At 47.7% G+C, this 72089-nt stretch overlaps 1 protein-coding gene and 1 pseudogene across 1 annotated transcript; one reads left to right on the top strand and one right to left on the bottom strand.

Moving 5' to 3' along the window:
* Positions 1-15239: 15239 nt before the first annotated feature.
* Positions 15240-16497, bottom strand: LOC126546901 (zinc finger MYM-type protein 1-like; annotated as a pseudogene).
* A 23979-nt stretch (positions 16498-40476) lies between these two features.
* Positions 40477-50184, top strand: LOC126547328 (cytochrome P450 4V2-like). The gene is made up of 8 exons (XM_050195293.3): positions 40477-41170; positions 41552-41621; positions 41735-41861; positions 42577-42729; positions 44438-44611; positions 45737-45803; positions 47918-48091; positions 49878-50184. The coding sequence occupies exons 1-8, from the start codon at positions 40870-40872 to the stop codon at positions 50051-50053; spliced, it is 1242 nt and encodes a 413-aa protein (XP_050051250.2). The 5' UTR covers positions 40477-40869; the 3' UTR covers positions 50054-50184.
* Positions 50185-72089: the final 21905 nt, after the last annotated feature.

Genomic DNA, 72089 nt, shown 5'->3' with positions numbered 1-72089 from the left:
AAAAATAGTGACGTAAAACTATGCTGCGTCGTCTGCTCGCGCATACGCGTGCTCTGCCAGCAGAGGTAAACAACTGGCGATTCGAAGTGCATGCGCGATTATTATAATTATTGCGAAGAGCGACAACAACGGTAAGAAAATATTGCGGCTTGTGAGAGTTGGTGATTCATTCCGAAGCGCAGTAAACTTTAGCTTTGAAGTGAACCGGAAAAGGCCTAGCGACGATATCGGCGGCACCGAACGATCAGAGGCGGTTAGGCTGCCGTCGGTGCCAGAGTGACCACTCCTCGGTCGCTGATTGGCCGCTTCGCCGTACGGCTGCCGCCCAAATGGATCCCGGGCTCGTCTTCTCTACGGCAAGGAAATCTCTCTGTTCACGAGCAAAACCGCCGTCGTACGGGGGCCCGCGAACGGCAAACGGCGTGCGGCGAGTTTCCGTGCCGGTAACGTGGACGGGCCTTCACATTGAGAAAGGCCAAGCGAACGAGGGACCACCCCGAGCTGCCGAACTATGCGACTGGCAGATGCTACGTCAACTGCTCTCCGCGACAGCGCTGTGCATGTCTCGGTTAACCAGGGGCCAGGGTTAGCTCGGCTACAGTGCTCTAGAAGCCTGTAGCATCGAGAAAGGATTATTAGAATGACAGGAAGGTGAGCTAGTTGCTTAGGATTCATAATGCAAATTAAGGGGCAATTGCGTTCAGACACGGACACAAGAGGAGAGAAGCGGACAACACGAACGCCGCATATCCTGGTTCGGCACATTTTAATGTGCAATAAACGTGGTTTCATTCATTTATTCGGAGTCGGCCGGCTAGTGTTACGCTCAACGTGTAAAGGCCCGTCCACATTACCAGCACGGCAACTCGCCGCACGTAGTTTGCCGTTCGCGGGCCGCCGTGCGGCGTTCGTGTTGTCCTCCTCTCTCCTCCTGTGTCCGTGTCTGCACGCCTTACCCCTTCTTTGCATTAAGAAAGGATTTCTATATGCCTATAGCTCGGTCATAGTGGAAGCTATGCTCCGTCGCTCGGCTCAGCAGGCTCCGTAATCGGCATTTCATCGCTGCTCATCATACGCCACGTTTTTGTGCTAGTGTGCTATGACGTCAATATTTTCGTTCCCCCACTGTGACGTCATAACTGCCGTGCTAGCGATAGGTCTCGACCACGAGAAGGAGCTTTTAATGACTTAATGGAGATGAATTAAAATTATTTTGAAATGTTTGCAGCGTCCAATACCTCATTGTGGGTGTCCTTGCATACGAAAGCAGCCTACAACATACCTTTTATGGCCTCAAAATTTGGTGTCCCAACCCCTTTAAAAAGGTTGATTAATTAAACATAACTAATCTGTTAACGGGCAAATATAGCCGGAGTAACTCTAGGCCAGTGCCAACATTATGCATTCGGTTCAACTCGCGTCCGGAGTGCCGTTCATTTTTAAAACTTTGGCTCTAGTTATGTGGGACAACCTGTATACATCCCACATCCCACTATTAAATTATTTTTGTCTAAAGAAACAAATTTATTCCTGAAGCTCGATCCGGACTGATTCTCATTTGGGTGGTTGAGTTAAGCTTTAAATCGGAACGTAAGCGTAAGCTGAAACTGGAAGAAACAAATATGGCAGAGCCACCGTGATTACTGTTATTGCGATTACAGTATACTGGATAACTTAGAAAATTGAACAAATGTCTATCATCGCTTAGCCATGATTCACTAAGGCACATAATCGAGAATAGGTGTCCTCCAACGTAAAGCTATGCCAATCTCTTTTTATTCCAGTCTCCTGACGTTATATTTACGTAACGACTGACGCAAACAATAGTCGGTAACCCCCAGCGTTGTTTGAAGAGCCCAGGGGCCGTATTCTGTAGGGGTTCGCTTTAAAACCGGTTCGGTCTGGCTGTTGCCATTGGTCGGCGCTTCGTTGTCGTCATCCCTGTTGGGCGGGACGACAAATTTTGTTGACGTCACACGGGTTGTCAATCATCTGGAAAGGAACCGGTTTCCTGCTACGAGAGGGACCGCGGAGAAGTGGTTCGCTCGAGGGTCGCACGCGGTGGCGAGCATGATGTCAAGGGTTGCCAGGGCAACCGTGGCTGCCGGGTAGTCTCGTGCCAGCTGACGAGCCGGCACCTAGACGAGACGAGACAGAGACGGCAATGGCGGCTCCTTTGGTTGTGCTGCTGGCGAGCGCCGAAAGACAACGACGCGACACGTTCGGCATGGCCGAAGAAGAGTTTCGAAGGCATTTTAGGCTCTTCAAAGACATAGTGCGACGTCATTGCGATGAGCTGGAAGAACATCTCGGACCTCAAAGATTTCGTTATGTCGACACTACGATGAAAGAGCTGTGCGCGCTGCGGTTTTTTGCCACCGGGTGCTTTCAACAGTGCGTCGGGAATGAAGAAGCGATTGCACTGTCGCAGCCTTCGGTCAGCCGGATCATTACAGCCGTCGCCAAGGCCATTGCGCTTGTGGGCAAAGAAAAAGGATGGGTTAGATTCCCATCCACGGAGCAACAGAAAGCCGCCGTCAGCTGCTGGCCCAACACACACGACGCCTTTGCTAGGTAGGGGTACTCCTCGACAAATGAAACGAGTATTTCGCGCTGCCTCGCTGAAACATGAGGACCCAGCCGCCTGTCCTTGTGCGACGACATCGTTTCGCTTTCGGCGCGCGAACAAGTCCAAAACGTAAACAAAGCGAGGCAAGTTGTTTGCATAACGTATGGGACACCACCTAGCAACTAAATAAGAAAACAACACAAATAGTATTACAACTCCCAGTAGCCGTCTGCACCGCAAGCTCACATTTATTACTGAAAATTATATTTGCAAGTGTTCTATACAAACCAATGTTTTTTTTTATCAAACCAGCAACATCCTTCAATTGCTATACCGTCCCCCAAATACAAACAAAAATGATGACGTGATCTTCCGGCAGACCGCCGCTCGTTGATTGGTTCCCCTCACGCCGCCCCGTTCCACTCTTTCTCCGAGTGACGTAATCCAGACGTAACAGCCAGACCGAATCGGTGCCAAAGCGAACCGCTACAGAATACGGCCCCAGTAAAACACACTCTACATTTATAGGAGATCACTTTTTTTACCTTTTAAAACTGTCTACACCAAGCGGGGTTTTTTTTTTCCTTTTAACTGCCTGATATGAGGCGAAGAGCACGCTGATGTGGAGAGAGTTTTGGTAGGGCCGAGCTAGTGCAGTGAAATTAGGTAACCGGATGAGGAGGGTGGTGCCGGCGTCTGCGATTGTTCCACTTTCCCTTGCTTAGTTTGCGGTGGCTGGTCGAAAACTGCGGCGGCATGAAACGGAAAGATAAAAATTCCGCTAGAACCGATCCTCAGTGAACAAAAGTTGGCAGAGCGATGTCGTATACATGCCAAAAGGGCTCGGTAACGTTACACTGCCACACAAAAGTTTTTATTATGAGCAAATAAATACATACAAAGACTTCAAAAATTATAGACCGATCAGCTTACTGTCCGTTGCCTACAAAGTATTTACTAAGGTAATCGCAAATAGAATCGGGAACACCTTAGACTTCTGTCAACCAAAGGACCAGGCAGGTTTCCGTAAAGGCTACTCAACAATAGACCATGTTCACACTATCAACCAAGTGATAGAGAAATGTGCGGAATATAACCAACCCTTATATATAGCTTTCATTGATTACGAGAAAGCGTTTGATTCAGTCGAAACCTCGGCAGTCATGCAGGCATTACGGAATCAGGGTGTAAGCGAGCCGTATGTAAAAATACTGAAAGATGTCTATAGCGGCTCCACAGCCACCGTAGTCCTTCATAAAGAAAGCAATAAAATCCCAATAAAGAAGGGCGTCACGCAGTGAGATACGATCTCTCCAATGCTATTCACAGCATGTTTACAGAAGGTATTCAGAGACCTGGAGTGGGAAGAATTGGGGATAAAAGTTGATGGAGAATACCTTAGTAACTTGCGATTCGCTGATGATATTGCCTTGCTTAGTAACTCAGGGGACCAATTGCAATGCATGCTCACTGACCTGGAGAGGCAAAGCAGACGGGTGGGTCTAAAAATTAATCTGCAGAAAACTAAAGTAATGTGTAAAAGTCTCGGAAGAGAACAGCAGCTTACGATAGGTAGCGAAGCACTGAAAGTGGTAAGGGAATACGCCTACTTAGGGCAGGCAGTGACCGCGGATCCGGATCATGAGACTGAAATAATGAGAAGAAAAAGAATGGGCTGGGGTGCGTTTGGCAGGCATTCTCAGATCATGAACAGTAGGTTGTCATTATCCCTCAAGAGAAAAGTGTACAACAGCTGTCTCTTACCAGTACTCACGTACGGGGCAGAAACCTGAAGGCTTACGAAAAGGGTTCTACTTAGATTGAGGACGACACAACGAGCTATGGAAAGAATAATGATGGGTGTAACGTTAAGGGATAAGAAAAGAGCAGATTGGGTGAGGGAACAAACTCGAGTTAATGACATCTTAGTTGAAATCAAGAAAAAGAAATGGGCATGGGCCGGACATGTAATGAGGAGGGAAGATAACCGATGGTCATTAAGGGTTACGGACTGGATTCCAAGGGAAGGGAAGCGTAGTAGGGGGCGGCAGAAAGTTAGGTGGGCGGATGAGATTAAGAAGTTTGCAGGGACAACAGGGCCACAATTAGTACATGACCGGTGTAGTTGGAGAAGTATGGGAGAGGCCTTTGCCCTGCAGTGGGTGTAACCAGGCTGATGATGATGAAATACATGCTCCCCGGCAGCTTCGAGTAGCCAGTGCCAGAACGATCGGCAGGCAGCCATCTTCTATTCCTTTCGGAACGGGGCGTCTCCGGCTTTTCGCCAAAAATTCAGTTTTGTTCGGCATATTAATGCATCTTTATGCTTGCACGTCACTTTGACATGCGAAGTGGGCGCAGCCAGAAAACCTTTGACCAGTGACAAAGGGCTAATGGCGAAAAAGGCATAGAATGAGGAATAATTATTTTTCATTTGTTTGGCATAATCGCGCGTTATCAGTGTGTACACGTAATATCAGATGGGGAGTTTTCGCGGTTTTCGTGACGTTGCGTGGCAGACAGGCGAAGTGGGTGGTAGCCCGAAAATTTTTTGACCAATCGCGGAGGGCTGATTGCATAACTGGAATAGAAATAGTTTAGAATAGCTTTACGTTATAGCGCCCTTGGTGTTGAATCAACAAGAGATAAGATATATCGTCAGCATGTTTACGCAAACTGCGTGCATTGGAATGAATTATGGATCTATTTTGAGAAGAAATGTTGGTCGTAAGTTCTTATGGCAGAAAATACGACGCCAGCTCGTGAGGTTGAAAAGCTGACAATGAATGAAAGCTGATGACGCAATGAGTTGTGCCTTCATCTTCTTTTTGTCATCTCTTCTTCAAGTGGGTGGACATGGTGTCGATTTCAAGATACGCGGATATTCCAAATACCTAGCCACTGACAACACCGGCCACGTCCGTCATCTTGATTACGGCGCAGCTGTGAGGCTGGCTGTAAGTCGTGAGGCTCGGCCACCGTCACCGTACGGCTATTCGGGAGTGTAAAATGCAAAAATCGCTGTCATCGTGCAGCGATTAATCCAATGTCCAACAGCAAACTTAACTGTGCTGCTACGAATCAACGCCGTTAAGTCAGCGAGTATTTTTACCACAGGATACCCTTTCGAATGGCATTCACAAGAGACGTATTGCTTTGAAAACAGAACCTACGCTGAGCCTGTTTTCGCGGCGATGTGCGCTTCGAACCTGAGCTAAGTGCGCTGAAAAATTGCTCGCTCCCTCTGGAATTTTCGCGTCCAGTCATTAAAATGACCTTATATAGCAATGCAATGCCCCAGATTCCAATGTTTCGTCGGCAAGAAAAGGTGTTGCTTGTTAAAAAAATCGAAGCTGCTGTACTGTAGCGATGTTCATCAAAAGCGAATTAATTGATTAATTAATTAATTAATTAACGCACCAAAACGACAATTTGATTATAAGGGGCGTCGTAGTGGGGGACTCCGGATTAATTTTGACCACTAGGGGATCTTTAACTTGCCCCCAATGCGCAATGCAAAAAAGAGTATGAAAGAGAACCAGATAAAAAAGGAGCTGGTGCTGACATATTTCAGCCGGGAGAAAGCCGAAAAGAAAATTCCTAAGCGCACGGCCACAGGGCAAGACGAGGTTCCCGTTAGGCTGACTAATGAACTAGGACAAAAAAGTAAGGAAGCTCTGATGAAAGCAGTGGGGAAAACTTAAAGATAGACGAATACCAGACAGTTGGCGACAAAGTAGATTGAACTTAATTTATAAAGGTAAGGGGGCGAAATATAGAATTCACTCGTATAGACCGTTGAACATTACATCGATAATATACAGGCTAGCAATGCAGGCGATCAAATTAAAGCTGCAAGCATGGGCAGAGAATAATGCCATTTTGGGACAACTTCAGGATGGCTTCAGCATAGGTAGGTGTATGGATGATAACTTATTTGTTCTTACTCAGTGTATTGAAATATTAAGATTAGAAAGCAGTCCATCAGGCACGTACCCAGGATTTTTTTTCGGGGGGGGGGGCCCACCACCTCCATCATCATCATCATCATCCTGTTTTATGTCCACTGCAGGACGAAGGCCTCATCCTGCGATCTCCAATTACCCCTGTCCTGCCCCAACCGATTCCAACTAGCACCAGCGAATTTCCTAATTTCATCGCTCCACCTAGTGTTTTGTCGTCCTCTACTGCGCTTCCCTTCTCTTGGTACCCATTCTGTTACCCTAATGGTCCAACGGTCATCTATCCGGCGCATTACATGACCGGCCCAGACACATTCTTTCCTCTTGATGTCAATTAGAATATCGTCTATACCCGTTTGCTCTCTGATCCAAACCGCTCTCTTTCTCTCTCTTAACGTTATGCCTAGCAATCTTCGTTCGATCGCTCTTTGCGCTGTCCTCAACTTGCTCTCAAATCTCTGCCCCATATGTCAGCACTGGCAAATTGCACTGATTCCACACCTTACTTTTCAATAATATTGGTAAGCTTCCAGTCAGGAGCTGGCAATGTCTGCCGTATGCGATCCAACCTATTTTTATTCTTCTGTGAATTTCCTTCTCATGATCAGGGTTCCATGTGATTAATTGACCTAGGTAAACGTACTCCTTCACGGTCTCTATTCATTGTTGTTGAATAGAACAATGTCGTCGGCAAACCGAAGGTTGCTGAGATATTTGCCGTCGATCTTTACTCCTAAGCCTTCCAAGTTTAATAGCTTGAATTCTTCTAAGCACGCAGTGAATAGCTTTGGAGAAATTGTGTCTCCCTGTCTGACCCCTTTCTCTATAGGTATCTCCCTGCTTTTCTTGTGTAGAATTAAGGTAGCTGTAGAACCTCTGGAGATATTCTTACGCGAAGGACGAGTCAGTAAGACGACAAACTATTTACAGATTATAATTAAAACAACGGTTGCAGCGCTGACCGGTCAGATTCACAGCGCGAGCCCAGTTCATTCTTCCTCCTCTTTTCTGGAGTGATGGCGCCCACGCGCCTCGTTCAAACAAACAAATACCACACGCATGTAGCAATATTTTCCAAGCTTTTTACGTAAGCGTTCTGTACTCCTTGATTACGTTGTGCCTCTGTGACTGCTGGTATCTCTACTGAATCAAATGCATTTTCGTAATCTATATAAGCCATATAGTGAGGCTGATTGTACTCTGCAGATTTCGTGATAACCTGGATGTGATCCATTGGATGTGATCCATTGGATGTGATCCATGGATGTGATCCATTGTAATGTATCTCTTCCTGAAGCCAGCCCGTTCCCTTGGTTGACAAAATCGAGTGTTGCCCTTATTCTATTGGAGATTATTTTGGTAACTATTTTATATAATACTGGGAGCACGCTAATGGTCCTATAATTTTTCAATTCTTTAACGTCTCCTTTTTTGTGGATTAGTATAATGTTTGCATTCTTACAGTTTTCTGGGACCCTTGCAGTCTATAGACACTTTGTATAAAGAGCCGCCAGTTTTCCAAGTATTGTGTCGCCTCCATCTTTGATTAAATCGACTGTTATTCCACCTTCTCCTCCCGCTCTTCATCGTTTCATGTCTTGCAGGGCCCTTCTAGCCTCATCGCTAGTTATAGGAGAGTTTCTGTATCCTTTTCATTACTGTTTCTAAGTGAGGTATCGTGACTCCTCTGGGTACTGTATACAGGTCAGCTTAGAATTTTTCCGCTACTTTTACTACATCTTCGAGATTGCTGATGATATTATCCTTCTTATCTTTTAGTGCATACATCATGGTTTGTCCTATGCCAGGTTTCTTTTTTACTGATTTCAGGCTGCGTTTATTTTTACGGCTTCTTTAGTCTTTCTCATGTTATAGTTTCGAATATCAGTTATTTTCGCCTTGTTGATCAGTTTTGACAGTTCCGCGAATTGCGTAACGCTGTGCGGCCGCCAGTCCCATACAACCGCGTAGAGCGCAGGACTCTGCGATTCTAGACGTACTGCGCTCACCGCGAAAGGTTAGAAAAACACCCACATAAGCACAGCAGAGAAGTGGCTACGTGAGGCGGTTCGACCGATAACTGTAGAAGCGTCATTCAAAACAAGTAATTGTTCTCCTCTTCCGGCGGCGTTTTCTCTACTTCCTTTTTAAATAAAAATATGTTGATCCATAAATATTCTCATAAACAACGGTTAACTTTTTTATTATTCGCTTTTGCTTGCAGTTTGGTTGTTTCCTTGGCTCTCTCCTTTAGTAGATCGCTTAATTTCTGAACTCCTTGCGATTTTTGTTTCCAGTTGCCAATTTTGCACGAGAAGTGCTATACAATTAGGGAAAAACAGACGAGGTAACGGGCGACAGTCATCTTGCTTATGGGTTTAAGGGTTATTGCAGGGTTTCTTGATGGACGCTCTTTCACATTATTTTATTTCCCACCTTATCTAACCCATATCACGTGTATATGGTTCCGGGCAACTGCCAGCGTCGCGGTGAGCCGTAACTCAAGGAAATAATGAAGCAAAGGGAAAAGTTAAACGCAATTGGCGTTTTCTCCGGCCGCAACTCGTTCCACGAGAGTACAGACCAGCTGAGTAACAGCCGCACTCCTCTCCTGGTCCCAGGATCAGCCTAAACAAAGAAGGTTGAACTAACAAAAGCAACAGCTATGCGCGTGACGGTTGAATAGATGGTGACAACTGAACGCATCTCGAGGTAATCGCGCGGGTGCGGAATTTATGAGAAAACTGTCCTTTACATTACAAGAGATGCCGCTAACTACCGCCATCTAAAAGGAGTGAAAAAGGCAGCATAATGCTGACCGATGAACAGCTGCCAAGCCTCAACATTGATCTGGCGGCGCTTTAGGAATGTGTGAGGAGTGGTGGCGTGGGTGGGGAGGGGGGGGGGGTATGCCACTTGATTTCGGCGGGGGCCCGGGCCCCCCCGGGCCCCCCCCTGGGTACGTGCCTGCAGTCGATTATATGTGGCCTTTTTAGGCATTACAGGAGCGTATGACAACGTATACCACAACATTTTGTGGGATATTCTGTAAGGGGAAGGCTTAGGTGATGATTTTCTACAGCTTTTGAGAGATATTTACCTAGAAAATACCGTTTGCGTTTAATGGGAAGGGATGAGGAGCGAGGAGAAAGTTGATATCAACAAGGGACTGAGGCAGGGGGGCTCTTTATCCCTACTGCTGTTTATTATGTACACGGTGAGGATGGAGAAGGCGCTGGAAGGAAGTAATATCGGGCTTAATCTCTCATAGAAACAGTCGGGTACAGTAGTAGAGCAGCAGCTTCCAGGTTTATTTTATGCTGACGACATCGTGTTGCTAGCTAACAAGCAAAGTGATTTGCAACGTCTGGCTAATATCTGTGGACAGACAGGCGAGAATTTCGGTTTGAAATTTAGTGTTAGAAAATCAGCTGTTATGGTATTCAAAGAAAAGAGTCTGCAGACAGTGGCAATACAGGGCCAGGAAATACCTCCGGTAAAACAATATAAATACCTTGGTATATGGATAAACGAAGGCAATAGATATATGGAAACACAGGAAAAAACAATAACAGTAAAGGGGAAGAGAAATGCAGCCATAATGAAGCACAGAGCGCTATGGGGATACAATAGGTACGAGGTGCTCCGGGGTAAATGGAAAGGTGTAATGGTTCCAGGACTTACTTTTGGAAATGCGGTTGTTTGCTTGATATCAGGGGTACAAGCAGGACTCAATGGGAACCAAAGGTCAGTGGGTCTCCTCGCACTGGGCGCTCACGGGAAGACTACGAATGAAGCTGTGCAGGGTGATACGGGCTGGACTAGTTTTGAAGTGAGGGAGGCTCGCAGTAAAATTGATTATGAAGAACGACTGAGGAATATGGAAGAAAGTAAATGGGCTGGGACAGTGTTGAGGTATCTGTACAGGAAAAACATCGGAGGATTCACAGTGGAGGAAAAGAACTAGGAAGCTTACCAGCAAGTATGGGGCCTGTAGGGTGAGCAACACAGCAACAAATAACGTCAAGCGGAAAGTCAGAGAGGCTGAAATACTCTCATGGGTGGCGCTAATAGAAAAGAAACATGCCACGAGTAACTACTTAAGCGGAAAAAACAAAATCAGGAAAGAAACAATTTATGATAATTTAAAGGGAAGCTGATTACTTTTCGAAGCAATATCAGGATGCCTTAGAACACGCACCTATAAAGCGAAATATTAGAAGGAAGAAGAAGCATATGCTTGCTGCGATAAAACTAGGGAAACGATGGAGCATGTTTTATGAGAATGTGAAGACATCTGCCCAGCGGTCGATTTAGGCACCACTGGCCTCCTTGAAGCCCTTGGGTTCAGCGAAAGCAGGGGAAAAGTAAACATGTCCGCAATAGAGTATAGTAAGAGTCGATTGGAAGATTGGTGGAAGAAAAGTAGGGAAACGACAAAAAACGGAGACACGTAAAATAGCAAAGTTCCCAATAGGGGGTCAGGAAATTGGTTTGTGAGAGTTCATCGTGTTTTTTTTTTTTTTTTCCTTTTTTTTAACCTAGGCAGGACATTAGGCAGTTTAATAGCAAGAGCTGGGTGGCACAACCCACCGCCCCGTTCCAAAGGGGACGCTCATAACATCCATCCATCCATTCATGCACGGGACACGGGCGTTTTTGCATTTAGCCCCCATTGAATGCGGCCGCCGTGGCCGATATTTGATCCCGCGACCTCGTGCTAAGCAACACAGCAACATAGTCGCAAAGAAACCGCAGCGGGTGTTCGTCGAAGGTTGTAATGAAGCTCCATGCACGCAACTAATGATAACTGTGGTTGATCAGTTCGCGTTGGATTCTCGCTTTGAGTGTTCCAACAGAAGTTGTGCTAGTCATGTCGGCACATGCATGTCACGTGAAAACGGAGGGCAAAGGTGGTCTACAAATAGAATGTTAATAACTATGTTCTGTGGGCAGCATGTGCCAGGTTTTCACGCAATAGGGCGTTGCGCGTGTTTTCTCTCGCTCGCGTTCTGTTCGCTGCTTAATTCTCGCCCTGTTCTTTATGTGCGTAATATGAGGATTTCATTGCTCACAGACGATTCGGCTGTAAGCACAGCGCATTAACATGAGCGACCCTGCATGCAAACGCACGGCTAGGCTAAATAGCGCAGCATGTCAATATCAAAGCCAAAAACGAAGAAACCCAAGGTGATTAAATCACCTCAGGTTTTTTATTCTAAACTCAGCACGTCGAAATAAGAAAGCTAGTTCAGCATGCATGGGGCTGCCCGGGAGATGTTAGAAGACGTCAACCACTGACGTTTCTTGCACGCGTGGTTTCCTGCGCTCCTCAAGCGATCGGTTTCCAAGCGAAAAAGTGGGCAACTTTCTTGGCGTGCAAAGCCTAGGATTCTTGCGTGAGTTGGACACTGATATCAGATCACCTCGTCAGTATAGCTACAAACTTTTACAGTGTCAGTAGCCGCGTAACTGCTCTAATTAGTAAGATTATGAAATGTATTTACCTAATCAGAAAAAAAAAGAATAATTAACCTGTTTCCTTGTCCGTCCTTTCCGATAATCCTGTTTCTAAAAAAATCGCGGGTTCATCTTGAATACTCTATGTTGAGGAATGTCCGGCAGACTTCGCAAAAACAACTCGTATGTATGTATGTATGTATGTATGTATGTATGTATGTATGTATGTATGTATGTATGTATGTATGTATGTATGTATGTATGTATGTATGTATGTATGTATGTATGTATGTATGTATGTATGTATGTATGTACCGGTAAGTGCAACACACGAACGTATTATTCATTGCAACATTACAGCCAAGGTTGTCAAACCTTGGCTGTAATGTTGAAAAACCCACGAAAAACATGAATCTTTGATATGCCTCTGCACAGAGAGTCATGCACGTAGCACCTCATTGGACAGCTGGTTCAATATACAGAGCTCGGAACTCCGAAAAAAACGAACGACAAAATTCTCTAGCAGTCGACACTTGCACCCTACGATTGAAAGCTGCAGTCTCTACTGTTGTCCCCACGTTAAACTTCTCACGTCCAGACGACAAGGATAGGTCACGACGAAATTACTTATTTTTTCCGCGAATCACATGGCCTTAATGTTCTACCTGCACGACACACGTGGATTATAATCCTTCGTCCTGTGCGCGTAAGTAGTTCCTTCTGCAGGTTGGGAAATGCAAACCACGCCGTTTGCTTCAGCGTCAAGTCCGAAGAGGAAATAAAACGGACAATTTTTACACAGCAGGAAACATGGCTGACGTCGTTAAATACATCTGACAAACAGCATGCTGCAGATAGAAGGCAGACGCCCTTGGGGAACATCTCGTGTACATGACGAGCACTTCAAGAAAAATACCGTCATTCGCATCAACTTGAGTGTTCTTTTTTGCTATTACAGTTCAACACTATTGGGCCGCCACAAGAATTAGAAACAACTTTCTTGCAAATTTCTTCAACAGGTAATTGAAACAAATGCATTGCTAAGAAAAGGCTGAACCTGCTATCTTCATAGGTTTTCCATCCTGTGAACCGCATGCGCAGAATAAGGAGACGTTTGCAGCGTAGGCGACCGGCCAATGGTAAACAGCTATAATGAACGAAAATTATTTGGAGTTCGACCCTAGTCCATCTTCAAAAAATTATGCAGATCCCACGCACTGCGGAAATCGATGTAAGCGAAGCTTTCCGTGTTGGATGCTTTGATTGACGATAATTAGCGGTGATGTTGACGGCTAAAGCTTAATTTCTTCAACGTTTAGTCTAACACGAGAGTGGTGAGTTCATGTTAAACGTTACCTTGCGTGCACCACTGCTGTTTGTCTACGTGGTACAAAGAACACACAGGGAGAGGTATTGGCTTGAGGCATTGTTGTGCGCCATATTTTATAACCCCTGAGCGGCTTGAGCGTTGACATTGCCTCACATGGCACATCGCATTGTGGCAGAAGTATTAAACTTGAATTGTATTGTGGGGCTGCACGTGCCAAAACCACACTCTGATTGTGAGGCCAGCCGTAGTGGCGGACTCCAGGTTAATTTTGATACCGTGATGTTCTTTAACGTGTCCCAAATCTAAGTGCGTGTGCGTTTTCTATTTCGCCCCCGTCGAAATGCGACTACCGCGATTGGGCTCAAATCCACGACCTCTAGTAATGCCATAGCCGCAAACCTAACGCGGTGGGCACAGAAGTGTTGATTTGACGGTCGACCACTTACGTAGTGTCTCCCGGACCCTGCGGTGTGCTTTAATTGATGCGGCCGTGCTCCTGCGCGCCCTGCGTAAGTTGCCTGCTTGACATATTTGCATGACGTTTATTTTTCAGAAACAGCAGCAAGGTACTGTACCGTACCTTAAGCTTATCCTGCTTCCCCGCAAGTGGTGTCGTAAAGTTGTGGGGTTTCCTTGCCTTCTCACGTCAGCTTCCAACCCTCTCTTGTGTGGGAACTGCCTCTTCTCCTCCCTCTCCTTCTCCTCTTCTTCTCTTCTCTACAGTTCTATCTGCGTCCCCTCTGGCCTCGCACGTTAGTAGACAGGGAAGCGCTGCAGTTTCTGCAATGCTTCTGAGCGGAGTCACGGATAATTACAGCTCTCAAGCGGCTAATGTGGCGATGGCCAGGGAGCTCCGGAGGGTATGGTGCACATTCGACGTGGTGGGCTGAAAACGAGTTTCTCCTGTGGCCTTTCCTTTCTGACTCGCGCCTGTCATCTGTATACACGCTCTGAACCACCCCACGACGCGGTTTGCGCGACAGTAGCAGCCACGGCAGCCCACAGCAGCCCATAGCAGCAGCAGCAGCAGCAGCAGTGGGAAAGTCGAAGGCAGAGGCAAAGAAAGCTTCGCTTTAAAAGCTTTTATTATACAGAATTGTACTCTGTAGAATTGTATAGAAGTTCCCTTCCCCTGATCCAGGACCCGTGTGACTGCTTGGCTTAGGTTAGCGCACACCTTTGGTGCTTCAGAAGTATGGTTGCTAAGAAAATGAAGATTTATATAACGCATGCATGAAGCACATACATAAAAAACAGTATTAAATGAAGAAAGAAACAGGCACACAGCAGCAACAAAATAACATCAGTTAACTAGATCGCAATATAGCTTCAAAAGAGTATATTTCACAACAGGAGAGAGAACTAACACCTGTAAGCAAAGTGCATATCAATTCCAACTTTGGTAAATACGCGCTAGATTAGAAAAAAGAAGATTAATACACTCGTGTGGCGCCTACTCGTGATTCTAAACGCTGGAAATGGGAAAAAGAATAACAAAAATGTATATGGGAAAAGAATAACAAAAGCAAATAGAAGAGAGGAGAGAACTGCAAAAATAGAGCACGCATTAGGCATTTCAGTCAAGTCACATTTGGTCATACAGTACAGCAGGTTTCACAAGCGCAACTAACAGCTCTCAGACTATAGAATGTTCACTACACAAGCTAGGCCACCAACGTGGCCTCGGACAGCACCCTATATTCTCTTTCAAAGCAATGAAAGGGACAGAGGAAGGTTGCATCCCAACCACATATGCCAATGCCTGCGCTATGACACTACAAGACGAAACAGCCGGAATTTATTTGATGGTGAAGCGGATGTTCCGATACCGGTATAGGTAGTGGTCCTACGCCCATGCCGCACAATTTTCCCGCTGGAGCACCGCAGAGATACGATGGGGTATCATTATACCGGCATACTAGTGCAGACGTATACGCCGATTACTGTGCGCAGCACCAAACATGTCAACAACACGCAGAAGATATATCTTATTGGCAAGAGATCGCTTCACCGCAAGCACAGCTAGGTCTCTCAGACGGTTATTCGTCATCTTGCTGCGAAGATAAGTCTTCGATCTTCGAAGGCACGAAAGCGTGCTCTCTTGAGATGATGACGATGCCGGTATCGTCACAGCGATAACACCCAGCTTGCGCAGTTCGTGGAAGGCTAGTTTATATTCTCCCAAGACAGTCACCAATTGCAGCAGTGTCTCTATCTTGCACTTCCTTTTAGCTTCGATGCGCTGAAGAAGTTTCGTTTTTATCAGCTTGCACTCAACTTCAACATTTTCAATGTCGCATGCATAGTGCTCGGTGAAAGGCTTGATTAAGGAGATGTCCACGAAATTCTCCCTTCGTGGGTGGAGGGCGCTAACTCCGCAGATTACATCATTACTCTCCGTGAACCGCCTAGTTAGATCCGCAATCAGGTCACCCAAAATGGGCAGAAAAACTTTGACTCTGAATGTTTCTTTTGAATTTGGACACGCTTCAACGGGCCGTCCTTCGCTCAATACATACTGTTCTAAATGCAGCGGAACGCGCGTAATTCTCTGCTTTTCTCTTTGGGATACCCCGTTCTCTTCAGAAACACAGCAGGTTTACGCCCAGACAGTGTCAAGTGTGTTCTGCGAATTTCTCATTTTGGAGAACTCGTCAATGACTGTGCGTGCCATGAGGCATGCCTGACTAATATTGCAGTCTTTACTTTGCAATAGGTCCAAAAGGACCTTAAGACGGCTGAGTACCTTGGTAAATAGGCTTAAATGGAAGACAAACCAGAAGTTCATTTTGCTCAAGCAGACCCCTAGCTTTCGTTTCCCACCTGCTGTTTGTAGCGATGACCTCGGCGAGACATACAAGGATAGCAGGAAAGCTTTTCATTGCCGCTGTGGAAACCGCTATCTGGCAGGCCCATCGTGTATCGCTGAGAGGCTGCAGCTCTATCACTGGCAAAGACAACCTTTTCTGCACATCTACGTAGAGAGAGTGAATTGCAGATCCACTCAGGAAAACATAGAGGCATTCTAAAAGAGAGAAAAAATCCCTCGCCGGTTGAATCACATTGCAGACATCCACGATGACTAGACTGAGGTGGTGGTTCATGCAGTGGACGTACACTGCCTGCGGCACTTCCTGCCTCAACAGCGCTTGGACGCCCCTTGAGGTACCGCTCATGACACTCGCACCATCATATGTTTGAGCAATGTACGGCTGAGTATCTATGCCGCAGCGATTCAACGTTTCCCTTACGTAGCCCAGGAGCGACCTTGCATTCAAGTGCTCAGTGTTGCGGAATCCGAGAAACCCCTCAAAGACAACTCCACTTCCATAGTATCTTACTACAACTGACAATTGTTCCGTCTTGCTTAGGTCCTTGGTTTCATCGACAATAAGTGCAAAGTACTTTGAGCTTTTCATCTCTTCCTTTATACTTGTTAATGCGATGTGGCTGAGAATTTCGAGGATCTGGTCTTGTATCGAAAGATGAACGTACTTCGCGTTCCCTGCTCCACCATTCAGTTTCTTTCTGACAATATCGCCACATTTGCGAAACAAGTTCAAGAGCTCGACGAAGTTTCCCTTGTTTTCACTTGTGGCCCTTTCATCGTGGCCCCTCTGAGCGATTCCCTGAACGGCATTGAAGCGCAAAATATCTGCGACTCTTGCTATATAGAGGCGATTTTCCTCCACCTTCTTGGAGATCTCGCGTTGCTGAGATGTGTTGTAACCGACTTGATCTGTCCTCCTGACTCCATCTGCATGTAGGAAACCCACGATGTCTGGCAACACTTATGCGCGAGTGAGTTTTCGTGCTTTCTTAAACCAGCATCTTCTTCTAGGGCTTTTTTTCCAGTTACTGTATCCACCGTTGACGAATGCAGATTTCTCATTGGCACCGGTAGAAAACATTCTGCAAGAGTAACAGAGAGAGAGAGAGAGCAAATGATAAATGAAAGGTAGGGAGGTTAACCAGGACTGAGCCCGGTTGGCTACCCTACACTGGGGAAAGGGAAACGGGGACGGAAAGATTAAAGAAAGAAGAGAAAGTCCACCGGGGATATCGTTCAGTCACTCAGTCCGGATCACAGACGCTGACTCAACCCTGTATCTTTCAAATATCGCAGCAGCGCTTTTGTGGCCTTTTGTAGCTGCGATATGCGAGGCCATGGTCCCAAGATCTTGTTCAAGGTGAACGGTTTTCTATCTAACTGGTTGAGAGCTGTGCAGAGTTCTTGTCTTTCATTTTCAAATGATGGGCAGTAGCACAGTAGATGGTCTATAGTTTCTTCGACACCGCAGGCATTGCACTCGGCGCTATCAGCCATTCCAATTAAAAACGTATATGCATTCGTAAATGCGACGCCCAAGCGTAAGCGGCACAGCATTGTTTCCTCATTACGCGGAAGCCCTGGTAACAGCCGCAGTTGCATAGATGGATCGAGGGAATGCAATCGATGTTGAGTGAAATCAGGTGTGTGCCACTTCTCCAATGTCATACGGTGCGCTAGCTTGCCTAAGTGTTGGGCTGCGTCAGTCCGCGATAAAGGTATAGAAACAAGGGTTGCTCCTTCATGTGCTTTCTTAGCAGCTTCGTCAGCGACGTCGTTGCCGGAGATACCGCAATGGCCAGGCAGCCACTGAAACACGACGTCGTGTCCTTTCGCTATGATACCATGGTGCATTTCTCGTATCTCCGACACTAGTTGTTCACAGGACCCGCGACGAAGAGATGACAGAAGACATTGTAAGGCCGCCTTTGAATCACAGAATATTGCCCACCGATTAGCCGGTTGGTTGTTAATATAATCTACGGCACCTCGGAGGGCAACAAGCTCCGAACCGGTCGATGTTGTCAAGTGAGAAATCTTGTATCGGATGCTTAGTGATCGTGATGGTATAACCACTGCCCCGGTGGAGCTGGTCTGGGTGGAAGAGCCATCCGTATATATGTGGACGCGGTCAAAGTAGAAAGTGTGCAAACAATCCAGAGCTGCTTGCTTCAAGGCCAAGTTAGGCAGGCTGCGCCAGCCTGCGCGCTGTACTCCAACCAAGGAAATAGGCAGTATCAGTCCGAGTGGAAGTTTCTGCTCAATTTGCCATTCTTCTTAGATAGAAATGGGTTCAGTATTGGCTGTGTGGGTGAGTCTGTCTTAAATATTCAAATATTCAACTGGTCTGCACGGTCGACATCCACATCCGAGGCAGTCAATTCGGTCGCGGAATCAGGTTCATCCCTGGCTGCACACGATGCGGAAAGCTCGTCGCGCTCACTGTCCATCTGCACCGATGAGGACCGACAAACGTTGTCAGAAGTGAGGCTGTTCACAGTCTCCTCAAGCGGAATCAAAGCGGAGCACTGAGGATTTTCTTGTTCATGGAGCATCTCCGAATCTCCCATTGTTGAAGCGGAAAGCTTGGTGTGGACGCATTGTTGCTTGACCCGCTTACTTGCATTTAAAAAAAGGTCGGCGATGGTCCTTTTCTTCGACATCCTAAGGCAACCCAAAGGTCCTGTGGCGTCGACCACACGTTGGGGCCTCTTCCGGCGGCGAGATGGGCTGGCGTTTCCTCCCGCGACACGAGCACTGCTTGCGAGCGAGCAAACGAACTGGCTGAAGTGGTTGGTACCACTGCTGCAGTGAAGTAGAAGAATAGAAGGGGTCATTGCAATGAGCGGAACGGCTGCGCCGCAGCGCGAATGGTGCGCCCAGGGGCGATCGGAGCTGCGGCGCTGTCATCGCTCCCTGCTGAAGCTCCTGTTACATCTCAATACGAAGAAGAGCATTTCTTAGACGTTTACCAGAGGCAACCCACCTCATTCATCACCGGCCTACCCCGAAGTCAACGTAGCTTTGACGCCGACCGTTGACGGGTCAGGAAAAGATCCTCTACCTGAAAATGACAAGCTAAACTAACAGATGAAAGAGGCCCTAGCCGACGGCTACCGAAGAACAGCGCCCACCTTGGATTTCCAGGTTGCTATACGGTCACATATTTCATACCATCGGAGGCGGAATAAAAGGAGGAAGAAGAAAAAAAAAGAGGAAAATTACCGAGTAACGCGATGCTACGCGCTACAACATTCAAAGGCGGTCGCACAATTCACAGGTCCTTGAAAACTTCAGCAGAGCCATTAAGGCCTTGAGGGCCGAAACCTGTCTAGACCAGTGTCCTAGAACTTTTTCTTCTGTGAAGGGGCGATTGTCCAGTTTCTCGAGCGCGGTCACGGGCACTTTTCTTGACACATTATAACGGGGACAGTCACAGAGGAGGTGCTCTATCGTCTCCTCGCAGCCGCAGGTGTCGCAAGTAGGGCTGTCGGCCATTCCAATGCGGAGTTCATGAATGTAATGCCGAGCCAGAGGCGGCACAAAAGTGTTGCTTCCGCTCGTGGTAACCCTGGTGGAATACGGAGTTGCAGACGTGGACCCAATCTGTGGAGACGTGCGTTCGTGAATTCACTGGTGTTACACAGAGTCTGCGTATTGGTACAGCGGTATTGGTACAATATTGGCACCATCGTGGGCCGATCAGGCAGCGTTATACGTACTGTGATTTCCCGAAATTCCGCAGTGACCCGGTATCCACTGGTAGATGATGATGTGCCACTTGTCGATTGCGTGATGGTGGAGTATACTCGGATGTCTGCGACTTATTGGACATTAGGTCCGTGGTTGAAAGGTACAGCAGATACTGGAGAGCTGTCTTCGAGTCACAAAAGATGGACCATGAATGTGATTATTTGTGACCAATAAACTCCAGAGCAGCACGGATAGCTGCGAGTTCTGCAGCCGTGGATAATGTAAAGTGAGACGTCTTGAATTTGATAGTGACAGATTTTGCGGGAATTACCACTGCTTCAGCTGAACCTTTAGACGTAGCCAGCCGGTACTTACACTGGCTAACCTCCATGTCTTTCCTCCCCTTTTCTCTCTCTCTCTCTCTCTCTCTGTCTATCGGTGGCGGAGTTCGGCGGATCGGCATGAAATTCAGAGCGCGCGTATACATGACAGTAGCATGGCAGAGAAGGCGACGCGAGAAACTTGCTTGGACTTTGCACCGCGTAGAATGTGCACATGCCCTCTGGAGCTCCCTGGGCGTCGCTACATTAGCCTCTTGACAGCTGTAATTATCCGTGACCCGCCGCAAAAGCATTGCAGAAACTGCAGCGCTTACCTTTCTACTAACGTGCAAATTCAGACGCTAGATAAATAGAATTGTAGAGAGGAGGGGGGAGAGGAAGCAGAGATAGGGTAGAACACACGCAGTCGCTAAACGAGGGAATAATAGCCTTGCCACTCTTCGCTCGTAGTTCCCATTAATTGGAAAGGGAGGGGGGGGGATAGAGAAAAGATGACATGAGAAGACAACGAAACGTTACGACTATAGACACGACAGCGGTTGCGGGGAAACAGGTTAAATTTAAGTTCAAGGTACGGTAAGACACGTCCCTGCTATTTCTGACAGCTAAACACCATGCAAATATGTCAAGCGGACAACTTACGCAGGGCGTGCAGAAAAAGAGCCGCATTAATTAAAGCACACCGCAGGGTCTAGGCGATACCACGGAAGCGTCGGCACGTCAAATTAACACTTCAGTGCCCGCCGCGGTAGCACCGAAATAACACAATTATTCACTAACTAAACTAATAACCTATGTAACTACAATAACTAAGCAAGTATAAGTAACTTCCTAACTAAACTAATTAATCAACTAATAACTAACCAACTTACTGAACTAGACAACGAACTTTAACTAACTTATACGAAGTGCAAATAGAGACAGCCGACCGAAACAGTTTGTGCAAAGAAGGCTACTAGGGGGGAGGGGGGCCACGTCAATCATAAAACGGTGCTGTTTATAATTGAAACATAAAAGCATCGCACGTTAAATTATTTTGCCTAAACTTGCGCTTGCATCCTCACTCTGCAAACATACTGAAATAAATGTGAGTGAGGCGCCTTTCCTCGTGAAAGATTTGCACGGTCGAGCAGCCCGGCCATCTAGGGCGGCAGATTGTTTCCCCTTTAACTTACGCCAGTGCTTCTGGTGCCACCTTCTGTCCTTATATGAAACTTTCGGGGAAGTTTCGTGACCAGACAGAAACTATAGAAGGACCAAACGCGCTATGTCCAAAGCAACTAGCGGTGTCCTTGTCGTCTTCGAACGCGCCTTCGCGCACTCACGGTGCTGAAGGACACTACGCGGAACACGAGACACACGCCACTTCACTGACGTAGATTGTCCACACCAAGAACACCACATCACGCGCACCAGTTCACGGGCAAACAGACTCAACTGACATACGCGACTTCGCGGTTAAATACGCCTACATGTACTACAGCACTTGTGAAATTCGTGGCTGTGCCAGAACAAACGCAACATAAACAGGCTAGAACAGGTACGATCATCTCAACATATGTGTCTAGCTGTGTAAAAATTAGTAATAGTAACAAAAAACATCTGTATGAAAGAATGTCTTCACATAAACAAGTATGGACAGTCACATATAGACAGCATCTAGCATATCGAATACGAGGAAGGCAAAAAAAGATCGAGAAAAAAAAGCCTGTGTGGCATTGATCGAGCTTGAGCCAAATCAAGCAACTTCGCTATCAATATGGCTCATCTAATCTGCCCCTGAATTCTCGAAGGCCTTTCACGTGCCGGAACGTCTGTGCCCGACGAGGTTGTAAGAGCTCGGTATCTCCGCTGTGTTGGTCTTCACGATTGTTGACTGCGCCAGCTCCGGCAACCTCTGGTTCCCGTGCCAGGTAGCGCTTGAGCAGATTTATGTGGAAGACCTTTGTAGAATGTCGGACTTCGATTTCGTAGTCGACGTCGCCCTTTCTGCTGACAACGGTGAAGTGCCCTTTCTACTGCATTAGCAGGTTGTTGTTAGTGGGCAAGAGGATCAGCGCTTGCTCGCCGGGTTTCAACGACCACTTTCGGCCTTTCAGGTTGTAGGACTTGCCGTAAAGTTCTCCCGCTCACTCCAGTTCTTTCGTGAGCCAGTCGACAGGTATGCTCTAACTTCTCCCGCAGGTCAGTGACGTACATACGTAGTCGTACATAGTCTTCAACTCTTCCGAGAGGGACGTATTCATCCACACTCCCTCAGCGCCGTAAGTGGTCCCCGAACGCTTCTTCCGTACCAGAGTTCGAATGGAGAAAATCCCAGGTTTTCTTGAAGCCCCTCGTGGTAGGCAAACAATAGCGGGGCGAAGTAACGATCCCAGTCCTTGGGATTCTCCTGGCACAAACGTTTTAACTTCTGCATGAGCGTGCCATTGAACCGCTCCACGAGACCGCTCGCCATCGGTTGGTATCGGGTCGTGTGGAGCTCCTTCAGGGAGAACAGGCGTCTCATTTCATTCATCACTTTGGAAGCGAAGTTTGTGCCTCGGTCACTCAGAACTTCGCGTGGTGCACCAACGCGCGAAAACTGCTACCCTTTCTGCTTCCACGCTTGGGAGCGCCGTAGCGTCGGGGTAAGGGGTTGCATAGTCAACCATGGTAAGTATATACGTTACCCCGAGCAGATTTTATATTCAACGGAGCGATTATGGGAATCGCCACTTTCTCATAAGGGGTAGCAATAATCTGCACCCTTACCCGGGGTGCCTTTCTCGTGTGATCCCTGGGCGCCGTGCGCTAGCAATTGTCACAGGACGCCACGAAGCGTTTCACATCAGCGCCCACTCACGGCCAGTCGAATTCGGTCCGAATCTTCGAGAGGGTTTTATTACGCCCTTGATGTCCCCCCATCGCGCTGTCATCTGCCAGTCCCATCACCGCGGAACGTAATTTATCGGGAACGGCAGCTTGAGTGAACTTTTCGCCAGACTTCGACATGAACTTTCTCTGCAGCACCCCATCTTTTGCGAAGAACAAGTGGCGATCCCCATTCTTGTTGCATTGTCCAACATCCAGCTGATTGAAGCATGTTTGTAAGGTCGGGTCGTTTTTATGCTCCTCGACCAGTGCCTCTCTACTGCTTCCTGGGGAGCCTTGGGGAACCCTTAGTTTCTTCTGTGTTACTTGCCCCGTGTTCTGCGATCAAGTAATAACGGTGTTTGCCTGAGACATTTCTTTCCCTCGTGTGGCATCGTTCACGATGTCATCTGCTGGAATTTCCGCCGTTATGTCTCGTGGTGCATCCATGTTCCTCTCAACCCCTTGCTTTCCAGGGAGAGCCCAGCGTAAATCTGGCTCATTAGCCGGTCTTACGCCTTCTACAATGCTCAGAACGAGGTCGTAATGGGGTTTTCGATGTATTTCGCCCTGAGTCGGCCCGACTAGTACGGTGTATCGACAACCACCCAACTTTCGCGCAAAATACACACACAGTGGTTCAAAAGGTAGACTAGTGCTTTAGTCCCCGTAAAATCCTCCTCCTTGTTTAGGCTTGTTTTGAAGATGACGGTGTTGCAGCCAGTGCCTCTGAGGACACTTACTACCTTGCCTCCTACTAAGCCGGTGACCACGGATAGCCTTTCAGATATTTCATTGGACCTGTCTATGAGCCCTGCGTTTACAACGGTGGCCTTCCCGCCGTTCTTCAGTTCCAGGAATCCATCCTCGATGCAACTCGATGCAAGAAGCCGCTGACTCCTTAAACGGTGCGCCAAGGTTTGGTCTTCCCTTCTTCCAACACTTCTAACTAGGATGACCGGGCTCTCCACAACATTCACAGGATTTTCGTTTGTTCCCCTTGCCGTTGTTGGAAACCCTGCAGTTCTCAGCGGCATGAGCGGAGCGCGAGCACAAGAAACAATATTTGCCTTGTTAGGTTCTTGTTCTGGCTGGCCACGGAGTGTCGCCCGTTCTGGTTAGCCCGGTTTGCGAGCGTTCTGGGCCTCGCCGTCGTAGCAGCGCGCATCGAAAAGTTGCGCCACCAATGCGGCTTTGTATATTCTTCAGCCCTTGCCACCCTATCTGTGAGCGAACCGTCAGTCTTTTCTCTGAGGAATAGCTCGAGGGTGGTAGTTCAAGTATTCAGAAATTGTTCCTTCCAGACTAGCTCGAAGAGAGCCTCGCAATTAATTCTCGCGCCCTATAATTGGACCCACCGCTTGCGAAGGTTTCGGAGGCGCATGAGAAATTGGGAACATGTCTCATTGTTACTTAGCGTAGCTTTTCAGAATTTCTCACGAAATCCCTCATCGGTAAGGCAGAAGCGGATCATGAGAGCCTTGTGCAACTTGTCGGAGCAATCTGAGGTCGGAATTTGGCTGAAAACGTTTTGCGCCTCGCCACTCAGGAAGAGGCTAAGAGCTTTGCGAGGCAACTTTTGGCTTTGTGCAAAGTACTCGAATCGTCCAAGATAAGTATCCAGGTCATCGCCCTCCTCGTTAAAGGGCGGCGTGAACTTGTGCGGGCTTATGTCGTTTACGTGACCTGGCGTTCCCAAACATGCACTTTGATCCGACCGCAGAGTGGCCTGCCGCAACACTAAAAGCTCTTTTTCCTCTTCCAGCTCCTGCATTCAAATAATTGATTGTTCTCTAAGTTGTTCCACCTCATTTTGAGTGTGTTGTTGAACCCATACACGCTCGGCATCGCGAGCGTGTATGGTTTTCTCGTCTGTTGCTTTCTCTGTCGACAAAATCGTAAAGCTCTTCTCCTGCAAAACCCAACGTTTTACCCTGCTCCATCAGCTTCTCAAATTATGTGTCGTCCATTACTCGCAAAGACTCGCAGGCTAACACTTGACACTTCAAAGGCCGATTCACGCTCGAGCCGTACCAGCGCCGCACGCACGCGGTCGTGCGAAAATGGACCTGAAAGAGGCTGATTTATGCTCGAGCCGCACGCCGCACCGCCAGCCTGCTGCACTCATGCAGTCGTGCGAAAATGTCGCACACTGGTGCACAAATTTCGGTTTACACTGGTTCACACTGCATGGCCCCGCACATGCAGTGTGAACCAAATCTGCGTGTGTGTATGTTTGTGTGCGTGCGTGTGCGTGATTGCGTGCCCGTGCGCGCGCGTGAGCGTGTGTGCGTGTTCGTGTGCGCGTGCGTGTGTGCGTGCGTGCGTGCGTGCGTGTGCGTGCGTGCGTGCGCGCGCGTGTGTGTGTGTGTGTGTGTGTGTGTGTGCGTGTGTGTGCGTGTGTGTGTGCGTGTGCGTGCGCGCGCGTGTGTGTGCGTGTGTGTGTGCGTGTGCGTGCGCGCGCGCGTGTGTGTGTGTGTGTGTGTGTGTGTGCGTGCGTGCGTGTGTGCGTGTGCGTGTGTGTGTGTGTGTGTGTGTGTGTGTGTGTGTGTGTGTGTGTGTGTGTGTGTGTGTGGAATACTGTGTCGTGCGGAGACTATGGACATTTTTTGACATATAGAATTGACGTAACAGCAGGAAAAAAGGGAAAAGAAGAAGAGACGGTTCTTGAAAAAAAGCTGCTTCTGATGGCACAGATAACGAGTCACGGCTAATGTCAAGGATGCTTAGTAGGCACGCTGGTTAGTGTGCCTGTGCTTTCATTAATGCCAGATGAGATGGTGTTAAACTTATAGGTTAGGTAAGACTCGCGGACTTCGCGATCGTGATGGGAATGAAAGCCTGATTCAAGTATAGGGGCCTGGGTTTTTCGAAAGAATGCCCTGGTAAGCGAATATGTCTTGATAATGGTAAGTTAGGAAGCATATTAGCATGCGATCTGTGGTTAACAAAGCGTATTCGAAACGAGGTTTCTGTTTGGCCAATATACTGTTTGCTGCAGATTGTGCACTCAAGCATGTATACAACGTTCGAGATATCGCAATTAAAAGATCCACAATTTTTTAGGGTAAAGCCTGAGGACGTACTAATCACTCTCTCAGCGGTTTGCATATGCACACACACCTTGCAACGTGCTTTGTTGCATGGGGCGCAGCCAGACGTCTTGTAGTGCTCATTTAATTTTGACGATGTTAACATATCACGGAGGTTCTTACACCGTCGGCACACGACGCGATGCGGTTCAGGAAAGATATCGAGAAGATGTTCACGTTGGGAAAGGATATTGTGGTGGCGTTTCAATATAGAAAAAACTTTTGGCGCTGATGCCGAGAATGTTAGTACAATATTGGTGCTGGTACGTCTTTCGGGTAACCGGTTTCCGCTAAGAATATCGGCTTTGTTTACTTGATCTGCTCGGCATATGGCGTCTTCAATTAAATTTGACGGCACCATATATATATATATATATATATATATATATATATATATATATATATATATATATATATATATATATATATATATATATATATATATATGAGAATTAAAGCTCTGTCGCCATTGATCTAACCAGTAGGCCACTACATTTTTTATCTTCTCTCATGGTATTTATTTGAGGCACGCATGACTCTTGCGGGAACCAAACAGATAAATGATCTAAAATATATCTTCTAGTTGCACGGCGACGAAGACACATATACACAGAGCACCATAGAGTTCCTCTTCCTTCTTGAAAGGCGCTGCTCGGGTAACGGTCAATCTTCACCAGAAACACTAATATGGTGGTAAGGATAAGCACCTTACCAATACACGATACCAATCTCGACGAAATTCGATTTATGCGTATATATGTCTCAGTTTGACGATCATTTGTATAAAATTAGTTGCTGATGAAATTAGCTTCGGCATTTCGACCCAACATGCGTGCTTTCCGCAGGCTATGCATTCCAGAGTGAAGCATGTCAAAGGGTATATTGTCATAACTATTTGGCTCCAGATATGGCACGGAATGGAGATTTAAATCATTCAAAATGACATCCCTGCAGCCTATACAGCAATGTTCAGTCGTTTAAGGTACATCATACAAGCGAAAATTAATGGACGTCATAGAAATGTCTCTTGAACGAAGTCAATTGCTGACAGGCAAGATTTCAGATTGTAACTTGAAAAAGAAGGTTTTTGTAGATGGAGGCAGCGGCATTTTACGCGCACAATTTGTCCTGGCAGGCCAAAGTATTTTGCGCGATAGAGTGGTGGCGGGAACATCGATATTAAATCTCTGTAAAGTTACATTACAAATATTCATTCGAAAGCCTTACTTTTAGAAAACTAACCGTGAAATACACCTCACGCATAAACCCCCACAGACATGGTCATAAAGAAAAATTTGATGAAACCACAACGTTAGGCAAAATATTTCCCAGGTTGACCTGCAAGAAATCTCACGCGTAAAAAAGTGGCATGAAAAAAATGAAATAGTGTGATGCCAATTGCCACACCTACAGATCTACCAAGTCCAGCCCACCTGCACTAACCGGCGTGAAGAGATTATCTCGTCTCATAGTTTCATAACTTTAACACCATATGAAAGTTTCACGTACGCCGTGAAAACGTTGAACGTGCGACCTGGCACAGTGTGTCGCACAGTGGAACGTATTGCATACCTCAACTATTGAAAAACTATTCAAACTGTCCAGGTCTGTGGTTTGGGTCATGGCGGTCTACACCTACTCAATTCGCTAAAAAATAGTCATCTGCGGTGTTTCCAAAATACTTTGGTGTTCCATTAAATACGCACAAGTGCACACTTTTGGAAAGAGATAGTCCTAGCCCTTGAACGTTAGGCTAAATCCTTCGTACGGGACCATGTAATTTTCGGCTAGGCCACAATTGCACGCATCCTTCTCTCGTTCGAAAACCAACCAGCTCCTTGAAACACTCAGCGCGTGCGTCCGCCCCACTTTGTTGTCTTCTTTCCTTGTCACAGCTAGCGCTTTAAGGCGCCGATATATGTATATATACTTATACGTAGTAGTCGTAGTATTCATAAGGCAGTCTCATATATACCCCCATAGAACCCTATGTATACCTATGGGGTGCATCGTGTCACGCCTTAAAGGCGGACAGATCTCCGAAGCAAGTAGCCCTATAATGCTTACGCTTTAAAATAAGTCAGTTGGAATAGCTCTAACAACTTTCGAAAAGGCGCACTAGTGCTCCGAACCACGAATGAGTATGTAGTTGGCACCTCGAATGAAACAATGGGAGGTTCCAGTATGTCAAAACTGCGTGCGAGGATGTCAGATAAATTTATCATGCTAAATGTTCCATCTAGAACGCCTTTTCGTTCTTTCCTTTAAAGACACAACTATGCAGCAAGACTCCCTTGCACACGTTTAAGCGACAGGTATTCGTAAAAATGTCCATTTATTACAACAAAAGGCCTACTTAAAGCTCAACAGCGAAGCGCCGACACCAAGGCCTCCTTGAGCTGCTTTCGGCACTCAGTGCCTAGCATGCTCCACTGCCGTCTCATTATCAAAGCTCCAGAAGGTCAACGCAAGGAAGAGAGTGATAGAAATATCAGCGTAGCCGAAAGCTATCCGAGTCTTTTTCCTCGCTTATGCGTCTTCCTCCTAAGCCGTCACACACGTCCTCGCGACTCTGTAACAAGCACTGACCTCCGCGCGCGCGATCGGACCGCCGTTCTCCGTCAGAGGTGGAATGTTATTCTATTTGTTTCTTGCTTCAGGTGTGCGCGCGCGACCGGGTGGCTGGCAACGGGCACGTGCCCATTTCCCTCCCCTCCGCCGCATCATCGCGACACCGTGCCCGGACTTGGCATCACGCCGCCTCTCCCCCCTCCCCCTGCGCCCACCCCCTTTCTTTCTGCCCACCGCTTAACTCTCTCCCCACGCGATTTCAGGGGGGTCGCTCACGATCACGTTGTCCCCAAATAAAAGAAAATAGATGCGGAAGACCCTCCTAGTTGAAATACGCCCAACTACGGCCGTTTGGGGAAAGGGGTACAAAAAGATCGGCCCGTGTTTTGAGTAACACCAGATGCGGGTTAGTCACCGGTAGAAAAGAACGTCTGTGTCAGGCATGATTTCGACGCTGACAACTATGCGGACTTTCGAGAGGACGCAGGGCCTCTTCGTGTGGGCCCTGGGTGTCGTGGCCTGGGTGCTCGCCGCGGCGCTTGTCGTACGCGTGGTGCGCGACGTGGCCGAGTGGCTGCGCATGTGCTGGTACCTGCGCGATGTGCCCAGGCCTAAGCCGCAGAAGTCGTTCACGCTGCTTCTCGACCTGTACAAACAGATGTCGGCCATGGACCCCAATCTGGACACGAAAGTCAGTGAGTACGCTTATTCTACGGCCGGAGTAATCTGCCCAGCGAATTCGGTCTTCAAGTTCAAAGTCTGGTAATGCTCTATAAGGGGTGCAAGTGCTTTGCGTGACCGATGAAGGCGTTTAAGAATTCAGTGTTCAGCAAACCAACTCGTCGCCGAATTTAGAGTCCGCTAGTAATGCAAGAAAAAAAACCAATGGAATGATACCGGATCATTGTTACAAACACGTGCTTATTTCTTCGAAGCATTTATACGCTAATTTATTGGGGTTCATTTTTGTGCATGCAAAGATATCATTGATAGGAACCTTAATATTGATAACAATCTTCTGGAGTATATTTCCATGTGCAACTGCTTTTACGGATGCTTTCCTACAGGCGATGTTACGGGAGGCAACAGTGGGGGAGTATAAAAAAGACCCAAGCCCGAAGCATAGCAATCATACAATGCATTATTAGCAAAGCAGCATAAATGCTCGCGTTTCCTGCGTTAAGGTGTCAGTGTCCCCCCTGTGATTCGTATCCGCTTCTCGCGAACATCGGGAGTGGAGCTTTTGTGACCGCATTCGTTCACCATGCTTCACTATCACCTCTCCCATCTGTGCTAACGAAATGATGACAGCGCCGATATGCGCTTTTCATGGGACAAGGTAAAGTAGTGGAAATAGAAGAAAGTCAAGAAAACAAGTGCAAGTTTGTCATTTTTGCTAAAGTTGTCACGTTACCACTTTTAAATAATTTATTGATTGATATTATGTTTAGCGTATACACATGGACTCACTCGGGACTGGGGGGAAACAGTGCGTAATGATTGGGCGGCGTTTTCAATATAGTTCTTGTGGCCTCATTGACCGTTGCGTTTTGCTAGCCTTCTGCCAGTCATAGCAGTATTACGTAGAAGTAATATTTGTAAATAAGAACACCAATTTTCTACGCCTCGTTTTGTCGTTTCATTGTACTGCTCGTCATCTCAGTGTTTCATTCCTTGTCTGAGATTCGGTGTTGTCCCATGTTTCGAGGAGCGATAGCATGGCGTCGGTGCGTTTCCGTCAATCTGTTTGCGCTGCAATAATACCGCCTATGAATCCAGCAATGCCACACACGGCGCGCGTGCCCCTTAAGCAGTGCGTTGGACAAATTCAAAAATATGCTTGCATTCTTCGAAAGCATCCACGCATTTAGCTTGTGATGAGATCAACTCAGATTAAAGTGGCATTCATTTTTTCATCTTCTCCAACAAACACATTCTCATTGATTGACTCAATGTTTCTCGATTCAGAGGCATTCAAGTACCTGACGAACTTGTTCAAGTCCGTCGAAGACCAGGACGTGACAGTTGCCTTCTACGGCCCATACGCCTTTCTTCTCGGTTCCACGCCGCAAGTTGTTGAGGTAACTGAGAACCACTTGTCTAAAATTAAATTCAAGTTGTCAAGCGGGTATTACCTCCTTGTAATTTGCCAGAAACGACGTAAGCGACATGGGTGGCATACTTGAACGGCACCTGACCTCCGCTCAAGCTGCTTCCTGTACAGAGCGCCTCGGTATCAGAACATGGTATCAGAACGCACATCAAATAAAAAATAAAAAGTTGTGGAACGCTTACACCGTTGTCATCAAGATTGACTTAAGCTTATTAAACATGAGAATCTTTATATATATATATATATATATATATATATATATATATATATATATATATATAAAAGCTCGAACCGATCCTAAACATCGTTGATATTTCTTACATAACACAAAGAATAAATGCGCTGAAACTCTTGAATTGCCTAATCATGCGAATAAAACCGTGATGAAGAGAGAGATATAGAAAGAAACAAGGAAAAAGGCTATCCAGACAGACAACCGGTTTGCTACCCTTCACAGGGGAGAGGGTACGAGGGATTGAAACAAGAAGGAGAAGGCGAAGACAGTTCACTCGCACCGTAGTAGGCATGGGGTGTCTACAAGCGACTTTCAGGTCCATTGGTTTCATAACAGTGATGAGAACACGCTTAACTTTCTGGGTCGACGATCGACGAGACGAAGTGCCCAGAATCTTTGTATCTATATAGGGTCGCGCGACCAGTTGACTGGGCGCGCTCAGAAGATGCAGAGGTTGGACGTCTAAGCGGGTGCATAAACGGTGATAAGATATAAAACCAGCAACGTTAAGGTAAAGAGAGCCATTGAGTTTAACTGGCTGTTTTCGATTATCAAGCCATGCTTGCTTCTTCTTGTGGTGAGTTAGCTTGTCTATTCCGTTTTATCAATATTTATCGCATAGTGCGGCCAAGGCATTGTAAGAAAAAAACAAAAAAGACAAAGTATTCCCCTCTGAATCGGCAGCAATGTCTATGAGAACTTCCATGACCATCACCTAAAGGTTCTAGCTTTCCAGGAGCTACATCAGGGGCCCGTATTCTCCAAATAAAAAAAAGAAGTCGCAGTTTCGCCCGAAAGGCGAAGCATCGATTACGACAGCAAATTAGGGGACAGCTATACGAAGTAAGTATAGTAGTTTTATCGGCCGTATAAACTCGCAAACATAGGCATACTAACTAAAGTGACAAGCATGGTATATATATCACGTGAGCACAAGCAAATATGAGCACATTTCACTCGATGACCGCGGAAACTCGCTGTGAAAAAGCTGCAGTGAGGAAACGCGGCTGCAACAGCGAGCGAATCTACCTTCGTGCTGCCGCTCGCATCAATGGGAACTAAGCAGCGAAAACACAGCGCAGCGCAGAATCTGTACCTGTCGCAGATGGCTTTCAAGATACAGCGGCGCGTCCGGGCGCGCGCGGCCGCCCGGGCCCCCCGCAGTAGATCACGCCCCCCCTTTTCCTAACCTCCACCCGAAGCCTTGTGCGCGACGGAAGACGGCGCGCTTCCTCCCCGTTTTCCCCAGTTGGGTGCGAGAGATTAAGCCGCGATCTCCGGCTCACCCTCGCACGCTTTCACTCGCACGTACAGCATACGGCGCGCGGCGACAATTTTATCACCCGTGGACTTTATACGGAACCTCACGGTGACGCCACGTCGACGGCGACGGCAGAAAGGCGCCTGGAGTGTCCATATAATTGGCAATAAAATTCACTCACCATCCCGGTCCTGCGAAAGTGGATCTCCAGCGAAGCTGTTGCAAAACCACCATTGCAACTGCCGAGTGGGGTATTCAATTCTTTATTGTAACGTATGCTATTCTGTGTGTTGTATGGGTGATTTCAATGAATGTATGCACTGTTCGTTTCACTTTGCTGAGCGCTTATAGCCTCTGCCTTACGGGGGTACGAGCGATTGCATTTGAACGCGACAGCGTTAAGGACCTCGCGGTGCGGAAAATTCGCTGTCGGTGTCGGCGTCAGAGGACTTGTCCGTGAGCGCAAATTTCCGTGTATATTTAGGTCTATGTATATGCCCCGCCTTGCTATATGACACACGGTATATAGGGGTTATATTGCTACACCATTCTATCACTAAAGTTGCTCATACCTTGTCTTATATTCTTGACAAAGTTATTCCTCGGAATTTTGAGAATGACAGCCGACAAACGAATGTCATGAAACAAAACACCGACCGCGCATGCCTTTCATGTTAAATCTTCTCAGACTTAAATATTAAAGTACGAAATAATAACAAAAACCTGAAAATGATGTCATTTTTTGGCGCGGCTGTGCATTACCTCCGGGATCGGCCCACGCAAGAGGCTGTGTTTCTACCAGGAAGCTCGCCTTCGTGCATATCGTTCGCTGCGAGTGCTTCACGGCAAACATTACGGTTACATAAGCTGCAGTTGCCGGGAAGCGTGAGATGCAATCAGGAATCTTTGAATGCTATCGCGTTCCACTCTTAAATGCGAAGCTTAAGCTTCCCCAGAGAGAGAGAGGGAGAAACGCAGAGCGAAAGGCCGGGAGGTTAACCAAGGACGTGCCCGGTTGGCTACCCTACACTGGGGGAGGGGAAAATGGAAGAACAGATAAGGAGAGAAAATAAAAGTAATAGTTAGTCATTCACAGTCAGTCGCAGAGGAATCTCCCCTGTCACAAGCGTTCATGCAATCCAGTGTCCTTCAAGACACGCAGAAGGGCTTTTGTGGCCTTTCGCATGCAAGAACGCATAGACCATGGTCCAAGGATCTTTTCTTCTGACAGCGCTCTATTGTCTAGCAGGTTGAGTTTCGCTTGTAAAGCACGTTGTTGAGTGTCAAAGGACGGGCAATGACACAGAAGGTGCTCTATAGTCTCATCGCACCCGCACAAATTGCTTCCTCCAAGTTGTTTGCTTGCTTACGGCGGTATAAGCTATTGTGGATGATGATAGATGCTTGTTTTGAGCGTGTTCTTTATTGAAACGTACGCTGCTCTGCACGTGGAATGCTCGATTTCAATTAATGTATGCACTGTTCGCTTCACTTTGCCGAGTGCTTTTATCCTCTGCATTATGAAGGGGAGGAGCCATCGCATTTTTTGCTTGCTTAGTGTGGTATGAGTCATTGCTGATAATGATTTTTTTTCTCGGACGGGCATGAAAGATGCCGACCACCGAGAGGCTTACAGCTCCGCTGTAAAATTTCTTGCGCTAGAAATGTTCGTAAGAGCAAATACCGGTCAGTCATGACGCTCAGTATATTATTAGCGAAGGTGGACGGAGATTGGCAGAAATCACTTACGAATTAAAGTTTTCGCGAATTCAGCCACAGGACTGGTATAATGTATGGGTTTCTTTCACTTGCTTCTATTTCTTAGCATTCACCGCACGCGATAGCCCGGTCCTGGTGATAACGTAGGAGGAGCGTCGTTCGGACCATTGGCAAAACGTGAAAATGAATAGAATTAGAAAATAATTATTATTATATTATCATGATCCAGGCAGCAGACTTACCTTGCTGAGCATCTTCAGTCTGATTGTCACCCGAGATGACGGAGCGCAAATAACGCAAATACCTAAAGTGATGCATTCTTAGCAAAAGTCTATTACGGGTCTTCGAATACATGTAAATAGTTAACATTGAAGGCGTCCTGTAGTCAGTAATAAAACTACAGAGACACGTGGAAAAGAAATCGTAAGGCATTAGGTGGTGCGCACTGTTTCATATATCATTCCTGCTCGAAATTCAGTGACATTCTCAAAATCTGTTAGAAAAATCTAGCACCTAATTTCACGTTACTTTGCATCGCCACGTAGTCACTCTGACGCAAGAAGGAAACCCAAGTTGCTTTTCCATCAGCGAGAACACGCCTCTGCCTCATTCCATTCACACAGCATCAGTTTGTACGGAACTAACAAAACGTAGAGTGAACTTGATAATGCGTTCCATTTGTCATACGCAGAACATTTTTTTAATTGGTATGACTACCCATCAGTACCTTAAAGTCCGATACCAGTTTTAGGTTTCTCGATATTAATATAGGCCATTCATTTGAATGAAGTCTTCAAGGACAGCTCATGAAGTCACATCGGCTCATCGTGTCATATCGTGTCTCCCAACAAAGTAGGTTAACTCTGACTAGGTGCAAGCGGACCGTGTCTCCCAACAAAGTAGGTTAACTCTGACTAGCTGCAAGCGGAGCAAGCCTTCTCCATCGGGCTATACGAGTACTCTCTAGAATGAAGTAAACGACCAGAAGACGACTTGCCCTCGATAAAAGGAGCTGATTGGGGCGACAAAAGAAACCAATTTCACAAATAATAACTGAGGACACATCAACAACTAATGACGAAGACATAGGACAGCATTTTAATGAGTACTTTTAAAGTGTCTTTGCAGTGTCAGATGTTTGCATTAATATGCTTCCAGTAAAACAGGAATTTGATGTGGATTTTATCTCTTATGCTGGAATTGCCAACATGTTGGTAAACCTGAAAAACTAAAAAGTTCTGTGGCCCTTACAAAATCCCGAACATCTTCATAAAACGCTATCCTGAACTTATTGCCAGGTTTCTTGTAAAAAAAAAAATTCTGCTTGCCTACTGTCGGGACAACTGCCGAATGACTGGAGGTTGACCAGAGTGGTTCCAATATTCGAAAAGAGGGATCGATTTAGATTACAAAATTATCGTCCCATTTCTCTGACATCACAATACTGCAAACTCTTGGAGCACATTGTGGCAGACTATATGAAAGAATTCTTGGCTGTAAACAATGTGCTCACGGAGCTTCAGTACGGCGTCAGGAAGGGTTATTCGACTGTAACACAATTGGTATCAGTGATTCACTCGTTTCCTTTATCTCTCAACAATAATGGCCAAATTGATGTAATATTCTTAGATTTCACCAAAGCCTTCGATAAGGTTCCGCAGGACAAATTAATCTTCAAACTTAAAATTATTGGCATACCTGACATTTTCATAAACTGAATTATTGCTCATCCGACCAAACACACCCAGTACGTTATAATTGGTGAACATAGCTTGGCAACTCCTCCAGTCACGTCAGGGGTGCCGCAAAAGGCACTTAGGTTTATATTTCATAAATTCGCAAGGCTGGACTCTCCCTCTAAAATTATGTCAGAAAATTCTATACTTACTCTTGAATCACGAAGAAAGCAGCTGAGGCTTGAATTCCTTTTCCTCCTTCTCAGCAACAAGCTTGAAATGATCCATCGACTTACATAATGCCTGAAATAACACGGCACATAAGACAGTATCATCCTGACTCACTAACACTCTATTGTGCTCGAACTGATACGTTTACATTTTCCTTTTCCCCTAACAATATCGGACTGGAACGATGGTTTACAGACACACTGTGACTAAAAATTGTATAAATTTTCACCCGTTTGTTCCTGATTTGTTCAGTATTGTTTGTGCGTATTCTATTGCCCCTCTACTAAGACCGAAGGGTCTGCAGTATGTACTAAATAAATAAATAAAATATTGATTTTCTCGTGTTACGCCGCGTCTGTAGCCGGAGTAATGCGCATTCAGCTTGCATGCAAGGGTTTCCTTGGCGGAGGCGGTGACATACTAAGATATGAAAAGGCTGTGCACTGCAAATTTTTAAATTTGGGCGCGGACCCTCGCAATTACGAAAGTTACTGAAGCTGGTCGGCAATATAGAGACAAAGAGCGTGAGTCATGGGTTCAGTTCCTTGTATGGGGGCGCTGCTCAAATTGCTTCACTCTCGCTAATGCAATATCCACACATGGTGCCCTGTAACTGTGCTTGCTTTTGAATCAGACAGTAAAAGATAAATTTCTAGATGGCCCCTTACGTGGAGTTGAAGGCTGCATCTCTTTCGCCTTGTTCTCTGAACGAGTTGCTTATCTCCGCCCTTGCCCTCGACTGATTGCTTAGCGAAGGCTTGCTTGCGCCCATCGGGTTAAACAGCCACTCCACATGTTGCATGCGTTAATCGCGTTTCACGTGGCCTCTGTGGCTTTGCGGATCAACGATACGGGCGCAGAAAAGGCGCTAGAAGCAGTGCTGGTAGACGGCAAAAGCGCGGGGTACATATGTAGTAAAGAGTAAAATTTTATCTTGCTTACTCAAATCAAAGGTTCGTTCAGTGTCCGATGAACAGCCACGTCATTTAGTGTAATCAAACGAAAAAAAAGTATTTCTACTTATATATAGGGGCCATTTTCTACCGTTCTGACGCCGAAGCAGCTCGAGAGATAGAAAATCATGACATATACCGGGAATGCAGAATATGTGCGCGCGTATTGAAGGTAACACAAAACTGTGCAATGTGAATGAGCAAAATAGCATTCCTCCCTGAAACTTAATTTGTTGCTCGAAAACCAGTGGATACAGACAAACAGACGAACATAGACAGGAAGGAGCATCGGTACCATTTACTTACCGGCGACGTTTTGAATCCTATTTCAGGCCTATCTACATTGATCTGCAACAGACACTGTCATAGAAAGAAAGCGTTCGCTAGGACATGTATTCATTGGTCAAACAGAAACTAATGGATCGTGCTGTCCGCGTTATTGATGTGAAGACCCACCTACAAAACACATCACGAACAGGCTAGATGCGCACTCAGAAAGAATACACAAGGGGTGCCGGCGAAGAGAAGAAATGTGAAAGCCTAACGGGGTAGCCTTACTGAAGTTATTTGCCTTCTTTTTATTTCTCATGCGCGCTTCTCGTCAAAGGACCAGGCGTCCGGCGCTTTTACAGGCATAAGCTTTCAACTACGTCTGACGCATCACTAATTTATAAACTATCCGTTTTAACATGGCTCGTATATACACCTCTTTGCCTATACATACGGATATCGTACACGTTATTACACTAGCTTCGTTTTTTTCCTCTCCAACGTCACATTTAATTCATCACAAGTAACAACGAAATCAGTGTTATTTGCTTCCATTTTATTAAGGTATATAATTTTCCAAATCACATGTCCCTTTACCGCAGATGTAAAAAAAAATTTGAGTGAAGTTGTCCACCACATTGGAGGGACGATTCTTTGCGCGGGAGATACGCCCTGAAGATTCGTTATAAAACGGCAAGGTTAAAAATAAAGTAAATACGGAGACTAGCTTTCGCTACTCTGATAAATTACGCTTCTAGAACTCCGAGGATTTGTTCGGTGTGAGGTAAAAGGTTACTTATCGTCATGGAGAATCGCAGGTAAACGTAAAAAGATGCCAAACCCACAGCAGCAATGACATCGTTGCGTAGCCTGACAAATTTCGCGGTCGTTGGACAGGTCGCACATGAAACTTGGCTAAAGTTTCTCCTCACGTTCGAATAAATCCATGTACCCTTTAAGAATCAACAAATAACTAGCTACGGCCAGTCGCTTCCAAAACTTGTGACGCCTCAAAAAGCTGCTTCGGGAAGTCAATGATGGGCGACTTTTTGAACGATGGGTCTTTCAGAGCTTCTTCTTTTCCGGACACATGACACAGTACGAGCTGACGTATTGTCATTGAGAAGTGTATAGTCGACCCATACAGTTGAAATTAATACTTTCCTTTGAAGTCCCTTTAAACACCTTTAAGTAGAATATCAAGTTAAAATTAAATTGTGGGGTTTTACGTACCAAAACCACTTTCTGATTATGAGGCACGCCGTAGTGGAGGACTCCGGAAATTTCGACCACCTGGGTTTCTTTAACGTGCACCTAAATCTAAGTACACGGGTGTTTTCGCATTTCGCCCCATCGAAATGCGGCCGCCGTGGCCGGGATTCGATCCCGCGACCTCGTGCTCAGCAGGCCAACACCATAGCCACTGAGCAACCACGGCGGGTGAATATCAAGTTAACTTTGCAGTGTTTTGGAAGAATGGTTTTGCTGATACTAGCTGGAATCACAGAGGAAAGATCATCCCTGTTTGTCTGCATGCACTGTCATGCAGGCTATCTTGGGAGACACGAAGAACGTGAACAAGGCCTTCTTCTACAACATGATGAAGCCATGGATTGGCGGAGGTATACTGACGCTGTGAGTTTTTTTTTTTTTTTTCACACAAAGTGCTTTAGAATTGCTGCTGTTTGACGCGAAATTTACTTGGCACGTATGCGTGGTTACGCTAATGCCGGATAGTATGCGCAAAATTATGGGAATCACTTACAAACATGTTTCGAGAAGACCTTAGCACGAAATATTTTTCTCATGCCTAAGCAGAATTTATTGCACGGATCAAAGCGTTGTTCTAGCGATAACGCATTCTTTGCTGAATCGACAACGTCCACAGTAAATGATGTATATTACCTAACTGTCCCGCAATTAACACCTCACCTCTACTTTTCCTTCATATCGTACAACGGGTTCATCTTGTACGAGTCGCAGTTTCCACCACAGCAACGTCCGTCTGACGTAGACCTCTGTTACAAGCGTATTGTACGGCCACTCTTGGCTAAGAGATGACAAATTATAGCTCTTATGTTTTTATATTCATATTCTTCCGCCAAAGCGCTGCAGCAGAACATGAAGGAATATTTTCCGGCACCCGAGAACTGATAAGCACGTTGCTTTCGCTTTTAATTTGCCTCCTACCAGAATCGCCTGTTGATGCATATGTGATAATGTATTCGCTTAAGCAGATATGTACTTTTTCTTATGTATACGCGCTTCTTTTGTAATGGAACTCAAGCAGCGAACAGTCGCCCCTCAGAGTGTCGACAGCTGAGACAGAAGGGCAATGCTCCAAGTTTCCATTTTCGTGTAGCTGCTTACACAACTCTATCGATGGGCCACGCTCCAAGTTTGCGATGTTGCGCAATCGCGACGTGACGCATAACGGAGAAGCGTCACGCAAATGTGCTTGCGCAAGCAGGCTGCTCACTGGATAGCTATTGTGTGAATTCTTTCACCAGCGTTTTTAATATTAGCTACACAGGGTACTTCACGTAACTTGAGCCAAACATTAAATAATGCAAATGCCACGTAGCTGGACCGAACCAAAGTAATGTTATCTGCCGTCGCTTGAAAACAGACAAATTATTCTTGCTTACCGCCTAATTAGTTAAATAGTCCTAATTGAATAATTAACTTCTCAGTTATTATAATTAGATTAAAAGTGTCAATGAGAAAATTGTAGTGCAACACGAAAAATTCCCGATACAGCTTTCTGTTGCTCAATACGTGCTACATAAAAGTGTTTTTCCGAGCCTGAAAAAAGCTCGCAAATATGCACGAATTACCGCGCGATTGGCCGCTCGAGGCACTTTGCGTGTATATTTGCGTGTAGCAACAGAAAGCAGTATCGGGAATTTTTTATTTTGCTCTACAATCTTCTGACACTTTTTATCTAACTATAATAATTGAGATGTTGATTCTTTAATTATCCCTAATTGTCTAATTAGGCGGAATGGAAAAGTAATCTGAGTGTCTCCAAGCGATGACAAACAACACAACCTTGGTTGTGTCCCAGCTGCCGCGTAGCATTTGCATATTTTAAAGTTTGGATCAAGTTAATTTAAACACTGTAGATGCACCACCTGCAGCCTTTTGTTACGTTTTTAAAAAAAATGTGTATGGTATAAAGCTTTAGGAATTAACGATGTACCGGTTTGACGTTGATTTCTTACGAAAAGATTTTGTGAGGGGTTCGTGATGTCCCCGAACATGATGTAGTTTGAGCAAAATACCGTGTTTGCTAAAATCTAACCACCCTCCTTTTTTCGTGCCCTTGATAAATAAAGAATTCACAAAAAAATTTCACTCATAAGGGTCAGTTGCCATTGGCCAGCCGCCTTCGTTAATAATATTGTCAGCATCAGGATTGGCCAAAATGTTTTCTTAAGAACAATTCTAGCGTAAGAGCTTTTTGTGCATACGTGCTGCGATGACACCCATCGCTTTAGGAGCTACAAAATCCTCGACGAAATAACAATCTGGCAGGTCACTTGCGCATCTCGCGCAGAGGTGTAAGCGTGACAACACAGATAGCATGTAAAGAAAAGAAAAAAAAAACGATCTCAAGCATAAGGGGCACGGCAATATGTTCTTCGTAAGTGCACCGAAGTTAGCGGAAGCCATTCAAACTGATCTCAGTACTGGCTGCTACGGCTTCCATGGTCTATATGACCCATCCCACTCAACTGCGCGGTACTCCATGCACGTTAATGTGTAGCTTAATGACGCCGCTTACGCTTTCTTCATTCTTTCTGTTGCTTTCTCCTGTCAGGGGGGACGAATCATGGAAAGCACGTCGGAGGGCAGTAACGCCTGCCTTCCACTTTCGCATTCTCGACGATTACATACCCATCATGAACAAGAGAGGCGAGAGGCTCATGCACAAGGTGGCCTCCATGAACGGAGAATATTTCAACGTCCTCCCCATTGTTCGCGCAGCTGCATTCGGAGTGCTCTTTGGTAAGTTTCTTGCTACATGCATTACTATATGGACATAGCTCGCGCTTTAGCAAGGCGAAAAGTTTAGTGTAATGGTAGCTGTAAAGGCTTCTAGTTGTGGAAGAAATTTAATGCGATGTTAGTGTGTACGAATAAAGTTTTGCCTTTCTGCAGAAGTCGACCAACGGTTCAATTTATAAGATGGACACCTTCTCGTCCCCCGCTCCTCAATTATTGCAATTGACAAATTTTACTTTCGTGCGCACATGAGATAACAGGTGAAGGTAATTGTAAAAGCAATGCTAGAAAACTCTTTGCATATTTATTTGAATTGCCGCTAACGTTCATACAAAGAGAGATGAACGTTTTTCTTTTTTTTTCTGTCTTTCTTTGCTTTTGCAGAAACATCGATGGGTATTGATTACGATGAAGATGACATCGAACGTACCGGATACCTTAGAATTCACGACGCGTAAGTAGTCATCACATTCTTGTATAAGTAATCAACATTCTATATTTTGTGAAAAATAATTACTATAATGCCCAGGCATTTGTTTCTTTTCTTTTATTTTTTTGCACCCTCAGAATCTCGGACACCATGGTGAACCGCGTCATCAACTTCCACCATTGGTTCGATACCATCTATGCATTCAGCAAAGAGCACAAACAGATGTTAAAATACGTGGAAGACGCAAAGGAGTTTGTCAATAACGTAAGTGTCCACTCATGCGCTCTAACTTCTGCGTGCTATTTAGAGCTGCATTCAAACCCCTACCCAAATGTTCAAAGAGAAACTGTGCGATCATCTTACCGCTGTAATAAATTTGATAGGCCGCATTATTTCCATTTCAATGTCATAGTTTTTCAGAATATATTTAATTAATTGTTTCCTAGCTAGGCTACTTGGCTTACAAAAGGGAAATTAAGCGTAACACCAATTCATTTTTGGCAGATTTTGAGGGCGAATATCTGTGGTGCTAGTGTAGGGCATATGCTACTAGGCTAGGAATTTTCGCTGAATGAATATGACTTCGTTGCTATGCGGCTTCATTTGTGCAACGGCAATAACTGCCTTAAAGCGGATAAATATAACTTATTCCCTGAAACTGTTGTTAATTAACAAACTTATCATTGTCATTTGTTGCGCAAGTAATTCCGCCGTGTCCCAGTAAGCTGCACGAAGAGACAAATTTGCGCTACCTGCCACAGTGTTTTTCTTTTTTTAAATGCCTCCGAATTAAATAAAGGGTGTAGTCATGTATAAGTTACGTCCCTGCAAAGCTTTCTTTTTTTTTTATCCAATATCCGGGCTTCATAAAAAGCAACTTCAAGATGACGCATTTTGCCAGTGTTGCAGCTTGTACGCAAGCAAGTCAAACTAGTAGCGCTAAATGCATTCTCGGCGAGCAATCTTGGTCAACTTACAGATCCTACAGAAGAGGATAGCCGACTACCGAAAAGGCATCAGAGATCCTGTTTCGAAGAATTCTTTCCTCGAAATTCTTCTCCGAATGTGCCTTGACGAGGGCACAATGAGAGAAATTGACCTCCGAGACGAGCTGCTGTCTACTCTAATTGGGGTAAGCCTCGGAACCACCACCGGTCACAGCCTATGGCACACGTGAAGCTGTATAGCTCATACTCACATTATAATAGGAAAGAGACGAATACTGATTATCGGTAGAGACCTTACCCTTTCTTTAATGTCCGGCGCTCAAAAAGAGAACACTAAACAGTCTCAGCGAGTCAGTTTGGACACGTATTCTTTCGAAACTATATTTGCATTAAGTTGATAGAAAGAGCTTGGTTAGTTAGATAGAAACTGAACTCCCAAATTCATTTAATTGAATTTAACGCGTCATGGTAACTTGACTGATTTAAAAGTTTCTTTACACGTACTTGGTGTTTCTTTTTCTTTTTTTGTGCTGACAAAGTTCTCAAAGTTTGCTAAGTAGAGTCTTTGGTTACTTTAGAAAGCAGCGTAATCTTTATTTACCGCCAAACGTTTACCTAGTCTCGAGCGGACGCAGCCGCAAAAATCGATGACGTCACGGGCCAGTTTCCGCAGGAGCTTCAAGGCGGCGGCGCCATCCGTCGTTCAGTATTGCAGCGTTTCCCATTTGTCCAGCCTCTGGTCAAGGTAAAACTGACTACCGTATTTATACGAATACAGGTAGATCTTTCTTTCTCTCTCTCAGAAATGTTATCCAGAATGAGCTATCTCTATTCGTGACCAAAGCTTGCAAAAGTACGGAGCTAACAGGGTTCCTGCATCGTGCCCGCCGTAAAGCCAGTCTGGAGATGAATCGTTTATGTGGCCGAGGGCGCCTGCGAAGCATCCTAGGAGGACGACTTTTCTGGAATTTCCGCAGAGGATCCAGTTTGTGGCATCGACTAACGAGACTTACTAGCAAAGCTTATGGTGAATAAAGCTGTGTCATGTTGACAGTTCTTCATTTTTCGAAAAAAGATAGGGGTTGACCTATATTGGAATTACTTTTTTTTTATTTATCGGCGAGTTCAATATATAGTTGTCGACATATATTCATCTTCGACCTGTATCCGATTAAATACGGTAGTTTTGAGTACTCAGTGCGTGCAATTTACCCCCATTTCAGCATAGATTGAGATTCTTCGAGTCTTCGAGCAGGTGCAGACCATCCCTGTATTAAATGTCATTCTAAGCGTGCGCAAGGTGGATCCACCTCAGCAATCTGTTTGTTGCCGGCCTGGACATGCCTTACGAGAGACGTGTTTCATTTTTTTTTTAAGCAATGAAAAGAAAGGAGTCGTACTGCGAAATACAATAATTGTTAGAAGTTCCATAAACGAAAGCTAACGCACGTTTCTCTTTTGCTTCTGCGCTGTGTGAGCAAGGATCCCTTCGAGTGGCGGTCTTTATCTTTTAAAATTGTTTGGCCTCATGGGAAGCGTTTGCGCTAATAATTTACAGGATGCAACACTATGTGCCAGGATGCTGTCACCGTACACGGTGACCAGTCCTGGCAGAGTCATGCTTCGATTTGTTGCCATTTACATATTGAGACGAGCGAGTGGTCTATAGTTTATTTTGTCCCAAAGAAGATGCAATTTTAGTTGCTCTAGCGCTTTGGTGTCGTTCTGAGGTATTTCCATGTGCAGCCTTCTCAATGCGCCCCCCCTCCCCCCCGCTCCGAACTGCTGCGGCATATTAGTAGGATTCGTATTCCCATAATGTCAGAGGTGATTAGCTTCCTCAGCATTCTCGGGCGACTGCAAAACGTGACCCTCGCGATTCCTCAAATCCAGGGCTTCGACACGACGGCGACAAGCCTCGCTTACGCGCTCTACCTTCTCGGTCATCATCCAGAAATTCAGGCTAAGGTTCAGGAGGAGATCGACACAGTCTGCGGAGACGACTGGGACAAACCCCTTACCGCGGAGGAACTGAAGAATCTCACCTATATGGAGTGTGTACTTAAGGTACGTCGTAACCCCTACTCAATATGTCAATCGTAAGCAAAAATATATATAACTTTTCCCCTGCTCTAACCTTCAAACAATCACGTTCAGATGGCAAAATGTAAGTGTTCTATAGAAGAGTTAACTGCTGGGCTAGTTGGTGATCTTGCACACTAAAAAGATTTTGCGCCAAAACAACAAACACAAGAAAGACGACGACACCACGCGCGCTTTCTTTCATTACTTTCTTGTGTGTGTTGTTTTGGCGCAAAATCTTTTTAGTATGTAAATGTTCTAGATTAGGCGAGCCCAGATTCCAATTGCCTGTGATGATTGTGCGAGATAACAATGAAAGAAAAGGAGTCCCCTTAAAGGAGACTGCATGTTAGCTGCGCAGCAGCCTTCGCACGGTCCTTTGTTTTTGCGACAAGCTTCGTGAGGTACTAAAATCAGAATTTCATATCTTTCAGTATCATGCTGACTGCTACAGTTGAACCGACGTAAAAGTACGATGCTTATTTATTTGCATTTACATTTTTCGTAACCATTAGCCTGGAGACTCGAACAAACTGGAATGTAAATTCTGTTGCTGCTGTATCTGGCGTCCATGGTTATGTCTGCGCTATATATAGTTACAAATGTGTATTTAAGTAAAATTATACAATTCCTTAACATTGAAATTGAAAATTGAAATCCCCCCCCAGGTTATCTAAACTATCTGTACATAGTTCGTATGGAAGGGAGCACTGGGCGTCTTCGTGATCGCGACGCACTTCCTGATGCCCGTTTTCACAATGTGCTCTCTTTTTACACTTATTTTAATCCTTGTGACTTCGTCTTACATCTTGAAGCATTGATTAACAGCTCGATTATTTGCGCGTATTAAAGTTGTCGTAAGAAGAAGCCTCACGTGGAAGGAGGAACTTCAATGTATACATTAGATATATCTTTCACGGCGTATCGCTCCTGCCCCCGAGCTTCCCCAATTGTTTTTGTGAATACATCATTATCTGCGATCTTAAGGTTTCACATATTCAAGCAGTCAAAATACCTGTTCGACACAGTCTGAAGTCTGGTTTACTGTTGTGCACAGAGTGGGGTCATGTCGTAGCTTAATCAAGACTTTGTTTTTAACCCTTTTCGTAGGAGGCCATGAGGCTTTATCCACCAGGGTCTATTATAGGTCGCACCGTCGCAAGGGATCTGAAAATTGGTAAGTCATGTACGAAATTTGATCTTCCCTTTTACCAAAATTGGCATTGTTGAATATAAGATGAACACCAAACGTGCATCAGCCCCCAAGCGCTGTGCTAAGGAGTGCTATTTGACGTTTCAGAAATCACTTTTTGCTTGCGGCGAACCCGAGCTGAAATAGTTCAGCCCAGACACCATTCTGCCATTGTAACAAAAAAGCAGTTACTGGCTTCAGACATACATGGAGTCGAGTGTTGCCTTTGACGATTAACTTCATTTCTCGAAATTTTCGCAGCAGGTGAAATTTCACTGTTAAGTCTTCAGAAATTACCCAGCAGAAGCTTTTCTAGAGTGTCGGACTAGCTAGAGTAGTAAAATTATGTTGAATGCCCAATTTAATGCTTTGCCGCCCCCGTTGTGCCACCTTCTCGCTGTATGTAACTCAGATCAGAAGGCGAAAATGCGCGCTATCTTATGGATGTTGTTTTTTTTTTTTTATCTTTCGAAATAAAACATAATGGAGCAAAAAGTAATAAGGTTTATACTGTCACCTAGGCTGCGCTAGAAATAATGGACAACCATTATTTTAGTTAAGGACTCCGCCGTCTAAAAGCCTAAACGGTGCGATTTTTACCTTGAGGCTCCCGTACTTTTCCCTCTACGCACGGCAACTGTGCCGTCACTTTCTGTCATGTCCGTATTAACGGAGCAGCTTGTGTTAGAGAGCAAGCGGAAAGAAATGCTGCATACCTCATATCATACACTCATTCCTCGCGCGCGAGCAGCTGCTCTTGCCATGAAATGTTATTTATTTATTTATTTATTTATTTATTTATTTATTTATTTAAGTAGGATTTTGAGAAGAATGTTGGGAACAAAAGAGTAAAGAAATAGTTTTGTCCGGGAGAATGGTACGTGTATTTTACGTTGGTGATCGGTTCTGTTTGATATATAGGATGGTTGTGAAATGAGATGATGTTTTAGTTGCGTATTATTGTAGATCTTATGAAATAGTAGTACAACGGAACGTTTTCGACGTGATGAAAGTGTTGGTAGGACTAAAATTGTTTTAATAGATGACGCACTAGAGGTGTGCGAATAGTCTAAAGAAATGGGATGTGCAATGTGATTTTGGGCCGATTCCAAGATATTCACGAGACTGTCAATAGCGGGATACCAAACGGAGCCTGCGTACTCGAGCTTTGCTCGAATAACGGATTTATAGAGAAGTTTAAATGAGTAAGGCGCCTTGTAAAAATGTCTGCGTTCATACCGAAGTGACCTATGGCGTTGTTAATTGCGCGGTTGACATGAGTCTACTACAACGTATTAGAGGTAATATTATTGCCTAAATATTTATGACATGAAACATTTTCTAAAACTCAGCTGTTAATAAGATAATTGGGAAGGTTAAGTTTGGTGCAACGTGAAACTCGCATTAACTTACATTTATTGCGATTATGTCGTCTGCTCCATTTTGCACACCAGACGAAGCTTCACTAAGGTCTTGTTGTGGAATGATGCTGTTAGCAGTGTTAGAAATAACTCGGTAAATTACGCAGTCATCAGCAAAGAATCGAATTGAGGAATTAATTGTATTAGGCAGGTCATTACTATAAGGGGTGACAATTTTTAAGGTCTACAGAATTTTTAAAAATTGCCTGTGGAAGATAGCATCATTATTGTCATTGAGCTGGATTACTCAAAGAGGCGGACATTATACTAGCTAGCATGAGACATAGAAACACATATTCAACTAATTAATTAACGAAAATTCACTAATTTCTTCTTAAATAATTTACGTCACATATTGCAACTTACGGATCCTTGCCGCAGAGCAATACGTATCCACTTGAAATGACTTTCCAGGGGGACACTAGTTTCGGGATGATATTTCCCCAAGTGAGGGACGAAAGACACAGGCGCTCCAATTATTTTCGTGCTTCAATGCATAAAAGAGCGTTTTGTTAGAAAAATAAGCGGAACAGTGCATTTTTACGGTGGGTTTGATGGCGCATATGACACAAGCCACAAAAAAAGTACTTTTATGCTGTTCATAAACAGGCACGGCAAATTTGATGCCGTTCGGAATTTAGCAGAGCACTTTTCTCTTTCTTTTTTTCGTTCTTTCAGGAAAGTACACCATTCCTCGCGGAACCGTGGCAGTCGTGGCTCTCTACTTCCTTCAGCGACACCCGAGGTACATTAAGGACCCGAATAGCTTCAAACCCGAGAGGTTCATGGACTCGAAAAGCATGCACACCTACGGGTTCGCCCCTTTCTCGGCGGGACCACGAAACTGCCTTGGTAAGGGCTAGCATTATAATATCGCCTGCGTCTGAACTTCGACGTCAGCTGTGGGGGCCGAGCATTGGCTATGGTACAGTCGACTGGTTCCTACCGTGCTCCGACTCGGCTAGGAGCGATGGCCTCGACATTGGAGCCAGAGTACGAATGCCCAACGTTTGGCTCGGGCATGCGTGCTTCCGAGAGCAATCGGAGAAGCCACGTGATCGGCATTCTAACGGATCGTGGTCACGCTCCGAGCTCTAAGGTGAGAGCGCCTCCGAGCTGGAGCACGGTTCTCTGAAGGAACGAGGCGAATGTACGTGTTCCCTGCGCTCGATTACGACCACCTGAATGTAAACCGCATTAGGATTGAAAACTGAGCAAGCTGGTACGTGTTCGTCTTGTGATTTGTGCAGTGCTCGCGAAACTCGCAACGTCAGAGACGACGGAAGCGACAGACGTCCTGTGCACTTCCTTTTCTGTCGTTTCGAGTTTCGTGAGTGCTGCACAAATCACAAGATGGATGTGAACCACGCCGCGCGATCCTACTATATAGAGCACTCGAGAGCGACCAGTCTAATGTACGTACTGGTGGTATGCGCGTAAAAGGACATATGCTTATGTTGTCATTGCGAGCTTCTGTACCAGGCACCACATTTTGTTCGAATTATTTTCGTCCGATTCGATTTATTTTTCATGATGCATCGCGCAGAGTGGCCGATCCCGTGCCGATAGCGGTAATGCGACTTGTGCGAGACATTGAAGACACGTAGAGAGATCCAGTTATTCACAGAATTGTTACAATATACGTACACACGTGACGCGTACAAAACAACCAAATAAAGAAAAGGTGCCGCATAATCAGAGAGCGAATTCAAGCCGCTTTTCTTTCTTAATGATTGCTTTGCCATTAGCCAACCGCTTTCACTATTGTATGTTCGCTACCCCGATTGGCCGGCACATGTTCTTACGAGATGATATAGTGTACGAATTGTGTGAATACAGACCTCCGTTGCCCGACGTACAGAGCCAGCCATACTTCAGAAAAGTGCTCTTACGAACATGACCTCGAGTTCGCAGGACGTCGTTCCTAAGAGCCTTTTTATACTGGTCACCCGCCGTAGCGTGTTCTTACAAGGCGCCCTATCGCGTACGAACTGTATTGGCGGATACGGGAAAACAGCTCTATCGACGATTGAACATTCCTGAAGGCAAATAATACCTGTTGATGAAATTTTTATTTCAGCGGGCTAGTTAGTAGCCCTGGTTGTAAACGCCTGGATAGTACGGCGAAATGCAATGTGTTATACAGTTTAGAACTTCTTGCTGGGCGAGTTGGTGCATGGCTATGTTAGGTAGAGTTACGCCTAAGAAAGAACGAACACAGGAAAAAAACGAGGTAGGTTTCAGTCTACCTCGTTTTGTTTTTTTTTCTCCTGCGTTCGTTCTTTCATACTCGCAACTCTTCCTAACAAAGTATAATACATGGGCTGGTATAATGTAGCAATTCCTTCCGCACGATTCTGCGTTAGTCTTGTCATCCACCGTTCACGGTCGGCTGATCTCATTGATAACGCGGGCAGAGCGTCGCTCTCACCATTGACGAAGCTCGAAAAGCGTGAAAAGGAATGGTATATTAAAAGGCGTCGGTACAATTTCACAGCCCTGCTTATCATCACAATGCCAAGACAGCTGATATACAGCACTAAAGAATAAACTCTGTGCAGTATACTGAATTTATGCTCAGTATAACACCGCCTTTTAAAGTGTTCTATCTTTTTCGTTATTTTTGTTCTCTCTGCAGGTCAAAAGTTCGCACTCAGAGAAGAAAAAGTCCTGCTGACGCACATTATACGTCGCTTCAATGTCAGCTCGAAAGTCCCCATCGACGAGCTTGAACTGTCCATGGAACTTATACTCAAGCCCATTCAAGGCATTGAAATCAAATTAACACCTAGGAAGCACACTTCGTTGAACTGAAATCGACGAAGCATAGCACCAGTCACTCGGCCGTGCCATATGATGAACATTTGTACAGTATTCATCATCATCCATCATTGAAACGTTGCCTATATATTTAGTTCCTACAAAATAAAGTTATTTTTTCGATACGTTTGACTTTGTCGCTTATCCCATTAGCTTTAGCAGGAATTCTAGGTTTATGATAATTTAGCCTACACCAAAGGTACGGGGTCAAAAACCTTAACCCACGCGAGTACACGTTTCTGCCATTTGGTCCAAAGACGATGCGCTCGTAATACACAAAATCGAAATGGAGGGGGGGGGGGGGGGGGGTAAGAGGATGTGAGAGCCCCAGCTGTCTTCAAAGCACTGGGACTCTTGCTCGAGACGGAATAAGAAATGCTCATTCGTAAGCTTATACACTTGCGAAGCTATTTTTTTCAGCACTCAGATTTGTAAGTTCGAAATAAATTGAATGAAATATACATAAGGCAGAACAAAGAGTGTTTTCCTCTTTCTTCGATATTATTTTCCTCTTGTACACTGGCAATGCAGATTTTCAGTTTGACATAGCAAAAATAAAATTTAATTAACAAGAAGACATTTGTAAAGGAAGTTCCTATTAAAAGCTTTCGATGAAATGGCATTCACTGAAATGCACATGCCAAGGTAAAAAGGACTGATGTGCTTAACGTTTTCACAAGGCAGTTTCCACAAAGCTAAGCAAAATATCGCAATATTTCTAAATTTGGGCAAAATCGTTTCGGCATTTAGCAGGTGTGCTTGAGCAAAACCTCAGCCCCGAAACCCAACCCTCTCCCGAGCTCCCACAATAAATGTTAAGCAATAGCTTTCGATTCTAAGACGAGAAAATTTCATATATATGTGTACATACGTTCATATATAGAATGCACTCAAGCAGAGTAGTGATCTCTGTCATTTGATCATGTATAGGTTGGAATGAAGAAAAATAAAAAATATTCTGGAAAGAAAAAAAATCACCGCCCAAGCACTCCATACTGATGGTTAATCAGCGAAGCTGAAACGTGCGGCCCCGGTGTTTATAACTAGGTTAAACCCTACGGTTCATTAAACGACGGCTTGTAGGCTGCGCAGTTGCTGCTTGCGCTCGGCTGCACGAGCCTGTTCTTGTGCCCGGGCGGCAGCATCTGCACGGCGTAGACGACCTTGTTCACGGTTCTGCTCGCAGCGTTGCTGATCGAACGCTGCCTGCTCCTAAGGAATACGTATGACGCGTGGCCTACCAATTTGGGAGCCGGAGAGAAACTGCGGCGCGTGCGCTCGACTGCGACGGAGAATAAAGACATCACTACTGGCGTTGCTACTCCAACACCACCTAGATAGCACAAGGCCTTTTCAATCCGATCGATGACGTCATGTTACCTCGCCCGACTGCCATAGAATATAATGGGGATCCTCCCGAGTAGGCAACAGTGATTTTGACATCACCGCTTTCATCACGCCAGCCTTGTCAGTGGAAATTTCGAACCAAGCAGCGCGACATCATGGATCTGAGTAAACAGACCTTGTGCTACCAGGTGGTGTTGGCTAATCGCGCGCCTCTCTTTCTCTCTCTCTCTCTCTTTTTCGCGCATGCGCATGGGGTATGCTGGAGGATTTTTCGGCGTACAAGAACGCCGCATTCTCGACATGACACCAAAGCGGTGTTAAAGCTGCCACCAGTTGTTACGGGGACGGGGTTGCGGTGACGTTCAACAGCGTCTGCTTGGAGCTCGTACCAGGTTGACCATGGGAGGGGGTTCAGCAGGGAAGACGAGGTGATGTAAAGAAAGTAACAGAGGTTTAATACATCATTACGGGTGAGCAGTGCGCTCCAAGACAATAAAAATACAGAAATGTTCAGTGTGCATGCTTCTGCACACAAGGGCAGAGAAGAACTCTCTACGTGGCGTCTCGCTGGTCCTTTTATACCCTCCACCATCCGGGCAACCTCATTCGCTCTTGCTCCCTGATAGCGAGCCTTGTCAGGTCATTTAGGGTCCACTCACACAGAGGAACAAGGAGAGAAACCGCTCTTTGGCGCAGAAAGGTTGAACGTGGGTCATGTCGGGTCAACCCACGGAGAGGGACATGGAGAGAAACCACTATTTGGTGCAGAAAACCACTCTTTGGCGTAAAAAGGTTGAACGTAGGTCACATCGTGTCTCAGGCATTTGGCATCTGTTCCATTCACTGCCGCACAGTGTGAACCGTAACAGCGGACATATTCTGAAAAGAAATATTTGTTTTTGCTCATGCCATACACGTATTACGGTGATTCAAAGTGAGCAAGTGATTCAGCGAATGAATACGTCCCTACAAACAATTACATCGCATTCTTAGTAAGCCTATACCTAATAAAAACACTAATTTGCTAATATCGCGCATTTGGTAATTGACATTAGCCATTCCATTCAACTCCCAAGCCGTGACGGCGGCGCTTACACTGCAGTTACATAGAGAGCGGGGTGCAATGTAACTGCGTGCGTGGCATGCAGGGTGACCCAGCTAACATTAGCCAAGCTGTTAACTGATACAACACACTATATAGACCTACGATGTTCGGTCAAGTCCTCTTCCACCATGAGGATAATTTCTGCGCAAAACATTTTTTGAAATAAAGGCGTGATTTCCGATGGAAAAGCAGTTAGTGTGTCCTAACACATCCCACTTGTCTCCAGTCGTTCTCAGCCGTTTTCGGCGCGCTAGCGTTCGAAACACGAAAAGTACCGCACGCGGCGACACACGCGTGGTCCTGATAGTGATAGGTGCTCATTGTTTGACTCGGCAAGCGATTGGCCATTGCGTATACGCTGCGATCATCAAGCGTAACACGCAGGTCGCGCGCGATCAGTGGTAGCCGACACCAACATCGACAGCTTGCAGCTTCCAGGTTGTTACCGAATCAGGCAATGAGCGGAGTAAGTTCCTTCAAGTCACTGTTGGGGCGTCCGGAGTGACGGCACGCGGGAGCGTAATGACGCGACTTCTTTCGTATTTCTCGCGGCGCGACTAAAGCACGGAAGAAATAATTACGCAGAACATAGCGCACTGAAAGCGACTGAACGGACGAAATAAATTTATCAACGATAGTCGTGCTCTTAATAAAGAATTAGAAACGTTCCATTTAATGTTTTCTAATTATCCAATTCTAATAATCTAATTTTCTACCTAATTCTAATTATCTAATAATTCTAAGGAGTGTGCAGTAGAAGTCGGTGGTAACTTCGTTAGACAGGATACCAGTAAGCTATCGCAGGAGACGAAAGATCTGATTAAGAAACGCCAATGTATGAAAGCCTCCAACCCTACAGCTAGAATAGAACTGGCAGAACTTCCCAAGTTCATCAACAAGCGTAAAACAGCTGACAAGGAAGTATAATATGGATATAATTGAACATGCTCTCAGGAACGGAGGAAGCCTAAAAGCAGTGAAGAAGAAACTAGGAATAGGCAAGGATCAGATGTATGCGTTAAAAGACAAAGCCGGCAATATCATTACTAATATGGATGAGATAGCTCAAGTGGCTGAGGAGTTCTATAGAGATTTATACAGTACCAGTGGCACCCACGACGATAATGGAAGAGGGAATAGTCTAGAGGAATTTGACATCCCACAAGTAACGCCGGAAGAAGTAAAGAAAGCCTTGGGAGCTATGCAAAAAGGGAAGGCAGCTGGGGAGGATCAGGTAACAGCAGATTTGTTGGAGAATGGTGGGCAGATTGTTCTAGAAAACCTGGCCACCCTGTATACGCAATGCCTCATGACCTCAAGCGCACCGTAATCTTGGAAGAACGCTAACATAATCATAGTCCATAAGAAAGGGGACGCCACAGACTTGAAAAATTATAGACCGATCAGCTTACTATTCGTTTCCTACAAAATATTTACTAAAAAATTAAATTATGTGGTTTTACGTGCCAAACCCACTTTCTGATTATGAGGCACGCCGTAGTGGGGGACTCCGGAAATTTCGACCACCTCGGTTTCTTTAACGTGCACCTAAATCTAAGTACACGGGTGTTTTCGCATTTCGCCCCCATCGAAATGCGGCCGCCGTGGCCGGCATTCGATCCCGCGACCTCGTGCTCAGCAGCCTAACACCATAGCCAGTGAGCAACCACGGCGGGTGATATTTACTAAGGTAATCGCAAATAGAATCAGGAACACCTTAGACTTCTGTCAACCAAAGGACCAGGCAGGATTTCGTAAAGGCTACTCAACAATAGACCATGTTCACACTATCAACCAAGTGATAGAGAAATGTGCGGAATATAACCAACCCTTATATATAGCTTTCATTGATTACGAGAAAGCGTTTGATTCAGTCGAAACCTCGGCAGTCATGCAAGCATTACGGAATCAGGGTGTAGACGAGCCGTATATAAAGATACTGAAAGATGTCTATAGCGGCTCCACAGCCACCGTAGTCCTTCATAAAGAAAGCAATAAAATCCCAATAAAGAAGGGCGTCACGCAGGGAGATACGATCTCTCCAATGCTATTCACAGCATGTTTACAGAAGGTATTCAGAGACCTGGAGTGGAAAGAATTGGGGATAAAAGTTGATGGAGAATACCTTAGCAACTTGCGATTTGCTGATGATATTGCCTTGCTTAGTAACTCAGGGGACCAATTGCAATGCATGCTCACTGACCTGGACAGGCAAAGCAGAAGTGTGGGTCTAAAAATTAATCTGCAGAAAACTAAAGTAATGTGTAAAAGTCTCGGAAGAGAACAGCAGTTTACGATAGGTAGCGAAGCACTGAAAGTGGTAAGGGAATACGCCTACTTAGGGCAGGCAGTGACCGCGGATCCGGATCATGAGACTGAAATAATCAGAATAAGAATGGGCTGGGGTGCGTTTGGAAGGCATTCTCAGATCATGAACAGCAGGTTGCCATTATCCCTCAAGAGAAAAGTGTATAACAGCTGTGTCTTGCCACTACTCACCTACGGGGCAGAAACCTGGAGGCTTACGAAAAGGGTTCTACTTAAATTGAGGACGACGCAACGAGCTATGGAAAGAATGATGGGTGTAACGTTAAGGGATAAGAAAAGAGCAGATTGGGTGAGGGAACAAACGCGGGTAAATGACATCTTAGTTGAAATCAAGAAAAAGAAATGGGCATGGGCCGTACATGTAATGAGGAGGGAAGATAACCGATGGTCATTAAGGGTTACGGACTGGATTCCAAGGGAAGGGAAGCGTAGTAGGGGGCGGCAGAAAGTTAGGTGGGCGGATGACATTAAGACGTTTGCAGGGACAACATGGCCACAATTAGTACATGACCGGGGTAGTTGGAGAAGTATGGAAGAGGCCTTTGCCTTGCAGTGGGCGTAACTAGGCTGATGATGATGATGGTGATTATGATGATGAATTATCTAGGTAAATCATCATCAACATCAGCAGCAGCAGCAGCCTATTTTTGTGTCCACTGCTCTATGAAGGCCTCTCCCTGCGGTCTCCAATTACCCCTGTCCTATGCCAACTGATTCCAACTTGCGCCTGCGAATTTTCTAATTTCATCACCCTACCTAGTTTCCTGCCGTCCTCGACTGCGCTTCCCTTCTCTTGGCACCCATTCTGTAACTCTAACGGTTCACCAGTTATCCATCCTACGCATTACATGACCTGCCCAGCTCCACTTCCTTTCTCTTGATGTAAATTAGAATATCGGCTATTCCCATTTACTCTCTGATCCGCACGGCTATTACGCACATTACGCCTAACACGAAAATTACTTTGGCGGCAGAATGAAACTTATGACGGAACATCGTTGGTTCCATAACCGTTTATTATTGCGCCAGCAACTATATATGGACACTCCAGGCGTGTTTCCGCCGATGTCGTGACGTTCCGTATAAAGTCAAAGGGCGATAACACCATTGGCGCGCGCCCTACGCTGTATGTGCGAGTGAAAGCGTGCGAGCGGAGCAAAAAAAAATTTAATAAAATTATGGGGTTTTACGTGCCAAAACCACTTTCTGATGCGAGGGGAGCAGACGATCGTGTCTCAATCTCGCCCGTGCAAGGCAGCCAACGTTGCCAGGCGCCGGGAGAGAGATAGAGATTCTTGGTTTGGGAAGGAAAAAATGGGGTAAAGTGCAGCGCAGTAACTGTCTCCCAGATGAGGACACCTCAACCGTGCTGCACAAGAGGGAGAGGAAATTGAAAGAAGGGTGATAGAGACGCGGCGGCGGCGGCCAAAACGGCGTGCGCGGGCAAGTTGGTGGCCTTCGCTTACGTGGCGCGGTAACGCTGGTAACGCGCCTAGCCGTGATGAGGCAGTGCTTCTTGCGCGGCGAGGGCCGCGTCACACATTTGACGAACGTTGCCGTCGATGGCTGGGCACTGGACGAGCAGGGCACGGAGTGCGGCGGCGAGAGCGGCTATTAGCGCGTCTCTGGGGTCGTCGTTCAGAGTGGTTGGAGGGCCGCGTGACGGCTCAGCTACGGCTGTCTGGGTGCTGCGACCGCGCAGGGCGTCACTGTAAGATCGGCCCTGCGGGGAGCGAGCAGACGTAGACGGAGCGGCTGTACGCGGCTCGGTCGGTGCGGCGCCGGCTAGCTCAAGCGCTTTCTTGCGCGAAAGGGGCCGCTGAGACGATGACAGCAACACGGCCGCCTTTCTCACGCGCTGCCACTCGGGACAGCTCGGTTCCCTCGACGAGTGACGGCCGCCGCAATTAATGCAGCGAGGCTTCTCTGCGGGGCAGTCTCCTGTGGCATGCGACTCGCCACAGCGGAGGCAGCGGGCGTCGCGGAAGCAGGTGTCGCCGGCATGGCCGAAGACGCCGCAGCGGTCGCATTGAAGTGGTCGGGGCAGACGAGCACGTACGGCGCGAAGCTGTTTGAAGAGCCGCACGTTTGTCGGCACGACGCTCCCGACGAAGGTGACGGTGACGCACGCGCCACTCCGCGAACATGACAGCACCGCGACGGGGGCCTCAAGGTTTTCGCGAACCGTGCGGGCGTCGAAATAAGTGTCGACCGCAAGGATGACACCCACACAGGAGTTGCTGTGTAGCGCCTTGGGGCGTACCGCCATGCCGCCGATGTCGCACACTTCGAGGAGGGGCGCCAAGTCGGCACCGCGCGTCACGTCAGCAGCCACCACATTCCGGCGGAAGTTCACGCGAACGCGTCTCACGCCTGGCACAGAGGAGAGCTGGGCAGCGATACCGTCCCTTGAGAGTGCGAGGAAAGTCGCTTTGCTCCCGATGGGACGGTAGAGGACCGTGACGGCGGTATCGCGAGCGACGCCGTCGTCAACGGGTGGGGTGTGCGGCTCGAAGTCGACGAACCGTCGGTAACGGCGTCTCCTTCTTGCGGCTTGTTTTGGCTGTACCACTGCCGGCTGGCAGGCTTGGGCGCCCTCGGCGGCCGCGAGCAGCAGCAGAGAGTTTCTGGGGGTGAGCTCCCCTGTTCCCTCAGCAGCTGGGGCTGGGGTGGGCGCTCTTGGCCGGCTCTCGTTGTACGAGGGGCCGTCAGCTGGGTCGTCGTCGTCGACGGGAGCAGCCACCGCCGCCGAGCGCGAGCCCTTCTCCGCCGCAGGTGCAGTGGGCTCGGTGTTGGTGGGCGGGGGCGACGAGCAGGCCGCCGGCGATGACAGTGGTGGAGAAACCGGCCGGACAGGACTTGCCTCGGGCGAGGTGGCCGCGTCCGTACGGGAGGACATAGTGTCGGCATCAATCATGCTTGCGGTTGGCAAGAAGAAGGTGCCGGCACTCTCGTCGGTGTCGCCGGTCGACGGGCAGCTGGCACCGTCGTCGGTAGAGGCAGCCGAGGTGGGGGCCTCTGCGGTGGTGTCCGTTGAAGCGGACGGTGCGGCGTGTTGGCCGCTGGGAGTCGTCTTCGGCGCATCAAATGGAAACGCGCGGAAGGGAGTATCCAGGGCAATTGGGGCGCGCGCGGAAGGCGTCGCACTCACTTGCGTAGGCGGGCATGACGCCGTGGAGCTCGTCGAGTCAGCCGACAGTGCACGTAGCGTACGTGCTTTCAGCCCGCGCTTCCATCGCAACGCAGGAGGCGATCTGCCGGTGCGTGGTTACTGTCCACGTGGCTGGTGCTGCCGGGCTCGTCGGTGCTCCGAGTCGTCGTTGAAGCCAGGAACTGACTTCTTCGGCCTCTTCCGATGCTGCTTCTTCGGAGGGTCTACCATGAGATGGGGCCTCCGTGCAGTAGCGTGGCTCAGGAAATCGTGCCAGCTGCCGTGCGAGCCCTGAAAAGGACTGCGCTCATAAGCGCGGTCGAAGGCGGAGACGTGCGCGCGCGAGAGGAGGCGGGCGAGCCGTAGCCGTCGGAGCGAGGGGCGATGCGACCGCTCGCTTCGAGTGTCCGGGAACGTCTCAGGCGCCGGGAGGAATGTGGCGTTCTACTCCGGCTACAACTTCGTATGTGGTGGCTGCGCGCGGTCGCGCGACCGTATATTGAGGACGATCTGCGTTGGGGGCAGAGTCTAGTTGCGTCGACAGCCCGAAGCTTTGTGCGTGCTGTGTGTTCTCGGCGCTCAGTTTGCGTTGAAGCGATAGACAGCACGAAGGTGACGTCGCTGGCTGCTGCTGCTGCCGTGCTTGCTCACGCCAGCGTTTCGACAGCGAGTGTCCGCTGTCATCGGGTGTGATATGTTTATGTTTGCCGTGCGCGCTGACATCATGCTTGTTAATTTAGTTAGCAAGCGAATATTTACAAGTTGATACAGCCGATAAAAGTGCCATCCTTGCTTCGATGGTTGTCTGTTAATTTGCTATCGCAATCGATGCTGCGGCTTTCTGGCAAAACTGCGACTTTTTGTATCAGTTTTATCGCGATAGCAATTATATGTCGCTGATGCGTTCAATGCTTACTTTTGCTCGGTTTTTACCAGTGAAGACAGCAACGTTCCATATTTCCCTGGTTTCGACGACAAACCACCTATTGACGATGTTCATATAAGCGAAGAGGGCGTCTTTTCGCTCTTGCTTAACTTGGATATCAAAAAGTCGCCTGGTATTGATGGTATTCCTACTGTCTTTCTCTACCGATACGCTGAATGGTTCTCGAAATACATATGCCTAATATTTAGAACATCGCTCGCCAGCGCTGAACTACCCCACGATTGGAAACAAGCCATCATTACTCCCATTCCAAAGGCAGACGACAAGTCACTTGTGTCATCGTATAGGCCTATTTCCTTGCTCTGTATTTGTGCTAAAACAATTGAGCATATGATATCCAAACACCTGTCGACATTCCTTAAACAAAACGACATAATTGACAACCGTCAGCATGGCTTTCGCCGGGGTATGTCTACCATTACTGAGCTACTCGAAACTATTCATGACCTTACGGTGGGGGGCCATCGACAAGTCCAGTCAAATTGATATCATATTTTTAGACTTCGAGAAAGCTTTTGGCCGCGTGCCTCATTCTAAACTGCTCTCAAAATTATGACCAATCCTCAAGAATGATTCGTTACTCGCATGGTTTGCAGCCTTTTTATCCCACAAGTCCCAGGCAGTCACCGTTGGCCACACAACTTCTAAATCTGCCCCTGCGCAATCTGTAATCCCTCAGGGCTCTGTACTAGGGCCTTTATTGTTCTTGATTTTTATAAATGATTTGGTTAGGGATCTTCCTGTCGTGGCACGATAAACCTCTTCTCAATTGATTGAGGTGCTGGGACTCAAACCCCGTCGCTTGAAACCCTGGAGCTGCGATCAAGAACGCTACCGCACGCCATGACCGACAGCTCATCCCAAACGGCGCCGACGCCACAGTCCGTCACCTGCCCGGGCGTTCCACGACAACGGGACCGCAGGAACTTCAGAGGTGCAGACGACGAAGACGTAGAAGACTGGTTTGCGTCATATGAACGGGTGAGCGCGCACAACAAGTGGGATGATCAGGCGAAGTTAACCCACGTCATCTTTTATCTTTTTTTTAGGCAGGATTCCGTAAAGGCTACTCAACAATAGACCATATTCACACTATCAATCAGATGATAGAGAAATGTGCGGAATATAACCCACCCATATATATAGCTTTCATTGATTATGAGAAAGCGTTTGATTCAGTCGAAACCTCAGCAGTCATGGAGGCATTACGGAATCAGGGTGTAGACGAGCCGTATGTAAAAAGACTGAAAGATATCTATATCGGCTCCACAGCCACCGTAGTCCTCCATAAAGAAAGCAACAAAATCCCAATAAAGAAAGGCGTCAGGCAGGGAGATACGATCTCTCCAATGCTATTCACAGCGTGTTTACAGGAGGTATTCAGAGACCTGGATTGGGAAGAATTGGGGATAAGAGTTAATGGAGAATACCTTAGTAACTTGAGATTGGCTGATGATATTGCCTTGCTTAGTAACTCGGGGGACCAATTGCAAGGCATGCTCACTGACCTGGAGAGGCAAAGCAGAAGGGTGGGTCTAAAAATTTATCTGCAGAAAACTAATGTTTAACAGCCTGGGAAGAAAACAGCAGTTTACGATAGGTAGCGATGCACTGGAAGTGGTAAGGGAATACATCTACTTAGGGCAGGTATTGACCGCGGATCCGGATCATGAGACTGAAATAACCAGAAGAATAAGAATGGGCTGGGGTGCGTTTGGCAGGCATTCTCAGATCATGAACAGCAGGTTGCCATTATCCCTCAAGAGAAAAGTGTATAACAGCTGTGTCTTACCAGTACTCACGTACCGGGCAGAAACCTGGAGGCTTACGAAAATGGTTCTACTTAAATTGAGGACGACGCAACGAGCAATGGAAAGAAGAATGATGGGTGTAACGTTAAGGGATATGAAAAGAGCAGATTGGGTGAGGGAACAAACGCGAGTTAATGACATCTTAGTTGAAATCAAGAAAAAGAAATGGGCATGGGGAGGACATGTAAGGAGGACGGAAGATAACCGATGGTCATTAAGGGTTACGGACTAAATTCCAAGGGAAGGGAAACGTACGTTTCCCTTCCTGCTGCCCCCTTGCTACGTAGCAGGGGGCAGCAGAAAGTTAGGTGGGCGGATGAGATTAAGAAGTTTGCAGGGACGACATGGGCATAATTTGTACATGACCGGGGTAGTTGGAGAAGTATGGGAGAGGCCTTTGCCCTGCAGTGGACGTAACCAGGCTGATGATGATGATGATGGTGGTGGTATGATGATGATGATCTTTTATCTGGCTGGTGTTGCCCAACTCTGGTTTCACAACCACGAAAGTGACGTACCCACATGATCAGTCTTCAAGACAACCTTTACGGAGGTGTTCGGCCGACCCGCTGTTCGCAAGCTGCGGGCTGAACAACGCTTGCGCGCCCGAGCACAGCAGACGGCAGAAACGTTCACAAGCTACATTGAAGACGTCGTGGACCTTGGTAAACGAGTCAACGCCGCAATGTCCGAAGCTAAGCGAATTCACCATATACTGAAAGGCATCGATGACGGCGCATTGCAGATGCTCCTAGCCAGGAATCCGCGCACTGTGTCCGAAGTCGTCAGCCTAGGCCAAAGTTACGATGAGTTAAGGAAGCAACGCGCTTCGACTCGGCGTGCTCTGGGAAGCGACGACTTGTTCGTGAGCCTTGACAGCATGTACGACCCATCCTCATTCTTTCAGCGGGTCAAGGACTTCGTGCGTGAGGAAGTTGCCCGCCAACTTTCTTTAGTCCCCTTCACTCAGAAGCCCACCTCCCGTCTTCCAAACAAGCTCCGCACTCTCATTTCCGAAGAGGTCGCTCAAGTTGTCCCTTCCACATACCATCAGCCGCCTGCAGCCGCGAATCTCAACTCTGCACTGGCAGTGCAGCCTGTCGCCACGCCTCTCACCTATGCGCAGCCAGTCCTGCGCAGCCAGTCCAGTACGCAGGCCTCCGCCGGCGTCTTTCGCGACCCAGTCCCAAACGGTGCCACCGGAAGCCCATGCTGCCATCTTGGACCGCACCGAAAGCTAATTCTTTGAGGACGCCTGACAATCTGTTATGCTTGCTGCACTCCCGGACACGTCGCCCGATATTACCGCCGTCGCCCTCAAGCTTTCGGCGACGCCTCTCGGCCCTTCCAGTACGGCAGCCAGCCCTTTCGCCAATACGCTGCTCCTTCCCCCCAACCGTACGCTCGTGCTGACCTCCCAGAATTTCTTTCGCGTCGCTCGCCATCCCCTCGCCGACGCTCGCTCTCCCCAATGCGTCGGCGACCCGCACCACCTGACCAGGAAAACTGAACGTCGCAGTTCAAGAGGCAAGAACTGCGCCCCATTCGAACTATCTAAGCCCTCGCGCCTGCCCTGCTAACGCGGTCGAAATTTGTGTAGGTGTTCCTGCATTCGCTCTTGTGGATACCGGCGCGGCCCTTTCTGTGATAGCCGCCAAAGTGTGCCGTTCGCTGCGCAAGGTGACCACGCCGCTTTCTAGACTGTCGCTTCGTACGGCAAGCGCGCAGCACGTCATTTCGCGCGCAGCTTGTACTGCACGTGTTCTTATTCACGGCATTGTTTACATCGTCGAGTGTATTGTTCTTTCCACCTGCTCGCATGACGTCATCCTCGGATGGGACTTCTTATCCCGTCATAAAGCCGTGGTCGACTGCGCACGCGCCGAAGTTGAATTTTCCCCTTGTAACGCACCCTTGGACGAAGATTGTGACCGCCCTTCTAAACTTACCGTGCGCGAGAACACCGATATTCCACCTGGCTCCTTCGCCCTCGTACCCGTCTCTTGCGATGCCATCACTGATGCAATGGTCCTCTTCACACCGTCCGACGTCTTCATGAGCCGTAAATCTCTCCCACTACCCTTCGCGACGCTTGACATGGCTGGCGGCTGCAGCAATATATACTTTTACAATCCCCTCTGTGCGCCTATTACGCTGCTCGTTGGTGAATGCCTTGGCTTCGTGGAACTCCTCGACTCTTCGTCTTTGGTTGACGCCCCCGGAGACTCTTTTGATGTCGACTCCGGCCAACCATCTTCGATTTCCGCGCTTGAGGAGACGTCCAGGGATGCGTTCTCGAACGCCATCGCCGATACCCTCACACCTGCCGAACGCGCCGACTTTCTTGATCTCCTGCACCACTTTAGAAGTACATTCGACGTTTCACAACCTCACCTGGGCCGCACGTCGGAAGTGCAGCACTACATTGACACCGGTTCACATCAGCCGTTACGTCAACGACCGTACCGCTTCTCTGCCCAAGAGCGTCGCGTCATTACCACCCAAGTCGAAGATATGCTGCGCCGTGGTGTTATTCAACTTTCGGACAGTCCCTGGACATCTCCTGTCGTTCTCGTTCGCAAGGACGGGTCTATTCGCTTTTGCGTCGACTACCGTCGGTTAGATAAGGTAACGCGCAAAGACCTCTATCCTTTGCCGCGCATCGACGACGCCCTCGACAGTCTTCAGGGAGCAGAATTCTTCTCGTCCCTTGACGCGTTCAGGGTACTGGCAGGTCCCGATGGCTGCGGCCGATCGCCAGAAAACCGCATTCATTACGCCTGACGGCTTATATGAATTTAACGTGATGCCTTTCGGGCTTTCTAACGCCCCTGCCACCTTTGAACGACTCATGGACAACACGCTGCGCGGCCTCAAGTGGTCTATATTGACACGTGTACTTATCTTTATCGGGCAACCACGTTTCGCCGCTTAACAACTGTAATCACACAGCGAGGGACGCGCCTGCATGTATCCGACGTTTCTGGAAAGTTGTCGACGCTTCCATCCGCGTGTCTGTTGACGCCGAACCTTGTGTTATCAGATTTCATCGCGTGACACGAATGGTGTAGAACTTTGTGGAAGACACGCGGGTCCCATCTGTTAATCTGGAACATTCGACGACTGATCTATAAAAGCCGACGCGCTTGACCCGCTAATCAGTTTTCCGACGATCGCCGACCGTGTTCGCCGCTATCGTTGTGCTATAAGTGTAGCCTGTTTTTGTGGGCACAGGTTCGCCCAATAAAAGCTAGTTTTGTATTCCACCGTATTGCTTCTCTCTTCACCGTCACTACCACGTGACATCTGGTGGAGGTGCTTTTCGTCCATGTACAGGACGCCCCCTGACAAGCCGTGATCCCAGCCCAGACCACAAACAGAACACCAACGTAGTCCCGGACCACCGAGCAAGCCGCCGTCTTCAACAGCTGCCCCCGGAGCACGGACTTCTACCTGAGAAGACCAAGAAGATTGTGGCCAAGGCAACCGCAATGGCAGCCCCAGCGTCCCCCATCGTGCTGCAGCAGCCCAGGGAACCACCAACGTTCCGCGGTTCCACATTTGAGGACCCGGAAACCTGGCTAGAAACGTATGAGAGGGTCGCTACGTTTAACAACTGGGCAAGCGACGACAAGCTACGACATGTCTATTTCGCATTGGAGGACGCCGCCAAGACGCGGTTCGAGAATCGAGAAGCCACCTTGACGACGTGGGACCTCTTCCGAAGCGGCTTCCTGCAAACATTTCAAAGCGTCGTGCGAAAAGAGCGAGCCCAAGCTCTACTGGAGACAAGAGCGCAGCTGCCGAATGAGACGATCGCGATTTTCACTGAGGAAATGAGCCGTCTGTTCCGCCACGCCGACCCAGAAATGTCCGAGGAGAAGAAAGTACGTCTACTGATGCGTGGTGTAAAGGAGGAACTTTTCGCCGGTATGGTAAGAAGCCCACCGAAGACCGTCGACGAGTTTCTTCGTGAGGCGACGAGCATCGAGAAGACACTGGAATTGCGGAACCGGCAATTTGACCGACGCACCAAGCCAACAAGCTACTCCGGAATTCAATCACTGGCCAAGGACGATTTATGCGAGACCATCAGGGCCATCGTGCGCGAAGAACTGCGCAAGGTCTTGCCATCGTCGCAGCCTCAAGTGGCCTCGATCGCCGACATCGTGAAAGAAGAGGTGCACCGATCGCTAGGAGTTCCTGAGGTGCAACTACAATTACCGCAGCCCCAGCCAGAAGCGATGACTTACGCCGCCGTCGCACGCCGTCAAGCTCCCCCTCCGCGGCAACGCCAGGGCCCTGTAACGCCACAATTCCGTCGTCCACCACCGCCGCCGCCAGCACGCCCACCCGTCGCCCAGCGCACCTACGCGAGGAAGACGGACATTTGGCGCGCCCCCGACCACCGCCCGCTCTGCTACCACTGCGGCGAAGCCGGCCACGTGTACCGCCGATGCCCATACCGCGACCTGGGATTGCGAGGCTTCGCCGTGAACGCACAGCGCCCGAGGGAAGGTGAACGCCCTCGTGACATCGCCGACTACCTCGCCGCTACTCAGTGGAGCCCTCGACGACCGTCCCGTTCGCCGTCACCAGGCCGCTACCTGTCGCCGCAGCACCGACCATACACCGGCCCAGCCCGGGGCCGCTCTGCGAGCCCATATCCGGAAAACTAAAAGCAGCAACCGATGGAGGTGCGGTTGCTGTTCGTCGAACTGACGAAGATCCTCCGCCGCCGACGAAGACGACGAAGAAACCATCTCGACGACCTAATGACGACACGGCGCCGTCCCGACGAAGTAATGAAGCCAAGACTACACCGACGAAAGACGACTTGACGAAGCGACGTTCCAGCTTCAGTTCAACACGACGCAGCCGTGATCCGACGCCACGACCTAACTGCAACGCCAGACAAAGAACCACCGACATTGACGTGCTTCTCGACAGCCACGCAGTCACTGCCTTAGTCGACACAGGGGCCGATTACTCCGTAATGAGTGGACACATCGCCGCCCAGTTGAAGAAGGTTAAGACTGTATGGGAGGGCCCCCAAATTCGGACCGCTGGAGGGCACCTCATTATGCCGACTGGAATCTGCACGGCAAGAATTACCATTCATGACCGGACTTACCCTGCCACCTTCGTTATCCTGCAACGGTGTTCACGAGACGTCATTCTCGGCATGGACTTCCTGAACCAACACGGCGCAATCATCGACCTGAAGTCGCAGTCAATAACATTGTCGGAAGATCAAGCGATACCATCGGAGAGCCCTTGTAGTCACCACGCCTTGAGTGTGCTCGAAGATCAAGTGAGCATCCCGCCTCGCTCCAGCATCGTTATTTCGGTCGGCACCGAAGCACCCGCTGACGTAGAAGGCGTCATCGAAGGCGACCAACGTTTACTACTCGACCGTGAAATTTGCGTCGCAAGAGGGATCGCTCGACTGCATGGAGGAAACACGAGAGTGTTGCTGACAAACTTCAGCCAGGAGTTCAAGCACATCAACAAGGGCACGACGATCGCATTCATCGAGGAAATACAGGAAACCAGCGATGCCTTTGTCCTCTCGGATTCTGTTGCATCTACCCCGACGACCGCAGTTCCCGAGCCAGACTTCAACATAAATCCAAGTCTCCCCGTGATTAAGCAGCAACAGCTCAGAAGTCTGCTTCGACGATACAAAGACTGCTTTTCGACGTCATCAAGGATTCGACAAACACCAGTCGCAAAGCATCGCATAATCACCGAAGAGAGCGCTCGACCACTACGCCAGAGCCCTTACCGAGTTTCGACGCGAGAACGCGAAGCTATACAAGTCGACGAAATGCTGCGCGACGACATCATCCAGCCGTCGAAAAGCCCGTGGGCGTCTCCAGTGGTTTTAGTGAAGAAAAAGGACGGAACCCTACGTTTCTGCGTCGATTATCGTCGTCTGAACAAGATCACGAAGAAGGACGTATACGCCCTCCCACGGACAGACGACGCATTGGATCGGCTCTGCAACGCTAAATACTTCTCGTCAATGGACCTCAAGTCTGGCTACTGGCAAATAGAAGTCGACGAAAGGGATCGCGAAAAGACCGCCTTCATCACGCCAGACGGCCTCTATGAATTCAAGGTTATGCCATTTGGACTGTGCTCGGCGCCTGCAACGTTCCAGCGCGTGATGGACACGGTTTTAGCAGGATTGAAGTGGCAGACCTGTCTTGTTTACTTGGATGACGTCGTCGTCTTCGCCGGAAATTTCGACGATCACCTTAAGCGGCTTTCGACAGTATTAGAGGCCATCAAGTCATCAGGGCTCACCCTGAAGCCGGAAAAGTGTCGCTTCGCTTACGATGAGCTTCTATTCCTAGGCCATGTCATCAGCAAATCTGGAGTGCGCCCCGACCCGCAGAAGACAGCTGCCATCGCAAAGTTCCCGCAGCCAATCGACAAGAAGGCAGTGCGCAGATTCCTTGGCATGTGTGCCTACTATAGGCGCTTTGTCAAGGACTTTTCGCGCATCGCGGAGCCGCTAACACATCTAACGAAATCTGATGTCGAGTTCAATTGGGAAACGCCGCAGGCCGACGCATTTCAAGAACTCAAACGACGCATGCAGTCGCCGCCGGTACTTGCACACTTCGACGAGGACGCCGATACTGAAATCCACACTGACGCCAGTAGCCTAGGCCTCGGTGCCGTCCTAGTCCAGAGGAAAGACGGTCTTGAACGGGTGATATCGTATGCTAGCCGGACGCTGTCAAAAGCGGAAAGCAATTATTCTACGACTGAAAAGGAATGCCTCGCCATCATTTGGGCTACAGCTAAATTCCGCCCTTACCTCTATGGCAGGCCATTCAAAGTCGTCAGCGACCACCACGCGTTGTGTTGGCTAGCTAACTTAAAGGACCCTTCAGGACGGCTGGCGCGGTGGAGCCTCAGACTACAAGAATATGACGTAACGGTAATATACAAGTCCGGAAGAAAACACTCAGATACCGATTGCCTATCACGCGCCCCAATCGATCCCCCGCCGCAAGACGACGTGGACGACGACGCCTTCCTTGGGATAATAAGCGCGGAAGACTTCACTAAACAGCAACGAGCAGACCCGGAGCTAAAAGGCCTCGTCGAGTATTTGAAAGGGAACACCGACGTTGTCCCTAGGGCATTTAAGCGCGTGTTGTCTTCGTTCACGCTACGAAACAACCTGCTCGTGAAGAAGAACTTCTCACCAGTCCACGCCAGCTACCTTCTTGTGGTGCCGTCAGCGCTCCGTCCAGAAATACTGCACGCACTACACGACGATCCAACCGCTGGGCACCTCGGATTCTCCCGGACGCTGTCGAGGATACAGGAAAAGTATTACTGGCCGCGTCTGACCGCCGACGTCGCCCGTTACGTCAAGACATGCAGAGACTGTCAACGACGCAAGACACCACCGACAAGGCCAGCAGGATTACTACAGCCTATCGAACCTCCTCGTCGACCATTCCAGCAGATTGGGATGGATTTGTTGGGGCCGTTTCCGATGTCAACATCCAGGAATAAGTGGATCATCGTGGCGACGGACTATCTCACCCGCTTTGCTGAAACCAAAGCTCTACCAAAAGGCAGCGCAGCCGAAGTGGCGAAATTTTTCGTCGATAACATCCTGCTGCGACATGGTGCCCCAGAAGTCCTCATCACCGACAGAGGAACGGCTTTTACAGCAGAGCTCACCGAAGCCATTCTGCAGTACAGCCAGACGAGCCACAGGAGGACAACTGCCTACCATCCGCAGACGAATGGTCTCACGGAGCGCCTGAACAAAACCCTCGCCGACATGCTAGCAATGTACGTCGACGTCGAGCACAAGACGTGGGACGCGGTCCTGCCGTATGTCACCTTCGCCTACAACACGGCGGTGCAAGAAACAACACAGATCACGCCATTCAAGTTGGTTTACGGCAGGAACCCGACGACGACGCTCGACGCCATGCTGCCGCACGTCACTGACGAGGAGAATCTTGACGTCGCTACCTATCTCCAGCGCGCCGAAGAAGCCCGACAGCTCGCCCGCCTACGGATCAAGACCCAGCAGCGTACCGACAGCCGACACTACAACCTCCGACGACGCTTCGTCGAGTACCAGCCCGGCGACCGTGTTTGGGTATGGACCCCGATACGCCGGCGAGGACTCAGTGAGAAGCTGCTGCGACGCTATTTCGGACCCTACAAGGTCATCCGACGTATTGGCGCACTAGACTATGAGGTCGTGCCAGACGGCATTTCGCACTCACAGCGGCGCCGCGCACGATCTGAAGTGGTCCACGTGGTGCGCCTTAAACCATTTTACGGACGCTGATGAACTTCCTTAGTTTGTTGTTTTCTTTGCTACGAGTGTTTTTCTTTGTTACTTTCGTTTGTTAGCAGCATCGGGTCGATGCTTTTTAAGAGGGGGGTAATGACACGTGTACTTATCTTTATCGGGCAACCACGTTTCGCCGCTTAGCAACTGTAATCACACAGCGAGGGACGCGCCTGCATGTATCCGACGTTTCTGGAAAGTTGTCGACGCTTCCATCCGCGTGTCTGTTGTCGCCGAACCTTGTGTTATCAGATTTCATCGCGTGACACGAATGGTGTAGAACTTTGTGGAAGACACGCGGGTCCCATCTGTTAATCTGGAACATTCGACGACTGATCTATAAAAGCCGACGCGCTTGACCCGCTAATCAGTTTTCCGACGATCGCCGACCGTGTTCGCCGCTATCGTTGTGCTATAAGTGTAGCCTGTTTTTGTGGGCACAGGTTCGCCCAATAAAAGCTAGTTTTGTATTCCACCGTATTGCTTCTCTCTTCACCGTCACTACCACGTGACAATATGTCTGTGTTACCTCAACGATGTCGTGGTTTTCTCGCCCGATTTTCCGACTCACCTGCTCCGCCTAAGACATGTTTCGACCTGTCTAACGAACGCTGGCCTTCGACTCAACCTCAAGAAGTACCACTTCGCTGCGCGAGAGCTCACCATTTTAGGCGACGTTGTGTCCAAGCACGGCGTTCTACCCGATCCTGCAAAACTTCGAGAAGCCACCGAGTTTCCGAAGCCTCAGACCATCAAAGAACTTCGAAGCTTTGTAGGCCTTGTAGGATCTGGAGACGATCTTGTGGGACGATCGGAAGAACTTGGCGCGACAGGACTAGGCGAGCAGGATTTATTTACAGTATTTACATTTTAAACAAGTGATACATTCGACAGTCTATGCGTGGCTCCCAAATGGAGCACGCAAGACGAGCATACAGCACACTTAAGGTCTGAAATATGTGCCGCTTTGCACAACGATCCGCAGTGTGGCCACGCCGGAGTATTCAAGACGTACGAACGAATTCGCCACCGCTACTACTGGCGCGGCATGTAAAATTTTGTACAAAAGTTTGTTCGGTGCTGTCTTGACTGTCAACGCCGCAAATCGCCGCCTTTACGCCCGTCTGGTGCCTTGCAGCCGCTCCCGTGCCCTGCCACACCCTTCGATCGCGTCGGCATCGACCTATATGGCCCGCTTCCTATGACGCCAGACGGCAATCGGTGGATCGTAGTTGCTGTTGACCATTTGACACGCTACGCCGAAACTGCTGCTTTACTAAGTGCTACAGCGCGGAATGTAGCCTCTTTCGTCCTACATCGCTTCGTGCTTCGACACGGCGCACCTCGAGAACTCCTCAGCGATCGAGGTCGCGCCTTCCTCTCCGAAGTCGTCGAAAGTTTGCTTTCGGAATGCCATATTATTCATCGGACAAGCACGGCATACCATCCACAGACTAACGGGCTCACAGAGCGATTTAACCGCACACTTGGTGATATGCATGCTCTCTATGTACGTGGCATCTGATAATGGTAACTGGGACCGCATCCTTCCATTCATCACGTTCGCGTACAACACCGCGATCCAGGTCACTACGGGTTTTTCACCTTTCTTCCTCCTGTATGGCCGCGAGCCTACGCATACCATCGACACGCTCCTTCCATACCGTCCTGACCCCTCCGAGTGTCTACCTGTGTCCGACGTCGCCCGACAAGCCGAAGAATGCCGCCAGCAGGCCACCAGCTAGCGCGCTCCTTTACGGCAGAGCAACAGCAGCGCCAGAAAGAAAACCGCACCGACACGCTTCCAAACACCACCTACGCTCCAGGCGCTCTTGTGCGGTTGTCGGTAGAGTCACTGGAAAAAATTTCAGAGTACCGCATTCGTTTTCCCCGCGCCGCCGACGCGTTCATTGGCCCAACCGTCCCATGTGACCTCTGGGGTGACATATACCTTCCAAGCGCCGGGCGGGCCGCCTGAGTTAGAGCGCAGGGAGCGCACGTTCCCTACGTTTTTTTTTTTTTTTTTTTGTGTAGGGAGCGCACGTTCCCTACGTTTTTTTTTTTTTTTTTTTTGTGTGTGTGTGTGTGTGTGTGTGTGTGTGTGTGTGTGTGTGTGTGTGTGTGTGTGTGTGTGTGTGTGTGTGTGTGTGTGTGTGTGTGTGTGTGTGTGTGTGTCGCGCTCGCGTTTGACTGCAAGGAAATCATGTCTGGCTGCTGCGCCTTCGGATGCAGCAACCGAACTGAGTCTGGAAAGACTTTTTTCTAGATTCCGACCGGGAAAAATGACTAAGGGCGTCGTTCTGCGTAGTTACACAGAATCGGCCGGGAGAACTTCAAGCCTACAAAAAACACCCGCGTGTGCGAGGTATAAGTACACTTTGCTTGTGCTTTTCGGCAATGTTTTAGAAGACATTTAGGCGAAGTACACGCGGTGTTAGCGATGCTACGAAAATAGTTCATTGCAGGGATCGTTCGCGTCTTGCACGCTTGACGCGGGTACACGTGTACGCGTTTGTTGCTCAACACACGCGGTTATTCCGTGCTCGTGGCACGCGAAGGCACACTTGTCTTGCGAGAATTCCGCGTCCTCACGTGCACCAGGTACTCGCATGATTTCTCCGCGCACGAGAGCGCGCTCGCGCCTCGAGTCACTCGACCCATATGGCACTTGTATTTCGCAGATCGTGCCGATCGCAGTCAATAAAAACATGGTCAATACGAGGCCCATGATACCTCCTTTTTTCCACTTATCTTTTGCTCATTTATACATACGCATTTCGAGCTTGAAACCAATGGCCAGGTGATATTTACAACACATGCTTCAAATTTTGAGCTTGTAAGCCGAGCACATGCAATGAACTGAAGTCAGCATACATATTATGTTTTATGTTGAAATGCTACGGTGCATATCGAAATAATGTTGTGCTTGATGCATAACAAGAAATACAAAACAACAGAACACCCAGTAGCTTTAGTTTCACTCTGTCACTATGCATGTTAC

Source organism: Dermacentor andersoni, chromosome 1 (assembly GCF_023375885.2).
Source record: "Dermacentor andersoni chromosome 1, qqDerAnde1_hic_scaffold, whole genome shotgun sequence".
Lineage (NCBI taxonomy): Eukaryota > Metazoa > Arthropoda > Arachnida > Ixodida > Ixodidae > Dermacentor > Dermacentor andersoni.
Note: the sequence above shows the minus strand (reverse complement) of the source record. Positions and strands in the feature narration are given on the sequence as shown.

Bases quoted from the DNA above. Each gene is read 5' to 3' on its own strand.
- LOC126547328 (XM_050195293.3), top strand. From the start codon at position 40,870: ATGGTCTATATGACCCATCCCACTCAACTGCGCGGTACTCCATGCACG. The intron at 41,622-41,734 runs GTAAGTAGTCAT...TTGCACCCTCAG, and splicing joins TACCTTAGAATTCACGACGC to AATCTCGGACACCATGGTGA. The intron at 44,612-45,736 runs GTACGTCGTAAC...CCCTTTTCGTAG, and splicing joins ATATGGAGTGTGTACTTAAG to GAGGCCATGAGGCTTTATCC.